Source organism: Aegilops tauschii, chromosome 2 (assembly GCF_002575655.3).
Source record: "Aegilops tauschii subsp. strangulata cultivar AL8/78 chromosome 2, Aet v6.0, whole genome shotgun sequence".
In the NCBI taxonomy this organism is placed as follows: domain Eukaryota; kingdom Viridiplantae; phylum Streptophyta; class Magnoliopsida; order Poales; family Poaceae; genus Aegilops; species Aegilops tauschii.
This window is the reverse complement of record NC_053036.3, coordinates 525,032,542-525,104,630: the sequence shown is the minus strand read 5'-3', so window position 1 is coordinate 525,104,630 and position 72,089 is coordinate 525,032,542. Positions and strand designations below refer to the sequence as shown.

The following is a 72,089-nucleotide window of genomic DNA, read 5'->3' as shown; positions in this document are numbered from 1 at the left end:
AGTACTCATCCAAAGTACTCGCAAGCAAGGAGCTACACTACATATGCATGGGTATATGTGTAAAGGGGCATATCAGTGGACTGAACTGCAGAATGCCAGAATAAAAGGGGGATAGCTAGTCCTGTCGAAGACTACGCTTCCGGCCATCTCCATCTTGCAGCATGTCGAAGAGAGTAGATTGAAGTCCTCCAAGTAGTATCGCATAGCATAATCCTACCCGGCGATCCCCTCCTCGTCGCCCTGTTAGAGAGCGATCACCGGGTTGTATCTGGCACTTGGAAGGTTGTATTTTATTCAGTATCCAGTTCTAGTTGTCATAAGGTCAAGGTACAACTCCGGGTCGTCCTTTTACCGAGGGACACGGCTATTCGAATAGATAAACTTCCCTGCAGGGGTGCACCACATAACCCAACACGCTCGATCCCATTTGGCCGGACACACTTTCCTGGGTCATGCCCGGCCTCGTAAGATCAACGCGTCGCAGCCCCACCTAAGCACAACAGAGCGGTCAGCACGCCGGTCTAACCCTATGCGCGCAGGGGTCTGGGCCCATCGCCCTATGCACACCTGCACGTTGCGTACGCGGCCGGAAGCAGACCTAGCCTAGTGGCGTTCCAGTCCAATCCGGCGCGCGCCACTCAGTCGCTGACGTCAAGAAGGCTTCGGCTGATACCACGACGCCGGGATACCCATAACTACTCCCGCGTAGATGGCTAGTGCGTATAGACCAAATGGCCAGACTCAGATCAAATACCAAGATCTCGTTAAGCGTGTTAAGTATCCGCGAACGCCGACCAGGGCCAGGCCCACCTCTCACCTAGGCGGTCTCAACCTGCCCTGTCACTCCGCCACAAAGATCCACTTGCAGGTACTCCTACGAGCCGACCCGACTTTAGTCATCACATGTGTCATGTATGTAGTATATAAGTATATACCCGTGATCTCCGCCCAGGTGATCACGGCCCGATAGTATAGCACAGCAGACGGACAAGAATGTAGGGCCACTGATGGAAATCTAGCATCCTATACTAAGCATGTAGGATTGCAGGTAAAGGTAACAACAGTAGTAGCAAGGATAGGCTATGCATCAGGATAGGATATCGGAAAACAGTAACATGCTACACTACTCTAATGCAAGCAGAATAGAGAAGAGTAGGCGATATCTGGTGATCAAGGGGGGGCTTGCCTGGTTGCTCAGACAAGAAGGAGGGGTCGTCAACTCCGTAGTCGAACTGGACAGCAGCAGTGTCGGTCTCGTAGTCTACCGGAGAGAAGAGGGGGAAGAAACAGTAAATACAATGCAAACATAAGCATGACGATGCGTGACATGACAATGAACGGTGCTAGGTGTGCCCTAACGCGACAGTAGGTGGTACCAGTGAAGGGGGGGAACATCCGGGAGGTATTCCCGATGTTTCGCGTTTTCGGACAGACGGACCGGAGGGGGAAAGTTGCTAGTTCGATAGGTTAGGGAGGTGTGGTGGACGAACGGACTGCGTATTCGGATTCGTCTCGTCGTTCTGAGCAACTTTCATATAGAAAACATTTTCATCCGAGTTACGGTTTAAAAGATATGAATTTTCAAAGATTATTTGAATTTCTGGAATTATTTAATTAACAGAAAAAAGGGATATGACGTCAGCATGACGCATGAGTGACGTCAGCGGTCAACAGTCCGGTTGACTGGTTAAAACTGACACGGGGGACCCACCTGTCATGGACAGTGGGTTAACAGAAGATTAAACTAATTAATTTTTAGTTAATTAACTACTGGGCCCACCTGTCAGTGAGTGATTAAGTTAATTAATTATTTTTATTTATAAAACATTTTTCTTTTTATCTTTTTTTTTAAATTTGCGGCGGGGCCCGCATGTCAGTGGCTGGGCCTGCCCAGTCAGCACGTTGACCCAGTCAACGGGGCCCACGGGGCCCACTGGCAGGGGCACTGGGGTGGCCCCAGGCCAGCCACGTCGGCGGCAGGTCAGTACGGCGGCCGGAGCAACTCCGGCGAGCCAAACGCGGCGGCGCGGCTCGGGAGGGGTGCGGGTTTCACGCACAGGGGGTTTGCGGGGGCGTGGCTGGGCGCGTTCGACGCGGCTCGGCGCCGCGCGTCCAACGGTGGTGGCCGGAGGGGCTGGAACGGGCGGGGGCGAGTGCTTCGAGCTCGCCGGCGGCGAGGTGCTTCGGGCTGGGGGCGGGTGCGGCGTTAGAGCGCGCGAGCGGCCGAACTATCTAGCTAGGCGAGTGCGGCACGATGCGGTCGAACTAGCGGGCCTACGCCCGTGACCATTTGGTCACCGGAGACCCGCCGGCGGCGAGCTCCGCGGCGCGGCGTTCGGGCGCGCGTGGAAACAGCGGCTATGGTACGCGGGCGAGCTAACGGAGAGGGGGAGGAGAAGCGGGAGCTCACAGCGGAGCCATAGGGAGTGGCAGTGAGCTCGGGGAGGGCGCGGGGTAGCCGGAATCGGCGACGATCGACGGCGGCCGTGCGGGGAAGACGAGCTCGGGGAGGTCGGTGCAGAGGCGCTCGGCTCGTTCCTGATGGCGTAGTCGACGTAGTCGACGGCGGGGAGTCGTTCGGGCACGTCGTTGGGGCAATCGGGGCACGGTGGCCGCGGGAACGACGGTGAACGGCGGCGAGCACGCTCGGGCAGAGGGGATCGAAGGGGAGAGGGAGGTGGATCTGGCGGGGGAAGGCGCAGAGGCCGAGAGGGAGAGCGGGGGTGAGTGGGAGAGAGGCCTGAGGAGGCGGGGGTGCTGGCGCCCTTATCCTCCCCGTCGCCGGCGAGGGGGTGCGGCTGGGACGGCCCCTGTTCCGACCCCGGTCGGGGGAACAGGGAAGGGGACGCGGGGGGAGAGGTGGGCTGGGCCGGGGGGGTCGGGGGTGGCGGCCCAGTTTGGGCCGGGGGTCCAGTGGGGGGAAAGGGGCCTTCCCCTTTTTTTCTTTTTCCCTGTATGTTCTGTTTTCTGTTTTCTTTTTATTTGTTTATTTCCTTTTCTGTTTTATTTCATTTAAAAGTATTTAGGTATTTTATAAAAATGTGTTTTCTCCACCATAATTATCAGTGCAATTTCTAGCAGTGCCCGAACATTTTTGTTTAAATTTTTGAAAACTTTTATTTTCCACTTTAAATTTAATTGAAGTTTGAATTAGGAGTTTGAAAAGAAATGTGTTCCAAATGTGATCAAGCCCTGTTTAGCAACATGATTAGCTTAATCACAGAGGGTTACTGTAGCATGATCCTCAGGGTGTTACAGTGGCCCGCCGACAGGAGCCGTCTGAGCAACGCGGGCGGTGAGGGCAGCCCGACGCTCAGCTCGAGCACGGCGAGCGTCCGCCATGGTGACGACGGAGCGACGAACTGATGGAAGGGAAGCTACGGCGCACCCCTACGGTTCAAACACTGGGGTGCGCGCGGAGTCTTTCCCTCCTACCGATCTACGCCCTAGCTCGCTAAGATCTCGCGGACGAATTCGACGAACTCGCAATACAAAGAGACACGAGATTTATACTGGTTCGGGCCACCGTTGTGGTGTAATACCCTACTCCAGTGTGATGGTGGTGGATTGCCTCTTGGGCTGATGATGAACAGTACAGAGGGAAGAACAGCCTCCTGAGGTTGAGGTGTTCTTGTGCTTGGTGGCTTAGCGGGTGAGAGCTGGATGAACTGCTCGATCAGATGCCCCCTACTGTGGTGGCTAGCTCTACTTATATAGGCCCTAGTCCTCTTCCCAAATATTGAGCGGGAAGGGAGCCAACAACGGCGGGCAAATTTGAAGGGGGACAACTAGTACAAGCTATCCTAACAAAAGTGGTCTTCGCCTGCGAAAGGCTCTGGTGGTGACGCCGTCTTGGGCTCCACGATGACCTGTGCCTTGCCGTCCTCCTGGTCTTGGTCTCGTTGCACCGATATAGCAACCTTTGCCTGATGCCTCGGTACTCCTCGCCTGCGCTGGCCTCCTTAGCACCAAAGAGGAAACAAGGACGCTGCATGCACTGGCGCCCGCCTGGTGTCAATCGTCATGGCTCACGTCACGAGAGCCTCGCGAGGTTCGCCCCGCCTTGATATCTCCGCTCCTCGTGAGCCTGCCTGACTATGCCACTCCTGAAGAGGTCTTGCGTCGTCCGCCTCGTGAGGCTTGGCCCCTCGCGAGGGTCTTGGATGCCTTGTTGGTGAAGATGGGCCGTACGGCCTGCCAGCTTAGCCACGCCGTGGGCCGCAGGCAGGCAAGTCTGGGGACCCCCGTTCCCAGAACGCCGACATCGTTGGATCCACTACCCACCAGGGCGCACCTAGGGCCTCTGGCGCGCCCTGGTTCCTAGTGGGCCCCATGGGCCTCCTCTCGTGTGCTCCTTTGGCTCCCTGGGTGTCTTCTGGGCAAAAAATCTTCAAAAGGTTTCGTGGCATTTGGACTTTGTTCGGTATTGATATTCTGCAAAGTAAAAACAAGCAAAAAACAACAACTCGCACTGGGCACTATGTCAATAGGTTAGTCTCAAAAATGATATAAAGTTGCGAGAAAATGTATATAAAACATCCAAGATTGATAATATAACAACATGGAACAATAAAAAATTATAGATACGTTGGAGACGTATCACCGCTTCCAACCCAGGGGAGCAGGTAGTCTTTGTCCCCCACCTCGTCGGGGGTTTAGGGTTCCCGCTGCACCCGTTCGTGCGCGGGTTAATGTTCTACTTGCTACGTTCCCCATCAGTGGTATCAGAGTCAGGTCTATGTGTAGATGATATGCACGAGTAGAACACAAAGAGTTGTGGGCGATCATAGTCATACTGCTTACCACCAACATCTTATTTTGATTCGGCGGTATTGTTGGATGAAGCGGCGTGGACCGCCTTACATGACCACGTTCATGAGACCGGTTCCACCGACAAACATGCAACTTGTTTTGCATAAAGGTGGCTGGCGGGTGTCTGTTTCTCCAACTTTAGTTGAATCGAATTTGACTATGGCCGGTCCTTGTTGAAGGTTAAAATAGCACACTTGACGAAAAATCATTGTGGTTTTGATGTGTAGGTAAGAACGGTTCTTACTAGAAGCCCGTAGCAGCCACGTAAAACTTGCAACAACAAAGTAGAAGACATCTAACTTGTTTTTGCAGGGCTGGTTGTGATGTGATATGGTCAAGACATGATGTCATATACGTTATTGTATGAGATGATCATGTTTTATAAAAGTTATCGGCAACTAGCAGGAGCCTTATGGTTGTCGCTTTATTGTATGAAATGCAATCACCATGTAATTGCTTTACTTTATTACTATGTGTTAGCGATAGTTGTAGAAGCAATAGTTGGCGAGATGGTCACCAAAAACACATAACTCATAATACAAATCGTCATCGAACGTTAAGAGTGCGGACCCTACGAGTTCGAGAACTATGTAGACATGACGGAGACACATCTCCGATCAATAACCAACAACGGAACCTTGATGCTCATATTGGTTCCTACATATTCTACGAAGATCTTTATCGGTCAAACCGCAATGACAACATACGTCATTCCCTTTGTCATCGGTATGTTACTTGCCCGAGATTCGATCGTCGGTATCCTCATACCTAGTTCAATCTCGTTACCGTCAAGTCTCTTTACTCATTCCGTAATGCATCATCCCGTAACTAACTCATTAGTTACATTGCTTGCAGGGCTTATCATGATGTGCATTACCGAGAGGGCCCAGAGATACCTCTTCGATACTCGGAGTGACAAATCCTAATCTCGATCTATGCCAACCCAACAAACACCTTGGGAGACACCTGTAGAACATCTTTATAATCACCCAATTACGTTGTGACGTTTGATAGCACACAAGGCGTTCCTCCAGTATTCGGGAGTTGCATAATCTCATAGTCAAAGGAATATGTATAAGTCATGAAGAAAGCAATAGCAATAAAACTTAACGATAATTATGCTAAGCTAATGGATGAGTCTTTTCCATCACATCATTCTCCTAATGATGTGATCCCGTTCATCAAATGACAACGCATGTCTATGGTCAGGAAACTTAACCATCTTTGATGAACGAGCTAGTCAAGTAGAGGCATACTAGGGACACTTTGTTTTTTCCATGTATTCACACATGTATCAAGTTTTCGGTTAATACAATTCTAGCATGAATAATAAACATTCATCATGATATAAGGAAATATAAATAACAACTTTATTATTGCCTCTAGGGCATATTTCCTTCAGTCTCCCACTTGCACTAGAGTCAATAATCTAGATTACATTGTAATGATTCTAACACCCATGGAGTCTTGGTGCTGATCATGTTTTGCTCGTGGAAGAGGCTTAGTCAACGGTCTGCAACATTGAGATCCGTATGTATTTTGCAAATCTCTATGTCTCCCTCCTTGACTTGATCGCGGATGGAGTTGAACCGTCTCTTGATGTGTTTGGTTCTCTTGTGAAATCTAGATTCCTTCGCTAAGGCAATTTCTCCAGTATTGTCACAAAAGATTTTCACTGGACCCGATGCACTAGGTATTACACCTCGATCGGATATGAACTCCTTCATCCAGACTCCTTCATTTGCTGCTTCTGAAGCAGCTATGTACTTCGCTTCACACGTAGATCCCGCCACGACGCTCTGCTTGAAACTGCACCAACTGACAGCTCTACCATTCAACATAAATACGTATCCGGTTTGCGACTTAGAGTCATCCGGATCAGTGTCAAAGCTAGCATCGACGTAACCATTTATGACAAGCTCTTTGTCACCTCAATAAATGAGAAACATATCCTTAGTCCTTTTCAGGTATTTCAGGATGTTCTTGACTGCTGTCCAGTGATTAACTCCTGGATTACTTTGGTACCTCCCTGCTAAACTTATAGCAAGGCACACATCAGGTCTGGTACACAGCATTGCATACATGATATAACCTATGGCTGAAACATAGGGAATGACTTTCATTTTCTCTCTATCTTCTGCAGTGGTCGGGCATTGACTTTGACTCAATTTCACACCTTGTAACACAGGCAAGAACCCTTTCTTTGACTGATCCATTTTGAACTTCTTCAAAACTTTATCAAGGTATGTGCTTTGTGAAAGTCCAATTAAGCGTCTTGATCTATCTCTATAGATCTAGATGCCCAATATGTAAGCAGCTTCACCGAGGTCTTTCATTGAAAAATTCTTATTCAAGTATCCTTTTATGCTATCCAGAAATTGTATATCATTTCCAATCAACAATATGTCATCCACATATAATATGAGAAATGCTACAAAGCTCCCACTCACTTTCTTGTAAATACAGGCTTCTCCAAAAGTCTGTATAAAAGCATATGCATTGATCACACTATCAAAGCGTATATTCCAACTCCAAGAGGCTTGCACCAGTCCATAAATGGATCGCTGGAGCTTGCACACTTTGTTATCACCTTTAGGATTGACAAAACCTTCTGGTTGCATCATATACAACTCTTCTTTAAGAAATCCATTAAGGAATGCAGTTTTGACATCCATTTGCCAAATTTCATAATCATAAAATGCGGCAATTCCTAACATGATTCGGTCAGACTTAAGCATCGCTACGCGTGAGAAGGTCTCATCGTAGTCAACTCCTTGAACTTGTCGAAAACCTTTCACAACAAGTCGAGCTTTGTAGAAAGTAACATTATCATCAGCGTCAGTCTTCTTCTTGAAGATCTATTTATTCTCTATGGCTTGCCGATCATCGGGCAAGTCAACTAAAGTTCATACTTTGTTCTCATACATGGATCTCATCTCAGATTTCATGGCCTCAAGCCATTTCGCGGAATCTGGGCTCATCATCGCTTCCTCATAGTTTGTAGGTTCGTCATGGTCTAGTAACATGACTTACAGAACAGGATTACCATACCACTCTGGTGCGGAATGTACTCTGGTTGACCTACCAGGTTCAGTAGTAACTTGATCTGAAGTTTCATGATCATCATCATTAACTTCCTCACTAATTGGTGTAGGCATCACTGGAAATGATTTCTGTGATGAACTACTTTCCAACTTGAGAGAAGGTACAATTAGCTCATCAAGTTCTACTTTCCTCTCACTCACTTCTTTCGAGAGAAACTCCTTCTCTAGAAAGGATCCATTCTTAGCAACAAATATCTTGCCTTCGGATCTGTGATAGAAGGGTATCCTATGAAGACGCACTTCACCGATTTGGGTTCGAGCTTATCAGGCTGAAGCTTTTTCACATAAGCATCACAACCCCAAACTTTAAGAAACCACGGTTCATATGGTGTCATCTCAACGGATCTAGATGGTGCCCTATTTAACGTGAATGCAGCCGTCTCTAAAGCATAACCCCAAAATGATAGTGGTAAATCAGTAAGGGACATCATAGATCGCACCATATCTAATAAAGTACGGTTATGACGTTCAGACACACCATTATGCTATGGTGTTCCAGGTGGCGTGAGTTGCGAATTTATTCCACATTGTTTCAAATGAAGATCAAACTCATAACTCAATATTCGCCTCCACGATCAGATCGTAGAAACTTTATTTTCTTGTTACGATGATTTTCCACTTCACTCTGAAATTCTTTGAACTTTTCAAATGTTTCATACTTGTGTTTCATTAAGTAGATATACCCATATCTTCTCAAATCATCTGTGAAGGTCAGAAAATAATGATACTCGCCGCGAGCCTCAACACTCATCGGACCGCATACACTAGTATGTATTATTTGCAATAAGTCAATGGCTCACTCCATTGTTCCGGAGAACAGAGTCTTAGTCATCTTGCCCATGAGGCATGGTTCGCAAGCATCAAGTGATTCATAATCAAGTGACTCCAAAAGCCCATCTGCATGGAGTTTCTCATGCGCTTTACACCAATATGACCTAAACGGCAATGCCACAAATAAGTTGCACTATCATTATTTGTAGCGATCCGACCTCAGACGGTCAAATCTCTGTGTTCAGTGTCATCCGTGGATCGGTAATGCTGACACACACAGTACTCGAAGGATTTATAACAGAGTATAAATCACACACTTATTACATCGAATGTCTCAAAAGAGAACTTATTACAATAAATATGGCTTAAGGCCATCTAAACAAGATAACAGCGGAAGGCTTGGAAGATAAAGTGATTCCATCAACTCCAACGGCATAGTTGAGTGCATGAAAACGGCCTAACGCACCTTACTCTTCGTCTGAAAAGTCTGCAACATGATATGTTGCAGCACGAAACGGGTCAGCACATGGAATATGCTGGATAAATAACACAGTAGAGCAATGAACAGATAAATGTTATCACTACATGCATATATGGCTGGTGGAGGCTCTATGGTTATATTGTTTTGCAAAAAGCCAAATTTTCCCTACAGCAAAGGAATAGATTTTATTTAACTATCATGGTGGTTGAACATCATTGAGAAGGTTCCTCCAACTCAATCCCAATTAAAGTAATCATTAACATCCCAATAAATTAATTTTAGACTGATGAGATCAAATCAATAATTCAAGTACCAAATACTCAAGTTGTCCATAACTGGGGACACGGCTAACCATGATTAGTTTATACACTCTGCAGAGGTTTGCGCACTTTTCCCCACAAGACTCGATCTCCTCCATTTGATTTCTCACACTACATGGTGTTTGAGAAACGGATGACCGAGACACAGTCTTTCAGAAGCATTAACTCTTTACTCTGGGTAGACAGTTACACCTACTTTCCCTCTACATCTGCTAGCCTACCACTGAAAGAGGTCACGCAACATACTCAACTATGCCAGAGCCCATAATGGCTTGTGGCTGCACACAGAAGTTTCTAGCATGAATAATCTTACGATCCCTTTGAGCCTGGGTGGCGGACCGTAGGATGATCACACGGGTACTCCGGGATATCCTAGGACAACACTGGATTCTCCAGGTGCCCACGAGCAATCCACCCAGATGTGTATTAAAGTTGCCACCTTAAGTTGAACCATTAATTTACAAACTCACATCTGTCATGGATACACTCAAACCCAATCCACGTCTATGAGCAGAGCATGGCAATATAAGCATAACGTAGAAGTAACTCCCAAGGGTTTGATAATAAAACAGGTAATAGGTTCTACCTCATCAGCTACTTCCCAGACCCACATGTTAAGAGATCCTACTCATGCAATGTGTGAGGGTTGAAACTAATGCATAAAAACAGGGTAATAAAAGGGTATGATCAATGTGTTACTTGCCTTGCTGACGATCCGCAAAACCTAGGGACTCGTAGTAGCATGCTTCGCACTCCGGGAATTCTATCGCAACAAACAATAACATACATAAGCACTCAAGCAAAGATGCACAGGTAAACTCAAATAAGAAGATCGAATCCGAAAACTCAACTGAGGAGATTCGATTTGCAAAAAGAATCAAATCAAACGGAGCAACGAAACTCAAACTACGAAAGAAACAAGATCCGTTTACTAATCTGGACTAAAATCAAATTTTACAGTACCAAAATCTTGTTCAAGTTGGTTAAACAGAAGGTTTTGAGACGAAGATCTAGGCGCCTGTTTCACCTGATTTGGATAAACGAGCGAAAAGATATACTAGAACGAAGATTAGGGCAGAAATCGTGATCGGAAATAATCGCGGAAAAACCCTGGAAAAATAAAAAGAGACGAACAGGCGAACGAATGAACGTTCGCTGTCTGCGGCTAACTAATGAACAACGTTCGTTAAAACGAACGTACGGACGAACATCCGCTAAGTAACTAAACCGAGAAAAAAACCGAACCGATCTAATAAAAAACGAATCAAGGGTTTACTAAAAACCGATCGGTTTTCTGAGAAAAACCGAGACGGCGGCGGCGGCGGCTGTTTCTACCTCCGGCGAGTGGCGGCGGCGGCGGGATCGGTGGCGGCGGCAACTCCGGCGGTAGGCGGCGGCTCCGGCGGGCGGCGGTCGGCGGCGGCGGCGGGTGGCAGCGTCGCGAGGCGGCGGCGTCGAGCGGCGACGGCGCGAAGTGGCGGTGGCGGCGCGAATTTCGAGGCGGCGGCGCTAGGGCTTTCGGGCCTCGCCCTTTAAAGGCCGGGCGGTGTCTGGGTCGGGCACGGCCCGTTAGGTCGGTGCACCTTTTTTTTAAATAATCCTGACGCGGAAAAACAAGTAAAAGAAATATTAAACGGAGTCCAAAAATCCTGAATTTTCACGGTACTCTAATAATATTGCGGACAAAGTGAACATTTATTTGGGCCTCTAATGCAATTTTTAAAAACGCATATTTTTCCTAATTCAAATAAAATAGCAATAAAAGTCCAAAAAATTATGTATTTGATTTTAATATGTTTCCTCCAATATTCCCTTTATTTTTGAGAAGTCATATTATCTCCTCTCTTATATTTTAATATGAAATATTTTCGGAGAGAAAAATAATTAAAACCAAAGTGATCCTTGTTTCGATATTTGATAAAATTCAAATATGAAAAACGTGAAATCCTCAACTCTCTCCGTGGGTCCTTGAGTTGCTTAGAATTTCGAGGATCGCAAAACGAAATGCAATAAAATATGATATGCATGGATGACCTATGTATAACATTTCAAATTGAAAATTTGGGATGTTACATTATTAACTTTGCATCTTTTGGCATCAATATTATGAATATGGGTATCACTACGATCGAGATTCAACAAAAATAGACCACTCATCAAGGGTGCATGACCATAAAAGATATTACTCATATAAATAGAACAACCATTATTCTCTGATTTAAATAAATAACAGTCTCGCATCAAAGAAGATCCAGATATAATGTTCATGCTCAACGCTGGCACCAAATAACAATTATTTAGGTCTAAAACTAATCCCGAAGGTAGATGTTGAGGTAGTGTGCCGACGGCGATCACATCGACCTGGGAACCATTTCTGACGCGCATCGTCACCTCATCCTTAGCCGATCTTCGTTTCATCTGTAGCCCCTGTTTCGAGTTGCAAATATGAGCAATAGAACCAGTATCATATACCCAGGTGCTACTACGAGCATTAGTAAGGTAATATCAATAACATGTATATCAAATATACCTTTCATTTTGCCATCCTTCTTATCCGCCAAATACTTGGGGCAGTTCCGCTTTCAGTGACCAGTCCCTTTGAAGTAGAAGCACTCAGTTTCAGGCTTAGGTCCAGACTTGGGCTTCTTCCCGGGAGCAGCAACTTGCTTGTTTTTCTTCTTGAAGTTACCGTTCTTGCCTTTGCCCTTTTCCTTGAAACTAGTGGTCTTGTTAACCATCAACACTTGATACTCCTTCTTGATTTCTACCTCTGCAACCTTAAGCATTGCGAAGATCTCGGGAATTTTTCTTTTCCATCCCTTGCATATTATAGTTCATCACGAAGCCTTTATAGCTTGTTGGCAGTGATTGAAGAACTCTGCCAATGACACTATCATCTGGAAGATTAACTCCTAGCTGAGTCAAGTGGTTATGATACACAGACATTCTGAGTATGTGTTCACTGACAGAACTGTTCTCCTCCATCTTGCAGCTATAGAACTTGTTGGAGACTTCATATCTCTCAACTCGGGCATTTGCTTGAAATATTAACTTTAACTCCTGGAACATCTCATATGCTCCATGACGTTCAAAACGTCTTTGAAGTCCCGATTCTAAGCCGTAAAGCATGCCACACTGAACTATCGAGTAGTCATCAGATTTAGCTTGCCAGACGTTCATAACGTCCGGAGTTGCTCCTGCAGCAGGCCTTGCACCTAGAGGTGCTTCAAGGACGTAATTCTTCTGTGCAGTCATAAGGATAATCCTCAAGTTACGGACCCGGCCAGTCCGTGTAGTTGCTACCATCATCTTTCAACTTAGCTTTCTCTAGGAACGCATTAAAATTCAAGGGAACGGTAGCACGGGCCATTGATCTACAACATAGATATGCAAAAACTATCAGGACTAAGTTCATGATAAATTTAAGTTCAATTAATCATATTACTAAAGAACTCCCACTTAGATAGACATCCCTCGAGTCATCTAAATGATCACGTGATCCATATCAACTAAACCATGTCCGATCATCACGTGAGATGGAGTAGTTTTCAATGGTGAACATCTCTATGTTGATCATATCTACTATATGATTCACGTTCGACCTTTCGGTCTCAGTGTTTCGAGGTCATGTCTGTACATGCTAGGCTCGTCAAGTTTAACCTGAGTATTCTGCACGTACAAAACTGTCTTACACCCGTTATATGTGAACGTAGAGCTTATCACACCCGATCATCACGTGGTCTTTCGGCACGACGAACTGTCGCAACGGTGCATACTCAGGGAGAACACTTATACCTTGAAATTTAGTGAGGGATCATCTTATAATGCTACCGCCCTACTCAGCAAAATAAGATGCATAAAAGATAAACATCACATGCAATCAAAATATGTGACATGATATGGCCATCATCATCTTGTGCCTTTGATCTCCATCTCCAAAGCACCATCATGATCTCCATCGTCACCGGATTGACACCTTGATCTCCATCGTAGCGATTGTTCGGAGTCCCGGATGAGATCACGGACATGACGAGGAGTCTCGAAATGGTCGAGAGGTAAAGATTGATATATTGGACGATGGTATTCAGACACCGGAATGGTTTCGGAGTGGTTCGGGTATTTTTCGGAGTACCGAGGGGTTACCGGAACCCCCCAGGTAAAGTATTGGACCTCATGGGCCATAGGGGAGAGAGAGGGCAGCCCACAAGGGGGTGCCCCCCCCCAAGGGGAGTCCGAATAGGACAAGGGGAGGGGGCGCGGCTCCCCTTTCCCTCTCCCTCTCCTCTCCTTCCCCCTTTCCCCCTCCGTAAGAAGGAAGGGGGCGAATAGGACTTGGAGTCCTAGTCGGTTCCCCCCCCTATGGCGCGCCCCTTGGCCGGCCTCCTCCCTCTCCTTTATATACGGGGGCAGGGGGCACCCCAAAGCACATCAATTGTTCTTAGCCGTGTGCGGTGCCCCCCTCCATAGTTTACTCCTCCGGTCATAGTGTCGTAGTGCTTAGGCGAAGCCCTGCGCGGATCACATCACCATCACCGTCACCACACCGTCGTGCTGACGAAACTCTCCCTCGACACTTTGCTGGATCAAGAGTTCGAGGGACGTCATCGAGCTGAACGTGTGCAGAACTCAGAGGTACCGTACGTTCGGTGCTTGATCGGTTGGATCGCGAAGACGTTCGACTACATCAACCGCGTTAACCTAACGCTTCCACTTTTGGTCTACGAGGGTACATGGACACTCTCCCCCCCTCTCGTTGCTATGCATCTCCTAGATAGATCTTGCGTGATCGTAGGAATTTTTTTGAAATTGCATGCTACGTTCCCCGTCACTACTATGGGCTCGACTTCCACCACATGTCCCCGAACAACATTTTACACCTCGCCTCCTTCATCGCGGTCTGCGAGGCCTTCCTCTGCATCGAGCCACACTTTGGTCTATGGCTGAAAATCTTCGGCGTCAAGCCAAAGTCTAGCGGCTCCGATCTGGCGGAGTGCTGAGCGGACACGGTTAGCAAGAACCAGAATGCAGACTGGTTCAAAGGCGCCTTTATCAAGACGGTCAAGGAATGGCATCGCGAGTGGTTTTATATCACCGAGCCGCTTTTCGCCGGCCAGATGGAAGCTCAAGTCCTGGAGGGAGAAGGGCATCGTCTAGGGGAACCCAGAGGAGGTGGAGGCACTGATGAAGAAGATCAAAGAAGGACCTCCAGCTAGCCGACGTAGTCAACGTCATGCTCCACCGCCGCAACCTCCCGATCCAAATCCGGGCCACCCCGATGTGGGAGCACAAACCCGAGGAAGCGGGGCTCGTCCTCAACTTCTTCCGCTCCACCTTGGCCGGAATGTGGATGCGGCTCTTCAAGCTGTCCATGGACAAGATCCCTAAGGAAGGGGAGGACCTCGGCTTCGAGGTCGGCTACGATGCCCCACCGGCAAGTGTAACACACACATTCATATTCTTCTTTTCCTGTAAGGTGCGACAGATTTTGATGAATTGCCTCGTTTTATATTTGCAGAACTGGGCATCCAAGATGCAGCAGATGCAGTGCCCGGCCCCACTGCCAGAGGAGGAGAGAACCCCTCTGCTCACGGCGCTCCTAGTCGAGAGAAAATGGGATATTTGCCACTTTTTATACGTGGCTTCTTAAAATTGCCACTTCGATGATTGGCTTCGCAAAATTGCCACTCAGCCCGTTGACTCCTTGATTACCATGCCACTTTCATTCTTTTACTAATTTTCTTTTTTCTTTTCTATTTGTAAGCATCAGAAAAGACCAAACTACCCCTAAGGTTGTGTACACGTAGAGAGTATTCCTATATGCTTATGCATCTGGTTCGACAGAGAAACGAGCCAAATTTCTGGTCGTCGGTAAGAGCGCCTTCCGCGCCGCCCGCCCGGTTGCCGTCGGCGCTGGCTGCTCACTCCGCCCGACCATCGTCGTCGTTCGCCTCACCTGCTCGTACGCCGTCACCGCTCAGCCAACCCGCCTGCCGCCCGTCCCGGTCGCTGGGCCGCTTGCCTGGGATGCGGAGGAGAGAGGGCGCGTCCCAGGAGGAGGGGAGGAGGCGGAAGGATATGGCACGTGGCCGCGGAGGAGCTGCCGTCGGCCGGCAAGAATTCCTCTGGACGATTGTCTGGCGCAAGGATGATGTGCAGAGAAACTTACCCACAGATTCAGTTTTCTAGAGTGAAAGAGTGTTTACAAGTGCTCTTTCAGTAGCGAAATAGAGTCGTGTTACATAGGTGTGTCAGATTATCCTGGTGCTCGGGTATCAGCTGTGATCATGCCCCTTTTCTTACATCATCTGTTCATGTTTTGTCTCAGAAACCAACTTTCTCATTCTTGTATCAGCTGCCAAATGTGCTGCTGGTTGTTGCTATGCTGCTATGCAAATTTCTCAAAGACTGTAACTGCTATGCTCTCGTGTTGGTTCAGGGATGTTGCTCGACCTATGTGAATATTTACCCAAATGTGCTGCTGAAGAGTATTCCAGTTGTTATTGGTGAACATGTTTGACTGAATGTCACACATCAGTGGATTCAAGCGATCGGCGGCACGGGGCGTCGACAAGATAAGGCGATTGGTGGCACGGGTCGTCGACAAGATAAGGCGATTGACGGATGGGCGGTAATCCGTGATGTGTTTGGTTCAACGAAGGGTTGGTTTCCCAAACCAGAGCGTCGGAAAAGAAGTGAGGAGAAGGGAGAGGCCCGGCCGGCATGCCTACTTGCGACGAAGAAGGGGGAAGTCCGGCAAGCGTGGCTGCTCGCGACGGGGATGGGGAGAACACAAACAAAATTTAAAAGTGAGAACAATTTTTTGAAAAGGTGAACATTTTTTGAAAAATGCGAACAAAATTTTGAAACTCCAAGCATTTTTCTACATGATTTTCTTTGGAAATTCCGAACATTTTTAACAGTGCGATTTTTTTTTGAAAATGTGAACAAAATTATAAATTTTGAACATTTTTCAGAACATGAACAAAACTCAAAAAACATCTTTTGAAGCGATTAACAAATTTCGAAATTCCAAACATTTTTGTAAATTGTGAACAAAATTTTGAAAATGTGAATTTTTTTGGAATTTGGGACATCTTTTTGAATTGTAACCTAAAATATGAAAACATGAACTTTTTTGAAATTGCGAACAAAATTTTGGCAATGTGAACATTATTTAAAAAATATGAACAAATTTTGGCTACAAGATTTTTTTTTCAAAATTCTGAACAATATTTTAACTTAAAAAGAAAAGAAAAAATAAAGAAACGAAAGAACGGAAAGAGACTGTGAAGAAAACCCGAAAAAACCAGTAGAAGGAACAAAAGTTTTTTGGAAAATTCCGTGAACTGGTTTTAAGTTTTGTCGCTGCTTTATGTTTTTCTAGGTTGCGCGTTGTGGTTCGTCAACTTAGAACGAGTCAGTCGGGGTGGCTAGCGCGCGGCGTGTACAGAAGGTGCTGTTTTTAATCTCGCGAGAAGGGAAACGACCGCAAATGGGCCGGCCCAGGGTGAGCTGCGCCCTGTGCGAAGGCGCGACAACTTGCCGCAATAAGCGGCGTATAGGAAATTCCGTGTAATCGGGCGACGGTGGAAAACTGTCGAACCAAACACGTCGATAAAATCTTTGGTATTTCTTGCGCATTAGTATGCACCATGAACTTCTGCATGTGATGATACAAGACCCCATTCATGTGGACTCGGTTGCATGAGCAGTCATATGAGCTAGCAACTGGGTCGACAATAACCATATGAATTTTCTTGGAACTAGGATCATTACGCTGTAGCTCAAACTGAAACAGATTACCTTCTACCGCATCTATAGTCAAAGATGTTGTTTCCTCCATCATCTCCTTGAACTTGGCAAACTATAATGCTTCTACATACAAAACATGAACACGGATGCTACAAGAACATGACATAGCTGAAACAACAGAACATGGACATTCAGAGCTTCTACCAAGCATGACCGGTGCATCACAAATCTACACATATAATGCTTCCATCGAATTATTATAACAAAATACATACAACTATCCCAATAATCACACGGTCTTGCTGCCTAATGGAGAAATATCCATTCAACACTAACTAGCATCAAACGGAGCCCGATTCTCGTCAAAATCACCCAAAAAACGAAACAACAGGTACAGTCTTCAATTTACGTCTTCGCCTCCGTTGACAAAACCGGGGAATTTTTGAACTGCCGATTAAACCCACCTGCAGCATCTCCTCCTTCCGAACTCAAGCCAGGCTGCAGCATCTCCTCCTGCTTCGGAACTGATGCCAGACTTGGACCACCGGAAGCACGATGACGATCTGCAATAGGGATCCCGATACTCAATCTCAAGCATCAGGTGCGCCATTTTTGCATAAACTGGACAAAATCATCTGGACTAGGAAACATGCTCAGATGGAGGAGGAAGGAACGGCTTGAGGGAGAGAACCCCGATAGTGGAGGGCGTTGGTTGCAGGAGAAGGCGCGTGTGAGGAAGCACGCAATTAGCGATCCTAAACACCCTCCCGCGTGGGTCCTAGGAAGCAGATTGGACGCCCCTAATTCTTCTGATCCGATGGTGCAATGACTAGTCTGATGGATGCATTGCATACCAATGCCTAGCAGCGCCCAAGAAGAATCACCAGAACCAAGCGATGGCATTCACTTCAGCAGATTTGCTTCTTCTTTTTTTACGCTGGAAACCAACTTTCCATTACTAAGCCCGCCCAGCAACATCGCTGGCGACAATAGCTGACACAAAGTCCGGGGCTTGCTCAAGCCAGGAAGAAACTACACCACCTGCCCGGTAGCCAAACACGGCTAGTTCATGGGCCACTTTATTACACTCGCGCTTACAAAAGCTAAACACGAAAGACTCAAAAGTTCCCAAAGCAAAGACTGAGACTCCCTCAGGAGCACGCCAATCGTTGAACGATCATACTCATCAGAGTTGAGAGCATTAACCAGGACAGAGGAGTCTGACTCAAATATCACCCTATGAATGCCCAGTTCTGCAGCAGCTTCAACGGCCCTCACACAGGCCGACATCTCAGCATGCAGCGGCCCAGCCATGTGCTCCAAATATCCTGAACGTGCAGCTAAAAATTCCCCTTGAGAGTTCCTGACAACACAGCCCCAAGCGCCCCTGCCAGTCTCCGCATAAAGAGAAGCATCAAAGTTAACTTTGTGTGTGTTATCCGGGGGTCTTTGCCACTGGAGTATTTGCTGGCTAGCAACAGAGGCGTTCGCAACCTTCGTACCAGCTTTGAGTTCCTGAATGTGCTGCCTGATCGAATAAACTATATCATCAGCCGATCTCAGCTTGCCCCCAGCATTCACCTTATTTCTGGCCGACCACCCCTCCCACAGCAGGACAAAAGAAGCATCTCTCTTATGCGCCACAAGGGTCCATAGATGTTCAAAAACCACAGCTGCGTTCTTACACTGTAACAGAGCTAGCCTGGGATCTTCCATGTCCATGTCACTCCATATCCTTTGGACAAATTTCCACTTTAGAAACAAATGCCCTCCATCTTCATCCAGGCGCATACACACAGGACATCTAGTATCAAGCTCAATCCTTTTCCTCTGAGCATTCATGCAAAGTGGCAGACTGTTATGTGCTAGTCGCCTCGCCACAAGAAGATACATACCTTCCCTGGAAATGCTGATTTCCAGATTCTATCCCACTGCATGCTACCTCGGCCACCTGCCGACGAGGAGCCCACCTGGCTCCTCCTCTTCGCATCTCACAAGTGTGCTCCCAAATGGTACGTAGAGCGGACTGTGAAATGACCCTTAGCATCAGGATGCCAAGCAAAGTGATCCGCCATTCCTCCTCTCAATGGTATTTTCAGAATGTCCTTCACGTCCTCGGCACAGAAAATGTCATGTAATAACGGCTCATCCCACTGCTCAGTCACAGAGTTGATTAGATCGCAGACCTTCAGGACTTGAGCACATAGTGTGTCTGGTGCTTCCAGAAGTCGCCATCCCTGCCTAGCTAGCATTGCCATGTTGAAAATATGCAAGTCACGAAGCCAAGTCCACCATCCTTCTTTGATCTAGTCATCTTCTCCCAACTGACCCAATGGCATTTGTTCATTTTATCTTGCTGACTCCACCAAAACCGCGCAATTAGTGCACTGATTTCTTCGCAAACTTGCTTAGTGAGATCAAAGCACGACATGGCATAGGTTGGGATCGCGTATGCAACCGCCTTTATGAGCACCTCTTTCCCTGCTTTCGGTAGTAACTTTTCCTTCCATCCTTGAATCCTCTGCCATATTCTCTGCTTCAGACATTCAAACTCTTTGCTTCTGGATGCACCGATATGTACCGGGAGGCCCAAGTACCTCTGGTTATGTGATTCTGTTGCAATACCCAAACTAACAAGAACACCCGCTTTTGTTGCCGCACTTGTCCCCTTACTAAACATGGCAGTGGATTTGTCCTTGTTGATTTTTTTGGCCAGTTTGCTCCTCATATACAAAGCTAAAATCTGTTGTAACTTTGCTGCTCCTTGCACATTTGCCTTCATAACTATAAGAGAATCATCTGCAAAGAACAAGTGATTAATCTTTGGTGCACCCCTGCAAATCTGCACACCTTGAATGGTTCCCTCCTCCTCTGCTTGCTGCAACATTCGGAAAACGCTTCAGTACACATAATGAATAGGTACGGGGTAGAGGGTCCTGTTGTCGGAGACCCCTTTCAGGCACAATTGTCTCCTATAAAGCCCCAATTAATTTTAACTCGGTACTTATTTTTTTTTGCGGGGGAATTTTAACTCGGTACTTGACGGACTCTTTCCAAAAAGCTCCATTCCACCCGTCACAAGCCTTGCTCATGTCTAGCTTGACTGCAACCAGCCCCACACGACCACCCTTTCTCCTATGCATCAGGTGAGTAATCGCATATGCCAATAACACATTGTCTGCAATCATCCTCCCCAGAACAAATGCGGACTGTGTTGGCGAGATGATTTCTGGCAGTATCTCCTTCAACCGGTTTGCAAGAATCTTGGGAGATAAGTTTGCAGAGTACATTACAAGTCTAATAGGGTGGAACTCCGTTACTCGCTCAGGCTTTTTCACTTCAGCAGATTTGTTGAATGAATCATTTAAGTAAGAACAATGCTGCCAGAGTGTTAGCATAGATAACAAAAAGCTGACGAGAACAAGACCTATACACAAACAGTCAGATATTTTGTGACATACTGGTCAGTACCACATTACATAATAGGATACACTAATACAATACACAACACTGGAAATACAAAATACACTTCTACAATACAGAACACTGGAAATACTAAGTCTGACAGCTTTCATAACGCCTGAGCACAATCAAACTTCCTCACTTCCCTCCATTGAGATCCACAGCTTGTCTTGAACTAGACGGGACCAAGCAACTGTGATTTCCAGCTCAGAGTCGCCAAGGTGACACACATCCTGAGTTATATTGCATTTCTGGGCCTTGATGGATACTTCACCTTTGATAGCCCCAGACTGCGAGTTAGCATGTATGACAACTTCAAGCGTTCCACATAATTTTACAGAGACAACATGCCTTGACAGATTAAGGTAACCCTTTGAACAACTAGTCATTGCTCCATCTTGAAGCACAACTTGCCGAAATAAAGGGTGAGTACTGTTAGGCAACCTGCCTTTCCGAGGCCTGCCTTTCCGAGGCAGAGAGAAGCAAACAACTCTGCCACCGTTTTTGAAAAGACTTGGTGTCTCTTCAGGAACACGGAGACGGATACCCACGATAGTAGCCTGGACTGATTCATGAAGTTCCTCTGAGCTTAACACCATTGTGCATAAGCCTCCGACAACAGGGGTATATAGAGTACATGACACTTTACCGCTGTAATACCAGACACGAGTCATCAACGCAATATCTTCAGACTCTGTTCCAGCCTTCACTTTGAGCTTGATTTCCACATGAACAGGTTCCTCACATACAATTGCACGAGACGGGCCAGTCAAGTGCAAAAAAGGATCCTGCATTCACCATTCATTAATCAGTTTTGCTAAGCTAGCAATTTAGTGGGCAATCGCTTGATGTGTGTTCTTAACAAGATGTGTATTTCTAAATGCATCAGTCATAACTAATTAACGGACCAGGAAAGATAAAATAGGAAGAAAAATACTAAACGGACCTCTTGATTGAGTATTTGGCAGTTATTCCTTCGACGGGAAAAGAGTATGTTGCGATTGTGATCCACATCGTCTCTTGCAGCTATCACGCCGTACACTTCCATCGGCCACTTCAAGCCTGGAACATCTTCTATTTCTTTAACTTGGATGGAGTAAATCTGCAGAGTGCTAGCAACAAAAGCCGCAGATGGGGTGTTTCCTGGTGTACTGTGTGTAAAGTGCATAGGACTCAATGAAGCTGCAGCCATCAGAGGGGAAGACTATTTAGAGATTATGTATGCAGTATGCTTGTTTGATACATGCAGTTGGAAAGAAGAAACGCAATGAACAATGAGCAGATATATGGCATGAACGAATGTTTACTCACTCGTCTCTGTGAAGGTACCATATAATCTGGACCAATTCGATACCCAGCCACGACGGTACTCATCAAAGAACTCCTCATCCTGTTTATTGTGCATCATGGCCTTCCTGAGCTTCTCTTTTGCTTTAACTCCCATCTCCTTGGTTTCCTCTATCTCCAATTTTATCTCTGTGGAAGTGGAAATCTTCGGCGACACCTCGCACTTCCCGTTGGCTGCCTCCAGAGTATCATCGGAAATTATTGGTGTCGTCTCATCCACCTCATCCAATTTGATTCTGGCTCTTAACCTGATTTTGGTCATGTTGACCGACTCCTTGAACAGCTCGGAGAACAATTGAGAATTGTAACTAAGATGTCCCATCTGATCCAACCGGGTGCAAAGCTGATCCAACCCGTTGAAGATTGCATTCAGTCCATATTCATAGTAGGTCAGCCCCTGCTTCTTGGTTGCTGATCCACCCTTGTCTTCAGTCCTAATCTGAATCCTTTCCACACCGATGTTCTCCGAGACTTGCTCTTTGCCGGGAATCTCGCTGTTCTGCACCTTCTCCATCATCTGCAGCAAATTTGTCACCTCGCTGTACATGTTATCCATGTGGATATGGACCTCGTCACTGCTATAGTCGCTAATCCTCAGCTTCTGCTCGGCTTTCAGCTCCGTGACCTTCTTGGAGATACGACTGAGTAAGGAGCAGATCTCAGCCCTGACCATCTCCGTGGCCGACTGAGTCCCCGATTTTGTCCCCTCGTGCTGGATCTCCGACAGCATGTTCTCCTTCATCCCCTCAGTTTCCCCCATCTCCAATTTTGTGTCAACAGAAGCGGAAATCAATGCCGCAACCTGACCTCTCTTGTTGGCTACTTCAATCTCCGATTTTGTCTCCTGATGCTTCCTCCTCTGGATGTCAGCACCATGGCCGATGCAGTTTCCAGATTCACCACTCTCGCCGTTCGCCTCCCCTTCCATCTCCACCTCACGAGGCCGCTCTCCGCCGCTCTTTGTCTTTCCGCCGCCAACCCCGTCGCCCTTCTTTCTTTTCCTTTAGATTTAGATTAGATAGAGGAAGAGACGGTCTTTGCTAGGGTTTCGGCTAAGGGAAACGTTTCCACCCGGCGCGCCGGCCAAACCGTTGCGCCGGACGCGCGCGGGCCACGCGATTCAACTGGATCGTACGACCAGGGAGACAACGCACTCATACTTTTTTCTGGCCCACGCACTGTATTTCTCTTATTTTTTCTCTGTAGCTCTCTCCTCCACTCGTCCCTTCCCTTTTTCTTCCCCAGCTAGAGCACAGCTCCATGGCTACCCTAGGTGCTGCTACGAGGGGGGTTCTCCAGCTTGGCCGTCCCTCTCCTGATCTCCTCTTTCTCTCTCTCTCTCTCTCTCTCTCTCTCTCTCTCTACCTTTGAAACTGCTACAACCATAGTCGCGATTTGCTACAATCCCCCACAGATGCTGCTACATCCCCCCTAGGTGCTGCCATGAGGGGCAGTCTCCAGCTTGACCCTCCCTCTCCTCTCCCTCTATCTGTGAAAGTGCTACCATCATTGTTGCAATTTGCTACAACCCGCAACAAGGCGAGCTGCAACCTGTAGCGCGCGAGCTGCATTGGTTATATGGCGAGACGTGTTTTTGCTGCATCCGTCGTAAATGTTTGCTACTACCATCATCGAGATTTGCTACATCATTAATGGTGATGCTAAACATGCGACGGCGGTGAACACATTTTTTGCTGCAACCGCGGTCATTTTTTGCTACGACCGGCGACATAATTTGTTACCACCCTTCTTTGGCGGTGACCGGCGAAGAAAATCAGAGAAAAACTGCAACCGACTATGAGAAAGCTTCAACCCGCTTCTGAAAAAGCCTCAACGAGAGAGCGGTAAGCTGACAATGGCGTGCGGCAATGATAGGAGTTGCTTTTTTGCTGCAACCGTTGTTCGCGTTTGCTATAACTGGCAGGCGGTTTTGCTGCGACCAGAAACCGGGGGAGGTACACTGCGAGTTCGTCCATGGAGCGCTGCGGCCGGCGACCGCCGCCACCGGAGCTGCGCCCCGTCGTTAACCGGAGCTGCGACCCATGGCACTTTGTGACTGCAACCTGCAAGCGCTCGGTGTTGCATGCGTGAAGTCGGCGAGAAACGCTTGGGAGGCACCGACCACCGTCGAGGACGGCGACCGGCGGCGAAGTGACGGTGCTTCGAGGTTGCTCGTTCGCTCATCCATGGAGAGTGCCAGCAGCGCCGCTGCTCGTGTTCTTCACCGGCATCGCTCAGATTTGTTTTTCGAAAAGAAGACGACAGGAGGAGCCCAGATCTAACGGCCGTACATGCACACATCCAACGCCTGGGCTGCGACCGGCCCAAATTTGGGCCGGCGCGCCGGCGCCTATCGCTCCCCTTCGGCTAAGGAGATTTTTCTACTGATTGCTAACTGCTTGCCGCTTGCTAGCTATTGTTCTGCGCTCACTGCTACCATCTGCTAGTTGTTGATGTTTCTAGCTTGTTGTGGACTTGTGGTGCATGGTCGGAGCCGAACCAGACTACCATCTCCCTCACGTTCACAAGATTATACCTCGGCCTAAGCAAACAAGCAGTGAAGCTCGCACATAATTCTACACCTCACAAGCGGCAGCCGAGCTCGCACAGCAAGCGGCGTAGATCCTTCACGGAGGGGGCGGCGCAGCTCTAGACGATCGAGGCGTCAAAGGAGGACGAGGCGCTGGAGCACAAATATGAGGCAGTGGAGCTCGTACAGGCGCAGGTGAGCACGGCAAGTAAGTTCATGGGACAATTTTGTGCACTGATTTGAGTAAAATATATTACTACCATTCTTTTGGCCCTTTGGCAACAAAAAAATCGGTTGGAAAATAATGTAGAGACTTCAAAGGTCAATGTGCGACAAGATAGCCCTAACAAAGTAATGACAGAACGCAGTCAAAAGAATGTAACAAAACAAGACTTCAATAGGGAAATAAGGCAAGGTAACCATGATGAATAGGGGCTGCAGCCGCCCATGCCGATCACAACTGATAAAAAAACTTAGTCCAACACCTTTCAACACTCTTTAGTTATTGCTACCAACAGTCAAAACTCACATCAAAATGGTATGCAGCGACCAGCCAAAATTACATTGGCAAAGATGCTAAGTATCTATTCACGCACTCTACAGAACGGCCGAGAATTTACAAGGCAAAACTGACGCAACAGAAGGATCATACTGTTGCTCAGCAAGTCTACGCGTTCCCACTTTATCTCTGACTATACGAGCAGTTGGATACAGTATACGACCTAGCCTAACTCGCAACGCCTATTGCTTTTTCGTTTTGTACATATGGCATATTCCACCCATTTGCTTCAGTACCCTGCTCCTACCTATGCTAACGAATGGGCGTCACCAATCTATAAGCAAGTAATGACTTTTAACATCGATGGCTTTCTGATGACTGAAGAAGTCCGTCACCTTCCCAGCCAAGGCGTAGCATCTGATCCACTACCTTCAGGCTCAACTGCAACATTACCAATTCAAATCAGAAAGAAGGTTCAAAGTTGCACAAGTCAAACTTCCATGCAACTAGCAACATTCTAATTAGATTAAGTGCTCGCATATAAGGTGGTAAAATTGGATTGCTGATGCAAAATTTATAATGACATATGTAGTATACTCACGGCAGGATCAGTGAAAACCATTAGGCCCTTATCGGCAGTAGAAACTAGAAGATTAGTGTTCTCTTTGTTTAATGCAATTGCTGTGATGTCCTGGCCCTTTCCAAGCTCCAGTGTATGAAACACCTAGCAGGAAAACGTTTCTGGTAAGACTTCCATCAAATGACAAACAACGTAAATCAGAAACTTGTTTTAGATTTGTTTGTTTATTAACCTTAAGTTTATGCAGATCAACAAAGCAGATCGAAGGCACGTTAACAGATTGCCTGATTTCAGTTTGCTCAGATATATCAACCTTGCGACTTGATTTGTTGGGCTCATGATCTGCTACCTCAGTATTGTCCTCACACTTGTAATTGCTGGACGAACAAGTTCCAATCAGGGCAAAATGACCATCCATAGAAATCTCAATGCAACTAACTCCCCCAGAAAAAGGTGATAGAACTGAGGTAGCAATAGGGACTCCATTGACTGTGAAGCTAGATAATCTTTTCTTTGATTCACTCCAAACCAATATGATTCCCTGAGAAGACAAGGATACAGCATGCGCCTCCGCTACATGAATCTTCTTTATCAGCCGACCTGTCCGCAAAGAATGTAGCAGCACACCAGACATGTTTGACGAGGATACAACAAGTCCCAAGTCTGGACCAACTGCACAGCTAATTACTTCTCCAAGGTGTCCTCTTAACACATGCATAGGACCTTCGATTCGACACTTCCTGGTTTCTAAAAGGTTGCTCATGCTACTAGGACTAGTAGGAAGAGGGCTGCGTGGTGTCCTTGGTGTTGCAGGTGGAGGTTCAGGAGGATTTTTCTTATGTATAAAGCCTGCCTGATGAATCCTCCAGAGTATAACTGTAGTATCTCGAGACCCTGTCACAAGGTAGTTGCTATCAGGGGAAAGTGCAAGGCAGGTTACTGGAGCAAGATGCCCAGAAGCACTTTCAATTGTCCTTGCTCCGTCTGGGGAGATCAACTTCACCGAACAGTCCGCATGCCCACCTATTGTTAAGACAAAATGGTATTAGAGATGGCATTAGCAGCAGCATCGAAAGACCAAACAATAGAAGCGGCTTAAAAGTATCATAGCAGAATTGATAATAAGAAACAAAATTCTAGAATGGCATTATTAGGGGTGTGCACTTTGGTCTAAAAATCTACCAAAAAATCTTAAAAATTATTTAGATAGAGGAAGCAGTATTCTACATTTACACTAAAGATTCAGCTTCAAACCAACTCTACAGAAGATACAAAGTAAGTCAATTTTAAGGTGTGAAAACAAATAAAGCCAGTGTCAATCCTGAAGGCCTTTTCTTTTGTATCTTCTGTGCGTGATTGTAAATTTGAGGTTTCTTCAAAAGGTAGTGTTGGTATGCAGATAATAAATCCAAAGGACAAACAGTAAGAAAAATAATCACCAGTGATGATGTCTTTGTCACATGTGACAGCAACAATAGCTGAACTACGGATTGCAGAAGCAGCAAACCCTATAGCTCTTGGGAACTCATAATCTTCTCCAGAACTAGTGGATCCTTTGAACATACGCATGAATGCACCACTTGTTGAACTTGCAGCATTTCTACCATGATGAAAAAGGAAAGGTGTCCCTTGGCCATCTGGAGTATTTGGTTGCCACTGGTGAAGTGCCACATGCGCCGCGGGCACATTTATATCTACAACTACAATAGAATCATTTGATACAAGCATGGTACTTGCAGGGACATTGCAGCGTTCTGGATTAGGCAGTACATAAGATTTAAGCTCACTTGGATTCCGGAATATGGTCTGCATAGTAAATCATGAGGGTCAGGTCATGCAAAACAAAAAAGGCAGTAAGAGCTGTTAAGAGTGGTTGTCAATTTTATTACGTATTTATTTTGCAGGGATGTAGTGCTCTTCTATCAAGAAGCATGATAAACAAAATGGAGATACACTAAATTCAAAGAACAACCATACCCTAAAATTCTGTAATGGAGAACTATAGCTAGATTATTAATCCCTCGGATCCATAATGAGTGTCGTGGTTTTAGTTCCACCACACTTATTATGGATCGGAGGGAGTATTTTTTTTTATATCACTTCTTCGCATGGCAATGAATTTCCATTTCTAGCATGGGAAAAGGCAAAACTCAATTAGCTACACAAACCCAATTTAACTAATTGTGGTTAATTAAAAAAATACTTGAACTCATGCATCGGCTAATATAAAGTACCTGCAGTTGTAAGACATCTCTCAATGACTTTCTCTTCATGTGAGGGACAGTCAGCAATTGAGACGGTGTTTGTCCAAAGTAGGCTATTTGATCTTGCATGGCTCGCCGTTGCACCTTAAGCATTTTCAGTAAAATATCAGCAGCCAAATGAAACTGGTTCAAAACCATGTAACACCAAATCAAATAAATAATACTTACTGGATCTGCAATTTTGTCAATATCAACAGTTCCCTCATAAGTGATGTAGAAGAACACATTGTTGGCCATTACCGCATCTTTACCCCTCTGTTTATATCTGCAAAAGGAAGTCTCCATGATAAAACAGCTGTGCATAGACATTGTGCAGGCAAAACATAAGTAGGATATTCATAAAGCAAGTAACCAGGTGTCCTACCTTATTCATGGATGTCAGACACAAAATATAAGCACAAAAACACAAAGGTTGAATTTGCCAATACTGAAAATCCAGATCCTTCATCTTGCTACATTACATAAATCTTTTTCCAAACTAAAAATAGGATGCTCCATCCAAAGGATTTTATGTTTTTTTTAAGCATCAAAAGTGCTCGATTTCGATCCAAAAAGGGGCTTGAGTTTATGAGGTTAGGTTATACTGATGGAAAAAGAGATAACATACTAATGGTGACAAAAAGGTAATGCTTGAAAGAAAGTTCAAACCATCATAGGTACAATCATCATATGGAAGCTTTGCATCTTAGTACATTAGAAAGAAAGATACAGAAGAGTTATGGGTCACATGGATTAAACCTACTAGATTGGCCATATAAGCATGGTCATCCTACTTACAATAATGCATATATTATACTAGTTAACAGTCTCCACCAAATTATGGTGGGTATATTCGAGTGTGCGCTCAAGCACACAACATTCCATGAAGAAATACTCCCTCTGTTCCTAAATATAAGTCTTTTTAGAGATTCCAATAAAAGGCTACATACGGATGTATATAGACATATTTTGGAGTATAGATTCACACATTTTGCTCCGTATGTAGTCACTTATTAGAATCTCTAAAAAGACTTAGATTTAGGAACGGAGGGAGTAGGTTGCAAAAGTAGTAAAATAGAATAGAACAGTGTACCCGAATATTAGATCAATCCAGTGATGCAAATGAGTCGAGACATGCTCACTCTCAAGAGCCTTCCGGTGTTTATGGACAAAATCAACAGGGTTCTCGGCCCAAGGAGGCAACTCTACAGAATCTGCAATGCTGTTCAGTATTACATTACTCTGCAATCATGTATTCTGATACGTACTTCTACACAGGGGAAAATGCATTTACCTAGCTTTCCTCCAAGTTGAGTTGTCCCGAAGTCAATAGAATTTATGTTGGTAAATACCTCAGGGAGGTAAAACATCTCTGGGACCTACATAAAAATTACCATATAATAAAATTGGAGCAAACCCTGAATGGATGTCGGTACCACCCAATCAACATCCAGGAAAACATACTGGAGACACCAACAACTTACTAGCTCTTTTACGTCACTCATGTCTTCCACAACACTATCCCATGTACCAGAAAGGTCAGAAAACATGCGATCAGCATGGTCAAATTTGCCACCTTGCAATTGTATAGATAGTGTGGTAAAGGGCTCCATCCTGAAAAGGTAATACAAGACCTGCAATGAATATTAGTTATCAGTAGAAAATATTCAAATGGTTTTGCATCAAAAAAAGCACTTGGGGTACAGAATAGAATTGTAGGCCAACGGTAATTAAATATTGGATGTTATGTCTCCTAACCAAATGAACAGCATCAGCAAAAGCAGACCGGTAGCCAACCAAAATTATTCAGAAGGGTGAACCTATCAACAGTCGTATCTTAATATTAATACGATGCACATGCAGAGTTTTCACCGATGTAGGAAAAGCCATGTGCAAGCATAACATGTAGGCTCTTATACGGTAATTACGATATCATCTTTTAGTCTGCACATTACAAATTGATTGAGCTAAAAGTTATTGAGAACTACAGAGACCCAGAGAGTAGAATATGATTGGAAATCCTTCAGCGGGAGATAGTACCTAGCTGACATTATAGATAAACATTTGGTTCAGCTATAAAAAGAAGATTATACCGTGCCAGCACTGGAGTAATGTGAACCATAATGAAACTTCGGGATGATTGGATCCTCAAACGTCGAGTACCGTTCTTGGAACTTCTTTAGTCGTTCTGGGTTTAGTGCTCCAACTGGCTGCATCAAATATCCACTACGGTTAGCAGTTTACACAATTAGGGAAAAGATAGAAGCAATAATAGCAGGAGATCAACCTTTGAAAGATCACGGAATGCAGAAGGATCATCCAGATTCAAAACTTTGGACTGGTAATCAGCAATTATCCAGGGGAAAACAGGATACTGCACAAGCATATAAGATTAGTTGAATGATAGGTTACTTTATTAGACATTTAGGCTAGACAAACTTTATGTGCATCAAACTGACCTGAGTTATGTCGTTATAACTGCGCCCAGAAAGAGTGTTCAGTTCCATCAAGTACTCAAAATTGCTAATCTGAAGAAATTGGACATACTTAGATCTTGAAACAACAAAAATGAAACATATTTAGTGTTTGCGTACCTCCCAGTTAGCCCAGCGCTCCATCAACTGAGTTCTTTTAAGGATTTGCTCAGCTCTCTGAACAAAATATTATAGATTACTGCTGATCATCATTGCATATTGACAACACTGGAGATTAGGAGAAAAAAAACGTTGCACTAACCTGGGTAGCTAGAAAAATGTCATTCAAATTAGGTGGTTTGGTGTGAATAATCGCCCGATAAGCATTTTTGCGTGCTTCCATATCCTAGATAAAGTATAAGAAATTCAGACACAAAAGTGTAAGGAAGTTATTAATCTGTGTCAGGCATGGACCTAAACCACTATAGTAGAGTATCATAAAGATCGTACCCCGAAATCAAAAAAGAAATTTGACCTATCTACCATAAATAATTCCAAAGCACTTCGTCGTAACAAGTACCTGCAACAAGTCAACAAAATCACCAAATGAGTAAATGGAAAATAAACTCTAAACTACATGGTGTGGTGATTCACAGATGATGCTGCACAGTTATTCAGTCCAAAAGCATAGACACCTTTTGTTCCAACAGAACAGGGTATATGCATCATAGGAGTATGTATGAATCAACTTTTAACATTAGAACCAGATCAGAATATAAAATTTACCGCCTGCTATATATCTGATGTAGAGAAGAGATCAACCAGCTCCGATCTTTATCTTGCTGATAACATTGGCCACTAGTGGATGCATGATCATCCACATTACTGTCACTTGCATGCTCGTCAATTATAAAGTTAATCCTCTTTGATGTTACCTGGGAACAAAATTACAGGTGTGAATGATACCAGCTAACAGCTTAAGTGGGAACTGAAGAAAAAGGAGAATAATTCCATCATATAGATCCTTGTGATTCCGTAGTCATAGTTTCGTATGAAAAAGTTATGTGGTTAAGCACAAAGCAGATCGGGTGCACCCCTACGCATATTGACATCATATTTTTGTGCATATGTTTGCATGTATGTATAGTTGGATACCATAAAAAAAATACAGATTTGTTTTCATGTACTCCCTCCGTCCGAAAAAGCTTGTTAGACAAGCTTTTTCGGACGGAGGGAGTACACATTTACTAGAACACACAAGGAGTGCATGATTCAAACAATGGAATATTAACACAACATATATCATTACAAGGGATAGATCATAGATGATTACACTAGAGAATACATAAATCAGAAGTAGGAAGCAATTTTAGTCATTATTAATAATGAGGTAGCATGAAGCTTTCTCATCCATCCATACAGAAGTGCCAACAGTTTGTAGCCTGCTACGGAACTCAATGCTACATCAAAGGAAAGAAGAAACTCGCCATATTATTGCACTACTTCAACTGAAATGGTACAGTAATTTTGAGAAACCGTTGAACTACAGAATAAAACACTATGGCAAAATATTGTGTTAAATTAGTGCAACCTTTATTGGTAATAACTGCAACGTATGTGATATACTGTAGCTAAATTGTTAACTAGCCAATCTTAAGAGAACGGACCCTAAATTTTGAAATTCAGAATTCTAGATAAGAACACATTAGATTAAGGATGCCTACAAGATAAGTTAAACTCTACACCATCAAAGCTCAGCTTCGCATTTTCAGGACTGCTCATGGCACTAGAACTTCGTAACTGGCAAGCATTAACTTTTCTCAGTGCTTACTTGGAAGGTTCCACGCACAACTTTCAATGGTCGCACCATCAATGATGGAAGTTCAACTATAATTCTCTCATCAGCTTCAGTTGGCACATATCCAGGTGCAACAACTGTGGATCGAACCAAATTGCGATCGGCAGAAATACCAGAACTTCTTGAATCTACTGATCTTTTCATCGATTGTTGATCTGCTGATGAGGACTGAAGTTGATCAGCACTGCTGTGAGTAGTGTCGGATTCTAACTGCTCAATGTCCTCATTTCTGTCATCCACTGACATGGCCTCAGCAATTACTACCGATGCAGTTGATGGAATGGTGTCTGTTAATGAAGAGTCTGCACCCTTGGGGTTGCATTCATTTGATTGCACAGCAGCACTAAGAAGCTTCCGATCATCATAATCAGCAGCAGCACCCAAATGATCAGATCCCTTATAGTTCCTTTTCATAAATCTTCTCATTCTTGAAGAACTTTCAGTAAAATCTAATTTCCAGAAAATCTGCAAAATGCAGGAGTGAAAAGATATATCAGGATTTGTCCTAGAGCTTTTTTCTCTCTTTTGACACAGTGCTTCTTTTCATGCAGATGTGAAGAATCTTACATGAGAAGAACTCAACTACTCCCAGATGTACCGGTCAACAAAGTGTGTGTCATGATAAAGAAGCTGGGCACGAAAACAGAGATAAAATAAATAAACTAGCTATTGTACATACCCGATCAGGAGTACACAGGGGTTCTTCAAAAGGTCCATATAGTCTTCCCATCTCTGTCAGGCAGTGAAGAAGATGCCGCCATGCTCGAACTCCAGTTGATGCACGATGCCGATTCAGCACATCAGCTTGTGTTTGCCTCTCCATCTGCATCATGAACAAAAATTTATAGGATGTATGGTAGTAAATTCTAAGCATCGGAAATGAAAATATTCCAAGTGGATTTACCTCAACTCGCTGTAAGTTCCGTGCAAAGGCAAAACCAGAAACAAGAATTGCAACATATTTGTATGAAAGGGTTGAAAATTCTCTTCCTGAAACAGGCTTAGAATCAGCTGATTGCAGGCACTCCATCCAAGCAGCACTCATAGCTTCAGATGTATTCCACCTCTTTGCACGGTCGATATCACTTGCACTTCTCCTCTGTCCTGATGTTGCCATTGCTACAGCACTAAGACCCCTTCCTGAACCAATCTTAGCAGTCCGCTCGAGGTCACGTGTAGCAGCTAATGCCGCAGCTTTAGCTCCTGCTTTGTCCTTTGGGATGGACCCAGGCTTGTTGTGCATTGTTTCAACAGGCTTCTGGAAACTTGAGAAGGTCTGTAATCTTGCTGCTGCTTTACGCTCTGGCAAAGAAGTGTCATGCCTACTCAAGGTATTCCTTCGAGGTGTTACTGTTTCGGTTCCGGAGGCACCAGCAGCCATCATGGCTAATGCCATTGCAACCGGGGGTGAGGCAAAAGCAGCAGCCCAGCCAGGCGATATCATTGAAAGAGCAGCCTGGCAACATCTGATAGTTAGTTTTAAACTAGCAAAGACACAACAGCATTTTTTCATCAAAGTTTGTGACAAATTATGAGCATATGATAAATGGCACGAAGCACATTTGAATATTTAGTAACATGAGTTCAGGTTAGTTAGATATCAAAGTGTCCACAACAAAAATGCTAACCAATTGCCAAATACGTAAGGGGAAAAAAGTCAAGCAGACAATAGCTACACTGAGAGACTAATATAAGATGGATCAGAAGGTAGGGCGAGTGTCAACAGGTGTGAATCATATTACCAGATTAGGAGAAGCTAGATAAATCATGTTAGACTATTTTAAGATTATCAGCTTATGGTGAGTCTATGGGTGATTGGACCCATCCAACCTTCCATTTATGGACTAAGGTAAGCAAAATAACAAGATATTCCGTGGACTTGCTGTTTCCCAGTTTAAAGAGAGAGGATACGAGTAAAACAAGCATAACACATATCACCATATTTTGCTAGTGCAATATGCCACTGATGCAGAATTCAGCATTAACACTATGTAACTTCACTGACGGGACTATGGTTGGCTTACAAAGAACCAGTTAGTACCTCGATGGGTAGTGCATCTGCTGCCAGAGCACGATCATCAGCAATGAGTGGATTCCGTCCATCATAAGAAGTTAGCTCATGAACACCAGCCAAAAGTGGCCGCCACCTTCTTAGGATGGCTATAAATGGTGGTAAAATCAGCTCAATGTACTGTTTCCTTAGGGGGCTTCTGTCCCTGCTAATAGCATGCCATACCTGCATCACGAGCAAGATAGCATGAAAATATATGATATTTTTACTGTCCAGATTACTATCTCTAATAAATAAGAAGTTACAGAACGTGTAACGTGATGAACATTTATGTACTAAGTTATCACACAATGATTAATAAATCACAGTAGCTTTACAAATTCGGACAGACAGGTTATTCTTCGGCATTAGAATCGTAGGCAAAGAATAGAGCATGGAATGAAATTGACTATCAGGGCATGGCATGCTTGTATGCAAGGCAAAGTAACAGACTCACCTCTGAATAGAGAATAGAAGAAGCAACCAACACCCTCTGCCTCTTCGACTCAGTAATAGGCATATTCAAGATTGGGCCAAGCACACTGTACAGTTATAAGAGTTTCAGTAAAATCAAAATTAACATAATAGTAGCCCAGAATAGACAGGCTGACCACCTATGTAATATATTAAGGCAACTGTTCTTCCATCAAAGTTTTGGATATTATTACATAATGGCAAAACAGTATGAAGAAGATTTCTTTCAACATGAAAGACTATTCCAACGCATTTTATATACAAATGTTCAGCTCCTATCAGAGATTCTTAGCACAGGACTCTGCTATGCTAAATGGATTTTCTCCTAAAGTTTTCAGTTAAAAGGTATCAAGTGAACTTTGAGTTTTGTTAACGTTTTTCCTCTCGAAATGGATTCTGGTAGTTCAATGGGAAAGTATAGTTTGTAAATCTTTTTTTCCTGCAGTTGAAAAAGTACATATTCCATTTTGATAATTGATACTTGATGGTGCATAGTATGTACCTCCAAAGAAGTGCAGGCCGGGGTTTCCTTGTAGATGAGTGACTGTTGCCATCAAATGGCACCAGGCTTCCTTCTGATATGACGTCCTTTATACTAGTGTTCTTCAAAAGAGCATCACCTTCACCATTGTCATCCTCCCTCATCGAAACAAGAGTCATTCTGAGCATGCAAAGAAATGGCTGATCACTATCTAGCAATTGATAAAGTGCAGCCATAACCCCCATACCAGGGCCAGACCCCCCTCCAATACCAAGACCACCACCAAGTCCAGAATCATCTAACAAGAGTGCCTGCAGCACTTCGAGTGATTTCTTCACAAGTGGAAGCTCAACCCAATTCCCATTTGAGTCCTTCTCTAAAACAGATCTCCAAGATTCTAAATCACTTCCACCACCACCAAATAAATCAGATTTGGATGGAACGCCTACACCATACCATAAGCGGCTTCTGTATTTCCAGCTTTCTGCGAGATCTGCAATGCAGCTCCCATAAGACACAAAGGCATGCTTGACAGATTCATATGGCTCAGCTGCTGCTGCTGCTGTAAGGCGTTCCATCACGGCAGCAGAAATTTGTCCATTTGCATCAGCCATAGAAGTAAGCACCTGCTTTGGTCACACAGAATCAAGAATAAATGCAGCACTCATATGAATAAATTTTAAAAACTATCTGCCAATCTGTCTGCAATATCTAAAATTATACATAAGCCATAAAGGAACACTGGATTACATGCAGGTTCATTAGGTAACCAGAAAAAATACCAAAATTGATGGTAAATCTTAAAAAGGGAACCTAATTTCCAGTAGTGCTTATCGACTTCACAGGTATTTCATGCTGCCACGTGTGAGTGCTTGTGCACACTAATAGACAGACTACAAGAAACTTTCTTGTAGAACACCTCTATTAAAGTGGAATGTGTCTTCCTATCTATAATCTGTTAAACAAAAAACTTACACTCTGTTCTACATCCAATTTGCAGTAGATCAAACATGATCAATACCTGTAATGAGAAATATCCTAGCATTCCCCATGCAATAAATTGCTCCGGTATTAAATGCCAATGCAGGACAAGGTGGGCAAGCTGACTAGGTTGAAAAAAAAACTTTTGCTACATATCCTAGCCATGAGGAGTGTAATAGCTACTACCACTCTAACTTTTTATAAGATGTTTTTGGAATCTATGACAGTATCAAAAAACGTCTTATATTAAGTTACAGAGGGAGTACTATATAAGGCTAGTAAATGATATGCTAGGATTCCAGGAACATGGATAAAGTATGAAATCAATCTAAAAGTCTAAATCCAGGTTAATATCATGATTTTCCAACAACATGACACATCATCTTGAAGGAAACATATCTATCCAAGATGGCCATATTGCGTATAAAGGTAAATGTAAAAGTACTCAAATTTTAATCCCTTTAGAAATAAATATCCATTTGATCAGAATAATGCCAATAACTGACTTGAATATAAATGTCTGCAGTCTGCACTTCTTACATCTAGTGGAAGGCCACCAGCATCACTGGACAAAGATGACCGCCTTGAGAGTCCAGTATCCATATGCTCACTACCAGCTCTGCTCAATGAATTTGTCCGACTGGGAGCAGACGAAGCAATGGAGGCGGAAGAAAAAACACTATTGAGTACACGGGACACACAATAATGTTGGCCTTGTGTCCTCAGATGATCTTCTACAAGCATGAGGATAACTATTGCATTTTCTGCTAGTGCTACTGAGAGATGAGCAGCATTTTCTGCTTGCACTTTTGCTTCTTCAGGAGACAAGCCCTCAGCAGCAACACCAGCAGCAGCTGCTGCAATTACTTCAGTCTGTTGCAGGGCAAGCAAAAGGAAGGCACATTACGAATAGAGATAAAAGTATAAAGTAAAAAATGGAGTTGGATATTGTTCAAGTCCAAGGTAACATTAGTAGCATGGTAGTTATTGTTCAAGTTCAAAAGAAAAAACAAATGGAGTTGGATATATGCCGTCCCAGTAACATCATAAATAACAGTGCAATGTTCTTGGCGTTGTAGTGCTACATCTAGGTGCAAAGTGTCGCTTGCGTGTTCAAATGGGGTTGTGGAAATGCGAAGGTATCAATTGTGGTGTTCTACTAGTTCAATCTGAAGGGTATCCCAGAATCTGTCTAGATTTACACTCGCCTTTTCCCATAATTTTTCAAAAAATTAGGCCCTCTTTGCGTTTCAGCATCCAATACCTAGAGTATTTTCCTATAAAAACCCTTTAAACCAGAAGAAAATGCTACTCCCTCCGATCCATAGTAATTAACGCTGAAGTTGTACTAAAGCAGCGTCAATTAATATGGACCGGAGGAAGTACGAAATTTCTATTTATGTGGTATCAATGCACTTTTTCTATTCCTGCCTTTACTGTGCTTTTTCTATTCTTTTGGGTGATACAAAGAGGGCTTAAAATGGGTCAGGACAAACAAACTACATCACATGACAAAGAAAAATCAACTAAAGCAAGTAGTAACAGCAAAGAATGTAAGAAACAACAGCTTGGACATGCATAAGAATGCAAGAAAATCTTGTCGAGAAAAGAGCACTTACCTGAACTTGAAGCTCCCTGGCAGAGAAATCAAGCAGGTCACCTAATAATCTCCTTCTGAAAATTGGTAATGACTGTTCGCGCCTAAGAAGAACAGGTACCGAGATTGTAGTTCAGCTTTACAGACATACACATATACATGCAAACAGAGAGAGAGAGAGAGAGAGAGAGAGAGAGAGAGAGAGAGTACCTAAACCGTTGGTCTCCAGTGCTAGATCCTCCAATCAATGAAAGCCACTCTGCGCAATGAATTGTAGCCTCCACATCCTATGTTGTGACAGCAATAGCAAAATCTTTCAAGTTACAAGGCGGAGCTGGTAGTGATACAATCAACCCAACAAAACCCAGAAAGAAGGTTGCACGACCCAAAAGCAAAAGCGTTTCTGAGTAAATTGATCTGGAAAAGAAGTTATCTTACCCTCCACCCATCTTTTTGTCGCATTGAATGCTCCAACATGATAATCAGGAAATTGTGTACAAGGTCTTCAATCTCACCAATGCTTACACCATCGACATATTTTTTACTACCCTTCTATAATTGTAAACATCTGAATTAGAGGTATGGGTAGAACACAGTACGAAATGTAGTCGATGAAACTAGTGCATTCTATATAATTTTAATTAGAACATGAAATAATGTCAAAAGCTTGTGATACTTACCTCATGATTATAAATCAAAACCTCTAAAATCCATTCTGGCCATTCTGCAATTGTGGTCATTGTGGTTCTATTCTCAGGATGACTGCAAGCCAAAAACAGAATATCCTGAAATGATACAGAAGGAAATTTTGAGACCCTAAGAAAATAAGCAGGTAAGCTGGCAAACAAGGTTACAAAAAAAAAGCAACAATGGAATAGAGCAAACAAAATTAACGGAGATCATGAAATATAAGCATCCGGAGTTGCAGACGTGCAAGTATTTGGCGACATGACATCATCAATGCGCACCTACACTACACAAATAACACAAATATCTGTAGATTGCTCTTTTGAGTTCTCCGCTGACTTTTACTGATGACCTTGACCACTGCTAAGTATGCATGCCGTTTGACTGAGAATGGTTTGTGTAATGTAAATGAAGCTGAAAAATACCAAAGTTACAACTCCAAAACCTGAGGGCATGATTGGATCCCATGCCACCTTGCTTTCCAAGGCGAGGAAAAACTAGCTCACATAAGCAATAGCTCAGGAAAGAAAGGTTAGCAAAGCTAGGTGTTTGGTTATTTTGTCTTGAAAAGTTGAAAGCATAAGATGAATTCAGAATTATGAGGGTCTATTTAACACAAAGGTAAAATTGTTGTAAGAGTATGCAGCATTTATTTCAAACTATTTGGTGGACACAACATGATATAATTTTAGCCTTAGCAACGGCCTTGCCAACATGATAGAATCAATTGACTCTCCTCAGTGGGCAAGTTTTCCCTTGCCTGTATGGGCAGCTAGTTTCTGTTAAGATGAGGGAAATCAATGGCAGTTCAAAACTAGCACAAAGCAGACAAAGTAGGTTTGACACGACAACTGGAACCATGCACAATAACAAAACGCACCTGTATAGCACGAGCTTGGAATGACCTTGGTGCATACGGAAGCGTGCGGAGCAGCACTAGCAGAAGTTGAATGTGTTCAAAACGGTGGCCACAATCATATAGGTTCAGATTTTCATCAGCTGAAGAAACATTAATCTGCATTCAAGACAACAACATCAAGGGTAGAAACTTTCGACTGTGGGGGGCATTTGCGTAAATAAGGGCAACTGAAATTGTAATCAACGTACCGCAGCAGAAATTAAAGCCATATAGACATTTGCAGTCATAAGCCTCCTTGGGGCTGCTTGGAATGCTTTCTGTAACGCAAAAAGTAACAGTGATACTCTGTCTTCTGACATAGTATTTCCTTCGTCATGAACTGTCGTCAGAAGACCATCAGGTAAATTTGGATTTGAAGAACTCGAGGCAAATTTTAGGTGTCCTGATGCAACTAGAGCACCCAGAATGCGAATGATTCCAACAACGATTCCATCACTTTTGTCAACATTGTATACATTATTCCGGACGTTATCAGCAGTAATTGAGAAGTTGATGCCACCCAAATTCTTTATGAGCTGATTCTCAGAGTTAGAAATCTTTCTTCCTATTTTTGCTCCCAACATCTTAAAAGAAGCACCATTTGTTTTTGCAGCTTCCTGTTCAGTGTCTTCATGAACAATGGATTCATGCTGTTCAGCTAACTGACTTTCATCATCCTGGTAATATCCTTCACCGGTCATAGCTTTTGCGTCAGAACCCTCATTACTCACTACATCACATTCACTTAAATTTGCACTATTGTCCAAAATATGGTTATTGCCAGCTTTAGCTTCTCGCTGTAGAAGAACGAGAAGTGCTTCCACACCACCACTAGATATAAATGACTGAGCAAACATGTTGGCTCTAGAAATGTTAGGCTGCACAATCAGCCTATAGATGAGGTGAAGCAACCTTGCTACCTGCCAACGAGTACATTTCATAAGATCATAAGGAACAGCTTCATACTAGATTGTCAATTAAGCTAGCCACATTAGGCGATCTTACACATACTTTGTTACACTTTCATAAGAGAATACGTCCTCCTATCCAAAATAAATCAATATACATCATGAAATTATAATTCATTATAGATTCACTAATATCAACTTGACGTTTTGGATGCTACGTAGTACTCCCTCCGTAAACAAATATAAGAGCGTTTAGAATACTAAAATAGTGATCTAAACGCTCTTATATTAGTTTACAGAGGGAGTACTTTTTCTCTTATAGATGATCAAACTTAAAAATATTTGGATGGGAAAAATGCTGAAAGGACCTACATATTGGGAAGGAGGTAGTATATAACATATCGCAAAAGAACAATATTGTGCAACCACATGCAATCTTTAAGAGCATACAGTCAATGTACTTGCAATGGTAGGTGCCATTCACCTGATTAGGTTGTGGGCAGTCAACAATAAATCCAATCAAAGAGCAAACATCATCCGAAGCAGCCGTGGAAGATACTGCTCCTAGCAGAAGTTCGATAACAACCAAAAGCTCATCAATCAGAGCATTCACTTCACCCAAGGATCTCTTTGTTCCAGTAAGTGGTAAGTTATCGATAGAATCTGGTTCCCGAATCGCCCAGTAACACCTTCTGCAACCATCAAGAAGCATTTGCAATGCATTTGCATCTCGCATGCAAATAGACTCAGTAAATACCATGTCTGCAAGTGAGGACAGAAGCTTCTTCTGTAAACCGTAGTTGCATGAACTCCACATCTTCAAGTCCAACAGCAAAGTCCTGAAAAGCTGCACTTTAAGCTCATGATTGTTTCTTTGAGATTGGCACAAAGATACAATTGCAGCGACTAGCTCCTCATTAGTCACTCCCTCTTTTTCTCCACTTCCCAGCTTTGAAGATGCTTGCAACAGATAATGTAAAACGCGTGACAAAAGCTCAGGTGCACATGTACGGCATAATTCTTCATTATTGCCAGGATGTTGAATAGCCAGGGAAATAATCCTGAAGATTGGAGCAGAAAGGGAAGCAGTGGCAAGTGACAACGACAATTCACCAAGTGCAGGCTCAAGAGTATCCATCTGCACACCGCTCACAGTTAATGGAAGTAAAGCCATTGGACCCCCATAAGCTAAGGCCCACAAAGATTCCGCAGGCCGCACATGAGGTGAAACATGAACCAACCCAAGAACCTCTGCAGGCCTTCGATGAGTTCCTGCAATTTAACAGAAGAAAGCATCAATAAAATCATATATAACAGAACATTGCTCAGTACATTCAGAAGTAACTGAAAATTTCAACATTCAAATGTCCCAGCATCATTCCTACAACAAAAACTTGACAATCTGATACAGATAACATAAAAGCAATGACAAATACAATATAGTGGAGAAGGATTATCAAATAGCTCTGCACACTGAAAATGGCATAGATGACTCAAGACAATGTGATCCTGACTCAGTGATTTGTCAATTATTGGTAGCAAATATTTAGATGACTCAAGATAATGTGATGTTGATGTGTCCTTTTGTAGCTCTTTATACTTTTGCCCCCCCTTTACGCATGTGGCAGTGGCCACGGTTGTTTAGGCCTCTTTGAACCTGTTTGAATAGCTTTGAAGTTTGCACATGGATGTTTTTCTCTTGTTTTTGTTCCATTATCAGTTGATAGTGGAACCCAATCTGTTTTTTTTGGATCATATGAAAAAAAATAGATTAAAGAACTGACTCATGAGTAAAATATTGATTTCTATGCAAGAGTGAATGCCTTGCTGATGGCAATTCTCAAATCTTTTCTCTCGTTTTTTCGAGTATGATGCATCTTCTGTTGTCTTCTGGGAAAGGCCTATTTTGGGATCCTACAATTTTTAGGCTACAATTTGTGATCGTACACAACTTTCAAAAGGATTTTATTATAGGGCCAGAATGAGAAAGTTGCTGGACCATGATAGGACATTCAAAAGGGCCTCCCCTATAGTTTTTTTTTCCTTTTAGAAGGTCCAGAGAAAGACCCATCCAAAATTGATGGGTTAAAATAGTAACTATCCCTTGTGCAGATGATTAACGCCACCTCTTTATATGGCTTAAAAACGTAATAGTACTATGTTTTGCCCAAGAAAAAAAATGGTTTAGCTGATTCTCAGTTGACTATAACTTCTGTAAATCTCAGTCATCTAAAATTGCACATCATTTAACCAAAAAATGCAGTGTTGAAAATGTGCAATTTTAATCAAACTTAACTGCAATTTCAGTCTTTATGTTGTAAATGGGATGAAGCGAAATGACAATAGTTGGATCTTGATCCGAAGGCCTAAAAATGTAACTGAGATTTAGCAAAAATTCAGGCATCAGTTTCTAAGTTACAAAGTGTTTCTCTACCTGCAAGACTGCATAGCTATTCCACTTGGGTAAATTAAATCAAAATTTAATTCTCCATAAACATAGAATGTACTGCTTATAAAGGAAAACGATCATAGTAACATTAATGTAAAAAGAAGAAATAGAAAGAACCTGCTGAACCAGAAGGGGAAGCATCTGGACAAAAACGGCCACTGAGAAGACTAGGGTGATAAAGAAGGTGCAAGGAGCCCCCAATCTCATGGTTCAGTGCAAAGCTCTCTTCTGCCATGTTCTTAATATGGTCGTTCGTTGCCTTCCATGGAAAACCTGCACCATTTCCAAAAGTGGGAAGTATATCTCCTCCCCGGAGTGCCAGCCGACTCATTCTGTCTGGACCTATTGGCTCCCGGAAGATGTAGATGGGGCCCATTTCGGCAAACAATGGACATTGCCGTCGACGCCTCTGCAGGCCTGCAATAGTTGGTGGTGGATTCGTCCCAATGCAGCAAAATGCCAGCGGTTTCGATATGCGCGGGAAATCAAAAGCACGGCTCTCATGCAGGCTACCATCCACATACAACCTCAATTCACTGTCTCCCTTCCCAAGCAAACCATGCTTGTTTGTGTGCTCTAGCCCAACAAAGTACCAGCGCCGAGGCTTGAACGCATAAGTGAAGTGCAGAGAAGCCTTCTTACCCTTCCCGCCCCCGCTCTCCACCACCAAGAATTGGCCATGGAAGTAAGCCTCCACACCCTGGTTATCCGAAGAGAGAAAGCTGAAAAGCCGTGGCATGTGTATTGTACCTTCTCCTGCAAGGGCACTGGCCGCTGCAGCTGCTGACATTGCTGATGATTTTCCAGATGTTGCTGCTGCAGCCGCAGCTATGGCAGCAGCGGCTGTTGCTGTGCTAAGTGTGTCAGAGAATGATTCTATATAGATCCAAGTAGCAAATCCATAGCCACTTGAGAAGGGCCACCTGCTATCGCCAGGACCAAGCAGACCAGAGCTCTCCCCATCAAACTCAAACGTTGCAGCAGGACCTCTTGCTTCCTCGCTACCCATAGCTTTCTCAAGTGCCAGCATCAGTGGCGTGGCCCAGCTTGTTCCGAGCACCTTCTTAACCAAGCCAAGCCAGGAATGGAGGTCCTTCACACTAAGTGAGTGGCCACCCAAGAGCTGAATGCACTGAAGCAGTGGTGTCCCGTCCCAGCTACTCGGGGAAGTACTACTCCGGCCTGTTCCAACGAACAGCTTCTCTGCAGACTCAAGGAGTACAGCTAGGAGGCCTGACGAAGAGCACATAGCACGGTTACGGGTGCAGGCCCTTAGCGCGGCGTGCAGGCCCACAGCCATACGAGTGCGTGGTGATGGCTCCTCGCTGAAGGGGAGGTGAGGCAGGAGCTCCGCTGCAGTGATGGCGGCGCCCGAGTTGGACATGATGCTCGGGGAAGTGCCAGTGCCAGTGGTGTCCCTAACCTCATCGAGGCCATCCACGCCGCCCATGGTTCCGAGCAGAACGTCAACGACGGAGTGCGGTAACTCGCCCTGCCCCTCAGAGACCATCTCGAGGAGGCAGTCCATCCCACCCCCACGATTGCCCATGACCGCCGCATCCACAGCCCGCACCACCTCCTGCGGCGCGTCAGCTGGCACTCCCGGAGGCCGATGCCTACTCCTCAGCGGTGGTGAAGGATCCGGCGGCATCGTGGGCGTGCCAGTGCTCATCTTCGGAGTTGACGTCCCCTTCTCAACACCCACCTCCTCGCTGAGCGAAACCGCGGCGAACTGCTGCACGGAGCCCTGCTCCTGAGGCACCGGCGAAGGCTCCGGCGTGCCCGTGCTCGTCTTCGGAGTTGACGTCCCCTTCTCAACACCGACCTCCTCGCTGAGCGAAACCGCGGCGAACTGCTGCACGGAGCCCTGCTCCTGAGGCACCGGCGAAGGCTCCGGCATGCCCGTGCTCGTCTTCGGAGTTGACGTCCCCTTCTCAACACCGACCTCCTCGCTGAGCGAAACCGCGGCGAACTGCTGCACGGAGCCCTGCTCCTGAGGCGCCGGCGAAGGCTCCGGCATGCCCGAGCTCGTCTCCTGACTCGACAGCCCCTCCTCCACGACCACCTCATCCGTGAGCGGAACAGCCGCGAACTGCTCCGCCACGGGGCCCTGCTGTCGGGCCGTCGGGAGCGGCGCCGACGTGCCCGTGCTCGTCTCCTGACTCGACGCCGCCTCCTCGACGCCCACCTCGTCGGTGAACGGCAGCGGCGTGAGCTGCTCCACGGAGCCCTGCTCCCGAGGCGCCGGCGGCGAAGTTGGCGTGGCCGCGCTCGTCCCCGGACTCGACGGAGCCGCCTCGGCACCCGCCTCGTCGGCGAGCGGAACGGACGGGCCCTGCTCCGGAGGCGGCGGCGAGGAATCGCGCATCTCGTGGGCGTCCTCGGCCATGGCGAGGGCTCACTTCATCAACGCCGCATCCGAGGAAAGCCTTCCGAATAAAAATGCGAGCGGAATTGGTCAACGATAGTGGGACAGCGAAGCGGAGACTGGTGGTGGTGGGGAGGAGATCGGAGTAAACGGCGGCGCGCAATGTGGGCGCGGATGCGCGTAGATCTAACTGAGAGGCGGCCGGGGGAATGGCCGCGAGGAGGGAGGTGGGATCAGCGGCGATGCGTGACGAGATCCGGGATGGGGTGGATGAACTGACGAAGAGGAAGGGGGACGCGGCCGATTCACGGGTTGCGGCTGGCTGCAAGGAGTAGCTAGACGTCCAGCTTACTTTTCAGCTCCGGGTTTGGGCTTAGGCCCGTCAAGGAAGGAAGCGAGGTTACCAGCTGGGCCCGTGTTGGCGGCGACTGAAGGAACAAGCCAGCGGCTAATCACTTGATCATAAACACCATTTGATGCGCCATTAAGAAAACACAAGTTAATCCCTAAAAAAAAACACAAGTTAAGGTATAAAACACCAATTGATGCCACGTCAAAGAAAAATAATGCAGACGATATATCTAGATTATATACTATATATTAAGGAAATGCAGACGATAATTGGAGGTACTACATGGTACTGGCAGGTATTCGGTCCAAGTACAAGACCATCGAAAGTCGTGCGGGGATGTCAGTTCTGGAGCTTGATGGCGTGTCCGGGGACATGTTGCCCCGGTCTGATTCGTTCAACGGCAATGGTTTTGCTTCTGGCAAACGATTTTGGAGGTCTGTAAAGCTGCTGATCAGCGATGGAGCCGCGTCGAGCTCGCGTATAGAGGTGATCTGTCTTCCGTCCATTTGGTGGTCGCTTCGGTGGTGTCGAAGGAGGGAGACAGGCGCTGGTTTTTTGCATAGGTTTATCCTATCTTTTCAGGTCTGTAAGGTCGGTGTGTACGTGCCTTGTAACTTGATTTCATCTTATAAATGAGACACGTATTACCATGCAAAAAAAAGTTGCTCTAGCTTCCAACTCAAAAAGAAAAAGTTGCTCTAGCTTCGCTTTAACAAAAAGTGCGAAAAATCGGACCAACACAACACATCAAGGAGAGTACAAGAGGACGGGGCGTCGATCCGTTGGCTGGGCAGCTGAGGTTGCTGCCAGCCCACCCAAGTTCGAGTTACGGCACGGACATGCGGTGCTCACGGAGTTTCTCTTATAAAAAAGCCAACGAGGATTAGCCCTTGGATTGTTTTTTTTTAAGGAGAGTACAAGAGCAGATCCAGCATTGATTGCACGAGCCCGCAGCAGCGATCGGCCGCTGGAACGGGCCCAGCAGTGACTTGTACACGAAGGAAAGGTACGACAGCACACCCGACGCCCCTTCCCACGACTGTGATCTGCGAGCGGAGCGATATGGGAGCAAGGATCGCACGTGAGTTACGCGCCGTGGGTCGGTTCCGGCGGTGGTTGTTTCGGTCGTGCGTTCGTCTGCCGTGTCGATCGCGTCGTCCAGCCACAGGGCTCCAGGTCTACTCTGGCCAGGTCCTTCCAGTTTATTCTACTGTTCTTCGCCTGATTTTTTTTCCCTTTAATTAACTAGGCACTCGACGAAACGTGTTGGCTGCTATCCTTTTACTAGTCCAACAAAGTTTTCGCATACTCCGGTGTTAAGTAAACTGGGAGCGTCATTCGCAAAAAAAAAAAAGAGTAAACTGGGAGCGTGTAGCCGGCCTTCTCTCGTCCGAATACGTAGGTACCACCGAAAGCGAGCGGCCACATGATTCGCATCTGTGGGTGGAGTCTCGTGTATGAATGGTGCCAACGGGAATTTATCGGCAAAGTCGCGACACGAGCTGATGCCGGTTCACAAAAGTAAAAAGGTAGGTGAACTGAATGATGCTTGAGAAATGATGAGCAATTACGTGAGCGCAAAGGAGCAGGGTTGCGACCTTGGGGAACCTCCCGTTTTAACTCTCAGTCAACTGTTGTCCAGATGAGCATTAAAGTCACAAAAGGGAACAGGGCACAACAAACGATGGGCGATCACTTGTTTTATCCGGATGCTCTTGGTATGTGCAGTGAGGACATCTTCAACATTGACCTTTAAGACAGACATTGTGTCCATCCAATCATATATCTCAAATATTCGTTTCTGTTAAATTTATTCCTAAATAGCCCTCCGTCAAATATCTTCTTTCAAACATGTCAAAATAACCATGTGATTTTCTTAAAAAAATAACAATGATGATTAGTGGCCTTCTGTTTGGCGGAAGGCAACTAGTCCATGAGCTAGCTCAACATTTGAACTAGCTTCGGTCAAGTGAAGCACGAACTAGTAGTTTGCTTAAGCATTTGAACTAGCTTCCACCAGCAAGTAGCTTCTGCCAAATGAACTACTCCCTCCGCCCCAATACATCCGTATCTAAACAAATCTAAGATAAGAATTTTGAGACAGAGGGAATAGTACCCAGCCTGCTTGCTTCCACCAAATGAGCATCTGAAAGAGAAAATGAAGGAAAAAAATTGTGAAACAAAGTGATTAGTTGCTTTCGCCAAACGCCAAGCATGCTAATCCTTCTATCAAACCGCATTTGCGGGCTTTCACCATCCAAACCGAGAGAAGAGGGGTACATGGTGGTTGTTTATTTCGTCATGTGGATGTCCGGACTCCCGCAAAGCCCCTCTTTGTTTGGTTCAAGTTTGCGGGAAAATGAACGCCTCGACGCGTCGGCGAGTCAATGGGTACCGCGTTGGATGGCAAAATGTGTCTGGACAGGCCGGTCCGAACGGATGCGGACGTTTTGGGGGTCCGCTTTGAAGATGCCCTGCCATTTGTTTACTCATCCAAGTGACATCCGAGACAAGAACTCGCTGGTAGCAGCAGCAACAACAAATTAACCAGCACGTTTTTTCTGATATATCATGAATCTAGGCCATTGAAATTATAGATGCAGTCCATCATAAGGTCTCTTCCAATGCAGGGTTGCTTAGACGAGGTGATAAGTGCATTTAAAAATTTAGCAACTAAAGCTCTCAGGTACATCTTGAAGTTAAGCTTCCTTCATAATGATTTAGCAATTAAACTCTTGCCTGTATTTGTGAGATTTCTTCATTTAAGTGTTTTGCCTAGGTTCATGCGTTTAGCATTGTTTATTATCGAGGTCACCAAACTCTTCTCTCTCCTCTTAAATACCTTGCCACATCAGGTTTTTTGCCTAAATAGCAACCTTAGCACTCATACAAAATGGAGCATTGGGAAGGGCCTAATAATCTCAAAGTCTCTATAAAAAATAAAGATGGCTCTAGCCTCTACATCATCATGATGCATACATCAAAAAATTGTACGGGCACGCACCTGCCAAGCCGCACTAGCCACCCAATTACCTCGCGATCCGCAAAGTAGTGGGATCCCACATGATGGTACATCAAGTTTTAAGTTTTAGTTTTGAAACTTACAGTTCTCTCGGCCGCTCGTACCAAGTTTCAAAGTTGAAACTGAAAGCCATGATTTTGTTGGTTGCGAGTTCTGAAACTTGCGATTTTGTCGATAGATCATACCAAGTTTCAAAAGTTGAAAACATAATAAAAAATGTTGTCAAAACATATTCAAAATGAATCTCATTTGAAAGCCCTTATCACAAGAAACACGATAAAACATAATTTAGACTTTTGGTTCAAAATGTATGAAAGATTAAAAATCAAAAGCCAAAAGAAAAATGGTAATGCTAAAAATCTGACGTCTGATTTTTAAGCATGGCAAATCGAACATTTTTATGGCAAATTTAGTTGGCGTGAGAGCGTCAAATTTAGTTTACGAGCACGACAATTTTCTAGCAAAAAAATGAACTGAGCCAGATTTGCAACACTTGCCAACTAAACTTGTCATCCCCGTCAAACGCAAATTGACATAAAAAATGTTTGATTTGCCATGTGTCAAAAAACTAACATCAGATTTGTAGTGGAGTCCTGGGATTGCGAGCGTCCGCACCTGCATGCCATAAATCCCCTCCTATGTATAGAACCATCTCAAAGTCTCATTTTATCGTGCATGGTATGTACTCAAAACAATTACAAAACTTGCATGGTATGTATTAGCGGATGAAGAGACGTCAGCATGTAAGGTGAGTCTTCTTTTTCACCAAAGAAATCGGTGTCATTTTCATTTCATTAAAAGAAGTGAAAGAATGGACGATAGTCGTGAGTGCAGTGACATCAAAATGAAGAGAAAAAGGCTAAAGATATAGAAAAAAGAGGAGGGAGGCGGGTAAGACGACTAAGGAGCACGTTACAGAAACATGAAGAAAAGGCGCTCGACGTCCATATGTAGAGAATGACTTCAACTTTGTCATCCTCTAACCAGATCAAGGCAGACACCTTTAGCAAAGGTTGTCTAATTGCCATCCAACAACACCCATTGTAAAAGAGGGAAGGGGTGTCGTCTCGGAATGAGTTGATCCAAAGTGGTAGAGGACTCGCTAACCCCGCTTCGGATAAAAATCTTCGGCTCTTCCGATGACACGCCCAAACATCCAACCAACAAAGGATGAATGACATCTGTAGGAGAAGAACCAAAGGGCAACCTGAAGGAAATATGCCCTAGAGGCAATAATAAAGTTATTATTTATTTCCTTATTTCATGATAAATGTTTATTATTCATGCTAGAACTGTATTAACCGGAAACATAATACATGTGTGAATACATAGACACAGAGTGTCACTAGTATGCCTCTACTTGACTAGCTCGTTGATCAAAGATGGTTAAGTTTCCTAACCATAGACATGAGTTGTCATTTGATAAACGGGATCACATCATTAGGAGAATGATGTGATTGACTTGACCCATTCCGTTAGCTTAGCACTTGATCGTTTAGTATGTTGCTATTGCTTTCTTCATGACTTATACATGTTCCTATGACTATGAGATTATGCAACTCCCGTTTACCGGAGGAACACTTTGTGTGCTACCAAACGTCACAACGTAACTGGGTGATTATAAAGGTGCTCTACAGGTGTCTCCGAAGGTACTTGTTGGGTTGGCGTATTTCGAGATTAGGATTTGTCACTCTGATTGTCGTAGAGGTATCTCTGGGCCCACTCGGTAATGCACATCACTATAAGCCTTGCAAGCATTGCAACTAATGAGTTAGTTGCGGAATGATGTATTACGGAACGAGTAAAGAGACTTGCCGGTAATGAGATTGAACTAGGTATTGAGATATCGACGATCGAATCTCGGGCAAGTAACATACCGATGACAAAGGGAACAACGTATGTTGTTATGCGGTTTGACCGATAAAGATCTTCGTAGAATATGTGGGAGCCAATATAAGCATCCAAGTTCCGCTATTGGTTATTGACCGGAGACGTGTCTCGATCATGTCTACATAGTTCTCGAACCCGTAGGGTCCGCACGCTTAAATTTTGATGACGGTTATATTATGAGTTTATGTGTTTTGATGTACCGAAGATAGTTCGGAGTCCCGGATGTGATCACGGACATGACGAGGAGTCTCGAAATGGTCGAGACATGAAGATTGATATATTGGACGACTATATTCGGACACCGGAATGGTTCCGGGGGTTATCGGATATATACCGGAGTACCGGGAGGTTACCGGACCCCCCCGGGGGTTTAATGGGCCTTAGTGGAGAAGAGGAGGGGCGGCCAGGGCAGGCCGCGCGCCCCCTCCCCCTCTAGTCTGAATTGGACAAGGAGGGGGGGCGCCCCCCTTTCCTTCCTCTCTCCCTCCTCCTTCCCCCTTCTCCTAATCCAACAAGGAAGGGAAGGAGTCCTACTCCCGGTGGGAGTAGGACTCCTCCTGGCGCGCCCCCTCCTGGCCGGCCGCCTCTCCCCCCTTGCTCTTTTATACACGGGGGCAGGGGGCACCCCATAGACACAACAATTGATCTCTTGATCTCTTAGCCGTGTGCGGTGCCCCCTCCACCATAATCCACCTCGATAATATCGTAGCGGTGCTTAGGCGAAGCCCTGCGTCGGTAGAACATCATCATCGTCACCACGCCGTCGTGCTGACGGAACTCTCCCTCAAAGCTCGGCTGGATCGGAGTTCGAGGGACGTCATCGAGCTGAACGTGTGCTGAACTCGGAGGTGTCGTGCGTTCGGTACTTGATCGGTCGGATCGTGAAGACGTACGACTACATCAACCGCGTTGTGCTAACGCTTCCGCTTTTGGTCTACGAGGGTACGTGGACACACTCTCCCCTCTCATTGCTATGCATCACCATGATCTTGCGTGTGCGTAGGATTTTTTTTTGAAATTACTACGTTCCCCATCAGTGGCATCCGAGCCTGGTTTTATGCGTTGATGTAATATGCACGAGTAGAACACAAGTGAGTTGTAGGCGATATAAGTCATACTACTTACCAGCATGTCATACTTTGGTTCGGCGGTATTGTTGGATGAAGCGGCCCGGACCGACATTACGCGTACGCTTACGCGAGACTGGTTCTACCGACGTGCTTTGCACACAGGTGGCTGGCGGGTGTCAGTTTCTCCAACTTTAGTTGAACCGAGTGTGGCTACGCCCAGTCCTTGAGAAGGTTAAAACATCACTAACTTGACGAACTATCATTGTGGTTTTGATGTGTAGGTAAGAACGGTTCTTGCTCAGCCCGTAGCAGCCACGTAAAACTTGCAACAACAAAATAGAGGACGTCTAACTTGTTTTTGCAGGGCATGTTGTGATGTGATATGGTCAAGGCATGATGCTAAATTTTATTGTATGAGATGATCATGTTTTGTAACAGAGTTATCGGCAACTGGCAGGAGCCATATGGTTGTCGCTTTATTGTATGCAATGCAATCGCCCTGTAATGCTTTACTTTATCACTAAGCGGTAGCGATAGTCATAGAAGCATAAGTTGGCGAGACGACAACGATGCTACGATGGAGATCAAGGTGTCGCGCCGGTGACGATGGTGATCATGACGGTGCTTCGGAGATGGAGATCACAAGCACAAGATGATGATGGCCATATCATATCACTTATATTGATTGCATGTGATGTTTATCTTTTATGCATCTTATCTTGCTTTGATTGACGGTAGCATTATAAGATGATCTCTCACTAAATTATCAAGGTACAAGTGTTCTCCCTGAGTATGCACCGTTGCGAAAGTTCTTCGTGCTGAGACACCACGTGATGATCGGGTGTGATAGGGTACAAGTGTTCTCCCTGAGTATGCACCGTTGCGAAAGTTCTTCGTGCTGAGACACCACGTGATGATCGGGTGTGATAGGCTCTACGTTCAAATACAACGGGTGCAAAACAGTTGCACACGCGGAATACTCAGGTTAAACTTGACGAGCCTAGCATATAACAGATATGGCCTCAGAACACTGAGACCGAAAGGTCGAGCGTGAATCATATAGTAGATATGATCAACATAGTGATGTTCACCATTGAAACTACTCCATCTCACGTGATGATCGGACATGGTTTAGTTGATATGGATCACGTGATCACTTAGAGGATTAGAGGGATGTCTATCTAAGTGGGAGTTCTTAAGTAATATGATTAATTGAACTTAAATCTATCATGAACTTAGTACCTGATAGTATCTTGCTTGTCTATGTTGTTGTAGATAGATGGCCCGTGTTGTTGTCCCGTTTATTTTTATATGTTCCTAGAGAAAACTAAGTTGAAAGATGTTAGTAGCAATGATGCGGATTGGATCCGTGATCTGAGGTTTATCCTCATTGCTGCACAGAAGAATTATGTCATTGATGCACCGCCAGGTGACAGACCTATTGCAGGAGCAGATGCAGACGTTATGAACGTTTTGACAAAAGCTCGGTATGATGACTACTTGATAGTTAAGTGGACCATGCTTTATGGCTTAGAACCGGGACTTCAAAAATGTTTTGAAAGCCACAGAGCATATAAGATGTTCCAAGAGTTGAAATTGGTATTTCATACTCATGCTCGTGTCGAGAGGTATGAGACCTCAGACAGTACTTTGCCTACAAGATGGAGGAGAATAGCTCAACCAATGAGCATGTGCTCAGATTGTCTGGGTACTACAATTGCTTGAATGAAGTAGGAGTTAATCTTCCAGATAAGATAGTAATTGACAGAATTCTCTAGTCACTATCACCAAGTTACTAGAACTTCGTGATGAACTATAATATGCAAGGGATGACGAAAGTAATTCCCGAGCTCTTCGAGATGCTGAAATCGACGAAGGTAGAAATCAAGAAAGAGCATCAAATGTTGATGGTTAACAAGACCACTAGTTTCAAGTAAAGGGACAAAGGAAAGAAAGGGGAACTTCAAGAAGAACGGCAAGCAAGTTGCTGCTCAAGTGAAAAAGCCCAAGTCTGGACCTAAGCCTGAAACTGAGTGCTTCTACTGCAAAGGGACTGGTCACTGGAAGCGGAACTGCCCCAAGTATTTGGTGGATAAGAAGGATGGCAAAATGAACAAAGCTATATTTGATATGCATGTTATTGATGTGTACTTTACTAGTGTTTATAGCAACCCCTCGGTATTTGATACTGGTTCAGTTGCTAAGTGTAGTAACTCGAAACCGGAGTTGCAGAATGAACAGAGACTAGTTAAGGGTGAAGTGATGATGGGTATTGGAAGTGGTTCCAAGATTGATATGATCATCGTCGCACACTCCCTATACTTTCGGGATTAGTGTTGAACCTAAAATAAATGTTATTTAGTGTTTGCGTTGAGCATGAATATGATTGGATCATGTTTATTGCAATACGATTATTCATGTAAGTTAGAGAATAATTGTTGTTCTGTTTACATGAACAAAACCTTCTATGGTCATACACCCAATGAAAATGGTTTGTTGGATCTCGATCATGGTGATACACATTTTCATAATATTGAAGCCAAAAGATGCAAAGTTAATAATGATAGTGCAACTTATTTGTGGCACTGCCGTTTAGGTCATATTGGTGTAAAGTGCATGAAGAAACTCCATGCTGATGGACTTTTTGGAATCACTTGATGCTTGCGAACCATGCCTAATGGGCAAGATGACTAAGACTCCGTTCTCCAGAACAATGGAGCGAGGAACTGACTTATTGGAAATAATACATACTGATGTATGCAGTCCGATGAGTGTTAAGGCTCGCGGCAAGTATCATTATTTTCGGACCTTCACAGACGATTTGAGCAGATATGGGTATATCTACTTGATGAAACACAAGTCTGAAACATTTGAAAGGTTCAAAGAATTTCAGAGTGAAGTGGAGAATCATCGTAACAAGAAAATAAAAGTTTCTACGATATGATCGCAGAGGTAAAATATTTGAGTTACGAGTTTGGCCTTCAGTTAAAACAATGTGAAATAGTTTCACTACTCATGCCACCTGGAACACCACAGTGTGATGGTGTGTCCGAACGTCGTAACCGTACTTTATTAGATATGGTGCGATCTATGATGTCTCTTACCGATCTACCACTATCGTTTTGGGGTTATGCATTAGAGACAGCTACATTCACGTTAAATAGGGCACCATCTAAATCCGTTGAGACGACACCGTATGAACTATGGTTTGGCAAGAAACCTAAGCTGTCGTTTCTTAAAATTTGGGGTTGCGATGCTTATGTGAAAAATTTCATCCTGATAAGCTCAAACCCAAATCGGAGAAGTGCGTCTTCCTAGGATACCCAAAAGTAACTGTTGGGTACACCTTCTATCACAGATTCGAAGGCAAGATATTCGTTGCTAAGAATGGATCCTTTCTATAGAAGGAGTTTCTCTCGAAAGAAGTGAGTGGGAGGAGAGTAGAACTTGATGAGGTAACTGTACCTGCTCCCTTATTGGAAAGTAGTTCATCACAGAAATCTGTTCCTGTGACTACTACACCAATTAATGAGGAAGCTAATGATGATGATCATGTAACTTCAGATTAAGTTACTACCGAACCTCGTAGGTAAACCAGAGTGGTACGGTAATCCTGTTCTGAAGGTCATGTTACTTGACAATGACAAACCTACGAACTATGAGGAAGCGATGATGAGCCCAGATTCCGCGAAATGGCTTGAGGCCATGAAATCTGAGATGGGATCCATGTATGAAAACAAAGTGTGGACTTTGGTTGACTTGCCCGATGATCGGCAAGCCATAGAAAATAAATAGATCTTCAAGAGGAAGACAGATGCTGATAGTAGTGTTACTATCTACAAAGCTAGACTTGCCGAAAAAGGTTTTTGACAAAGTTCAAGGTGTTGACTACGGTGAGATTTTCTCACTCGTAGCGATGCTTAAGTCTGTCCGAATCATGTTAGCAAATTCCCACATTTTTGAAATCTGTCAAACGGATAACAAAGCTGCAATCCTTAATGGATTTAGTAAAGAAGAGTTGTATATGATGCAACCAAAAGGTTTTGTCAATCCTAAAGGTGCTGACAAAATGTGCAAGCTCCAGCGATCCATCTATGGACTAGTGCAAGCATCTCAGAGTTGGAATATACGCTTTGATAAGTTGATCAAAGCATATAGTTTTATACAGACTTGCAGCGAAGCCTGTATTTACAAGAAAGTGAGTGGGAGCACTACATCATTTCTGATAAAGTATATGTGAATGACATATTGTTGATCCGAAATAATGTAGAATTTTCTGGAAAGCATAAAGGAGTATTTGAAAGGAGTTTCAAAGAAAGATCTCGGTGAAGCTGCTTACATATTAAGCATCAAGATCTATAGAGATAGATCAAGACGCTTGATAAGTTTTTTCAATGAGTACATACCTTGACAAGATTTTGAAGTAGTTCAAAATGGAACACTCAAAGAAAGAGTTCTTGCCTATGTTACAAGGTGTGAAATTGAGTAAGACTCAAAGCCCGACCACGGCAGAAGATAGAAATAGAATGAAAGTCATTCCCTATGCCTCAGCCATAGGTTCTATAAAGTATGCCATGCTGTGTACCAGATCTATTGTATACCCTACACTGAGTTTGGCAAGGGAGTACAATAGTGATCTAGGAGTAGATCACTGGACAGCGGTCAAAATTATCCTTAGTGGAATAAGGATATGTTTCTCGATTATGGAGGTGACAAAAGGTTCGTCGTAAAGGGTTACGTCGATACAAGTTTTGACACTGATTCAGATGACTCTAAGTCTCATTCTGGATACATATTGAAAGTGGGAGCAATTAGCTAAAGTAGCTATATGCAGAGCATTGTAGACATAGAAATTTGCAAAATACATACGGATCTGAATTTTGGCAGACCCGTTGACTAAACTTCTCTCACAAGCAAAACATGATCACACCTTAGTACTCTTTGGGTGTTAATCGCATAGCAATGTGAACTAGATTACTGACTCTGGTCACATGGCGATGTGAACTATGGGTGTTAATCACATAGTGATGTGAACTATTGGTGTTAAATCACATGGCGATGTGAGCTAGATTATTGACTCTAGTGCAAGTGGGAGACTGAAGGAAATATGCCCTAGAGGAAATAATAAAGTTATTATTTATTTCCTTATTTCATGATAAATGTTTATTATTCATGCTAGAATTGTATTAACCGGAAACATAATACATGTGAATACATAGACAAATAGAGTGTCACTAGTATGCCTCTACTTGACTAGCTCGTTGATCAAAGATGGTTAAGTTTCCTAACCATAGACATGAGTTGTCATTTGATAAACGGGATCACATCATTAGGAGAATGATGTGATTGACTTGACCCATTCCGTTAGCTTAGCACTTGATCGTTTAGTATGTTGCTATTGCTTTCTTCATGACTTATACATGTTCCTATGACTATGAGATTATGCAACTCCCGTTTACCGGAGGAACACTTTGTGTGCTACCAAACGTCACAACGTAAGTAGGTGATTATAAAGGTGCTCTACAGGTGTCTCCGAAGGTACTTGTTGGGTTGGCGTATTTCGAGATTAGGATTTGTCACTCCGATTGTCGGAGAGGTATCTCTGGGCCCACTCGGTAATGCACATCACTATAAGCCTTGCAAGCATTGCAACTAATGAGTTAGTTGCGGAATGATGTATTACGGAACGAGTAAAGAGACTTGCCGGTAACGAGATTGAACTAGGTATTGAGATACCGACGATCGAATCTCGGGCAAGTAACATACCGGTGACAAAGGGAACAACGTATGTTGTTATGCGGTTTGACCGATAAAGATCTTCGTAGAATATGTGGGAGCCAATATGAGCATCCAGGTTCCGCTATTGGTTATTGACCGGAGACGTGTCTCGGTCATGTCTACATAGTTCTCGAAACCGTAGGGTCCGCACGCTTGAAGTTTGATGACGGTTATATTATGAGTTTATGTGTTTTGATGTACCGAAGATAGTTCGGAGTCCCGGATGTGATCACAGACATGACGAGGAGTCTCGAAATGGTCGAGACATGAAGATTGATATATTAGACGACTATATTCGGACACCGGAATGGTTCCGGGGGTTATCGGATATATACCGGAGTACTGGGAGGTTACCGGAACCCCCCGGGGGTTTAATGGGCCTACATGGGCCTTAGTGGAGAAGAGGAGGGGCGGCCAGGGCAGGCTGCGCTCCCCCTCCCCCTCTAGTCCGAATTGGACAAGGAGGGGGGCGGCGCCCCCTTTCCTTCCTCTCTCCCTCCTCCTTCCCCTTCTCCTAATCCAACAAGGAAGGGAGGGAGTCCTACTACCGGTGGGAGTAGGACTCCTCCTGGCGCGCCCCCTCCTGGCCGGCCGCCTCTCCCCCTTGCTCTTTTATATACGGGGGCAAGGGGCACCCCATAGACATAACAATTGATCTCTTGATCTCTTAGCCGTGTGCGGTGCCCCCCTCCACCATAATCCACCTCGATAATATCGTAGCGGTGCTCAGGCGAAGCCCTGCGTCGGTAGAACATCATCATCGTCACCACGCCGTCGTGCTGACGGAACTCTCCCTAAAAGCTCGGCTGGATCGGAGTTCGAGGGACGTCATCGAGCTGAACGTGTGCTGAACTCGGAGGTGCCGTGCGTTCGGTACTTGATCGGTCGGATCAGTGAAGACGTACGACTACATCAACCGCGTTGTGCTAACGCTTCCGCTTTCGGTTTATGAGGGTACGTGGACACACTCTCCCCTCTCGTTGCTATGCATCACCATGATCTTGCGTGTGCGTAGGATTTTTTTTGAAATTACTACGTTCCCCAACACAACCACCATCTTTACCTTATACAATAAGACCTCAGGGTGCTTCCAGCTCCAAGACAATGCCCATAAGAGGAAACACCACAGAAAATGTCTCCATCTTCTGATCCAGTAAGACCTAGATGCTCGCGGGAGTTGCCATCATCAGCATCAATAATAGTAGAACCCGGATTTCAGTTATAGCCTCACCTTCACCCATTCAACACAACCCCTTGTTGTTTCAAACTTTTAGACTTTATGCAAAATCTCATGTAAAAACATGATCTCATCCATAATATTCCTATCCTTGTTGAAAGCATTCTGACGACTTAGGGCATCTCCAACGCCGGCCTTTAAAATGGACACTATATTTGTCTGTGGGTAGGTCCACAGACAATGATACGAGAGCCGACCATCCAACATTGTCCCCTAAACGTCCTTCTCAATTTTTTCAAGTCCGTGAGCTAAAGAATAATAGCATATTGAATTTTTGATGAGTGAAAATATTCAAATGCAACCGTACTTATAATTTAAATATTAAACTCTAACTAAGTTTTCAAATAAAATAGTTCAAACTTGATTTTAACTCACACATATGTCCTAGTTGTCCCCTTTAACCGCCCGCAGATGCTCAATCAATCTTTCTTCGGTTACTCATGAGTTCCTCAAACTCGAATTTGTTGATGCACTTAAACAAACTCATCAAACGTGGCGGGATTTTGATATAGAAGTTGGATAGGATCACCCACGTTCCCAAATTCTAGACCTCCGACAACATCTTCACTCTCATCCTCCATGATCATGTTGTGCATGATCACGCAACATGTCATCACCTCCCACGGGGTCTTTGGATCTCATTGTTTAGGAGGTCCACAAACAACTGCAAAATGGGTTTGGAGCACTCCAAATGCCCCCACCACATCTTTTCTAGCTCCTTCTTGTCTTTGGGCGAAGATAGCTCTTTTCTGACCAACTGAGTCGAAGATGGTCTTGACAAAGGTAGCCCACAAAGATTGGATACCGTCAATATAGTAGCCCATGTTGTACTAATGCCCATTGACAATATAGGTGCAAGGAGAAGCTTGCCCTTTAGTCAACCTAACAAACAATGGAGACCGATGCAGCACATTAATGTCATTGTGAGACTCGGACATGCAAAAAAGGTGTGCCAAATTGAGAGGTTATGTGATGCAAATGCTTCAAGAATGATGATGAGATTCTTAACATGGCTCTAATATCGCCATTGTAGAGCTTTTGGGCAGTTCTACCATCTCAGATACATGCAATCAAGAGATCCAAGCAAACTTGGCCACTCTCTTGCTTCGGACATTGCCAAGAGCCTTTCGGTGTCTGCGACAATTGGTTAGAACATGCTCTTCCACATGCTCCGCGTCTGCAAGGATTGCCTGCATCATCATCATTTTATCTTCATAATCCTCCAAGTCGGACGACTCAACATAGTGCTTGTACATGTACTTCATGTACGAATCCATTGCTTCAAAGAAGGGACAAAAAATTAGCACGGGCATTTCACCAAGCATTTGTCGGGCGTGGTGACCCTTGTAGGGGTGGATGGTACTTGCGCAGCGGACGGACGAGAGGCGTGGACCGGCGGCGTAGGCAAACGGTGTGGCGAGTGGGTGAAGCGGCCGAGGTCGCGTAGGTCCTGGAAGGGCTTGGCGAGCGGCCGGGGTGGTAGAGCGGCAACAACGGTGAGGAGGGAAGGGGATGCATAGAAAGAGGAAGGGATGGAGACGCGGGTCCTGGTGGGGTTTTGGGTGGGCCAGTGGGGTCGGAGTCCTACGCGGTGGCGGTCCGTACTCTCACAAACCCCCATCCCCACCCCTAGTTTGCTTCCGGTTTGCAAAAAAACAAACAAGTGGACTGGTCCACGAGCCGATGCGGACGGCGTTGAATGACAAACTGCATCCAGACAACGTCATCTGGACGTTTACAGGCGATTTAAGTATCTGCTTTCGACAAAATAGGGTTTCCCCCGCTTTATATTATAAAGCATGAACACCGATCACAAGGTAACTACCGGGGCGAATGGCTGAAAGGATCAAGATGGACCTAGAGGGGAGGGTGAATAGGTACAATTACAAATTTTAATTATTACTTAGCAATTTTAGGCAATAATGCGGAATATGAAAGTGAGTCTAACAATTGCAAGTATGATGCTAAGAGCTAAGCAAGGTAAACAAGTAACACAACTATGTGAGTAAGCAAGCACAATATGATATAAGTAAGGACTAAGAGACAAGTAACCACAAGTAGAGAGTTAGGGTTAGGAATAACCGCAACTCCGAGAGACGAGGATGTATGCCGATGTTCACTTCCTTGGAGGGAAGCTACGTCACCGTTAGAGAGGTGGATGTTACCACGAAGGCACACGAACGCCACGAAGGCTCACCATATTCTCCCTTTGAGACAACACCACGAAGGCGTTTCTCAACCACTAGTGGTAGACCTTGGAGTGATCCCCAAACCCTCACAAACTTTCCGGGGGTAATCACAATGATCGATTCCTCACCGACTGACTCCTACCGCCTAGGAGTCTCCAACCTCCAAGAGTAACAAGAACGACGAGAAAAGCTCAAGAACTTGCTCAAATCACGAATTCAGGTGAGAAGAAGGGGAAGGAGTGGATCTATCACTTCATTGGAGAACTTCTCTCAAATGTTCCCAAATCCCTTGGGGATCTAGGATTTGGTGTAGGGGATCAAGAGAGGGAGTGAAATGTGTTCTTGGAAAGCTCAAAGTGAATGGTCAACCTTATCCCGTGGAGGGAGGAGGCTATATATAGTAGTAGTGTAAAAACTGACCGTTGAGCCACTTGAGTTCTCGGTCGTCCGGATAATACCGGACGTCCGGTGGCACAAATTGGACCGGACGTCTGACCAGGCCGCCAGTCGTCCAGTCACTGGGAATCCACCAGGTCACAAAGTAGCACGAGACACACAACCATCAGACGTCCAGAATGTGCCGGTCGTCCGGTGACCGGTCATCAGGTGAGGACCGGAAATCCGTTAATAAGTGTTCTGCTGAGGCTGTCCCGGATTTTCGGAGAGAAACGGACCTCCGGTGACCGGTCGTCCGGAGAGGACCGGATTTCCGCTATTTTCTTTCTGTGAGGATGCACCAGACATCCGGAGAGAGCCAGATGCCCGGTCGGCTGTGAGGGGTCGGACGTCCGTAGAATTTCAGTCGTCTGGTGAAAACAAAGCACACTAGCTCATGATCACAACAGACTTTGTGCACAAGTTACTGGAAGAACTATAGATGAAGCAGAGATGTTGTGAGAGGATAATTTGTGGGTTTTGAGCAAGTCTTTCACGAAATCCGATGATCCCCTCTTAATAGTGCGGGGTCCCTATACTCAGGAATGAACTGAAAAAGAGCCAAAACTATTGTCTTGTATCTCCGCTCTTGAGTGATATATATTTGTCCGTGTCATGATCCACACACGGCCCTTGAGACTTAATCCCGAGATATACTTGATAAACATGATTAGTCCCCTATATGCATGTTGTCATCAACATCAAAATAAGATTAAGGGCATGATTGCACTTTCAATCTCCCCCTTTTTGGTAGTTGATGACAACATACATGCACTTCTCAATATGTAAAAAAAAACTTTAGAATATCAAAAGGATTTGTTGCGATGCTCCCCCTAAACATGTGCATAAATAAAATAAGCATGAGGAGAGCTCCCCCTCAATATGATACCAAAACAACCAAATCTTATAAAGTAAACAAGATACCATAATACCATAATAGGCTCAATATATAGGTGCATTACTCAACCCATAAAGGTTCATCACTCAAGCATAGTACATAAAACGACAATAAACATAACATGGTTCGATACAAGTGTTGGGGAACGTAGTATTTCAAAAAAATTGCCTACGATCACGCAAGATCTATCTAGGAGAAGCATAGCAACGAGCGGGGAGAGTGTGTCCATGTACCCTCGTAGACCAAAAGCGGAAGTGTTTATCAACACGGTTGATGTAGTCGTACGTCTTCACGATCCAACCTATCCTAGCACCGAACGTACGGCACCTCCGTGTTCAGCACACGTTCAGCTCGATGACGTCCCTAGTACTCTTGATCCAGTTGAGGCCGAGGGAGAGTTCCGTTAGCACAACGGCGTGGCGACGGTGATGATGAAGTTACCGGCGCAGGGCTTCGCCCAAGCACTATGACGATATGACCAAGGTGTGTAACTGTGGAGGGGGCACCACACACGGATAAAAGAAACTTTGATGTGCTATGGGGGTGCCCCCTGGCCACGTATATAAAGGAGGGGAGGAAAGAGGTGGCCGGCCCAAGTGGGCGCGCCAGGTGTGGGGAATCCTACTAGGACTCCCCAGTCCAAGTAGGATTCCCCTCCTCTTTCCTATTCGGAGTAGGAGAGAAGGAAAGAGAGGGAGAGGGAGAAGGAAAGGGGGGCCGCGCCCCCACCCCTTGTCCAATTTGGTTTGGGCAGGGGGAGGTGCGCGCCACCTCTTGGCCCTTCTCCCCTCTCTCCACTAAAGCCCAATAAGGCCCATTACTTCTCCCGGCTAATTCCCGTAACTCTCCGGTACTCCGAAAAATACCCAAATCACTCGGAACCTTTCCGGTGTCCGAATATAACCTTCCAGTATATGAATCTTTACCTCTCGACCATTTCGAGACTCCTCGTCATGTCCCCGATCTCATCCGGGACTCCGAACAAACTTCGGTCATCAAATCACATAACTCATAATACAAATCGTCATCGAACGTTAAGCGTGCGGACCCTACGGGTTTGAGAACTATGTAGACATGACCGAGACACATCTCCGGTCAATAACCAATAGCAGAATCTGGATGCTCATATTGGCTCCTACATATTCTATGAAGATCTTTATCGGTCAAACCGCATAACAACATACGTTGTTCCCTTTGTCATTGGTATGTTACTTGCCAGAGATTTGATCGTCGGTATCATCATACCTAGTTCAATCTCGTTACCGGCAAGTCTCTTTACTCGTTCCGTAATGCATCATCCCGTAACTAACTCATTAGTCACATTGCTTGCAAGGCTTATAGTGATGTGCATTACCGAGAGGGCCCAGAGATACCTCTCCGATACACGGAGTGACAAATCCTAATCTTGATCTATGCCAACCCAACAAACACCTTCGGAGACACCTGTAGAGCATCTTTATAATCAACCAGTTACGTTGTGACGTTTGATAGCACACAAGGTGTTCCTCCGGTATTCGGGAGTTGCATAATCTCATAGTCAGAGGAACATGTATAAGTCATGAAGAAAGCAATAGCAATAAAACTAAACGATCATTATGCCAAGCTAACGGATGGGTCTTGTCCATCACATCATTCTCCTAATGATGTGACCACGTTCATCAAATGACAACACATGTCTATGACTAGGAAACTTAGCCATCTTTGATTAACGAGCTAGTCAAGTAGAGGCATACTAGGGACACTCTGTTTGTCTATTTATTCACACATGTACTAAGTTTCTGGTTAATACAATTCTAGCATGAATAATAAACATTTATCATGATATAAGAAAATAAATAATAACTTTATTATTGCCTCTAGGGCATATTTCCTTCAGTCTCCCCCTTGCACTAGAGTCAATAATCTAGTTCACATCGCCATGTGATTTAACACCAATAGTTCACATCGTCATGTGACCAATACCCAAAGGGTTTACTAGAGTCAATAATCTAGTTCACATCGCCATGTGATTAACACCCAAAGAGTACTAAGGTGTGATCATGTTTTGCTTGTGAGAGAGGTTTAGTCAATGGGTCTGCCACATTCAGATCCGTATGTATTTTGCAAATTTCTATGTCTACAATGCTTTGCACGGAGCTACTCTAGCTAATGCTCCCACTTTCAATATGTATCCAGATTGAGACTTAGAGTCATCCGGATCAGTGTCAAAACTTGCATCGTCATAACCGTTTACGATGAACTTTTTGTCACCTCCATAACCGAGAAACATATCCTTATTCCACTAAGGATAATTTTTGATCAATGTCCAGTGATCTACTCCTAGGTCACTATTGTACTCCCTTGCCAAACTCAGGGTAGGGTATACAATAGGTCTAGTACATAGCATGGCATACTTTATAGAACCTATGCCTGAGGCATAGGGAATGACTTTCATTCTCTCTCTATCTTCTGCCGTGGTCGGGCTTTGGGTGTTACTCAACTTCACACCTAGCAACACAGGCAAGAACTCCTTCTTTGACTGGTCCATTTTGAACTACTTCAAAATCTTGTCAAGGTATGCACTCATTGAAAAAACTTATCAAGCGTCTTATCTATCTCTATAGATCTTGATGCTCAATATGTAAGCAGCTTCACTGAGGTATTTCTTTGAAAAACTCCTTTATGCTTTCCAGAAAATTCTACATTATTTCCGATCAACAATATGTCATCCACATATACTTATCAGGAAAGGCTGTAGTGCTCCCACTCACCTTTTGTAAATACAGGCTTCAGCGCAAGTCTGTATAAAACTATATGCTTTGATCAACTCATCAAAGCGTATATTCCAACTCCGAGATGCTTGCACCAGTCCATAGATGGATTGCTGGAGCTTTGCACACTTTGTTAGCACCTTTAGGATCGACAAAGCCTTCTGGTTGCATCATATACAACTCTTCTTTAAGAAATCCATTAAGGAATGCAGGTTTGACATACATTTGCCAAATTTCATTAAATGCGGCAATTCCTAACATGATTCGGACAGACTTTTAAGCATCGATACAAGTGAGAAAATCTCATTGTAGTCAACACCTTGAACTTGTCGAAAACATTTTTGTGACAATTCGAGCTTTGTAGATAGTAACACTACTATCCGCGTCAGTCTTCCTCTTGAAAATCCGTTTTATTCTCTATGGCTTGCCGATCATTGGGCAAGTCAACCAAAGTCCATACTTTGTTCTCATACATGGATCCCATCTCAGATTTCATGGCCTCAAGCCATTTCGCGGAATTTGGGCTCATCATCGCTTCCTCATAGTTCGTAGGTTTGTCATGGTCTAGTAACATGATTTCCAGGACAAGATTACCGTACCACTCTGGTGCGGAACGTGTTCTGGTTGACCTACGAGGTTTGGTAGTAACTTGATCTGAAGCTTCGTGATCATCATCATTAACTTCCTCACTAATTGGTGTAGGCATCACTGGAACTTATTTCTGTGATGAACTACTTTCCAATTCAGGAGAAGGTACAATTACCTTATCAAGTTCTACTTTCCTCCCACTCACTTCTTTCGAGAGAAACTCCTTCTCTAGAAAGGATCCATTCTTAGCAATGAATATCTTGCCTTCGGATATGTGATAGAAGGTGTACCCAATAGTTTCCTTTGGGTATCCTATGAAGACACATTTCTCCGATCTGGGTTCGAGCTTATCAGGTTGAAACTTTTTCACATAAGCATTGCCACCCCAAACTTTAAGAAACGACAGCTTATGTTTCTTGCCAAACAACAGTACATATGGTGTCGTCTCAACGGATTTAGATGGTGCCCTATTTAACGTGAATGCAGCTGTCTCTAATGTATGACCCCAAAACGATAGTGATAAATCGGTAAGAGACATCATAGATCACACCATATCTTATAAAGTACGGTTATGACGTTCGGACACACCATTACGATGTGGTGTTCTAGGTGGCGTGAGTTGTGAAACTATTCCACATTGTTTCAAATGAAGACTAAACTCGTAACTCAAATATTCACCTCCACGATCAGATCGTAGAAACTTTATTTTCTTGTTACAATGATTTTCTACTTCACTCTGAAATTCTTTGAACTTTTCAAATGTTTCAGACTTATGTTTCATTAAGTACATATACCCATATCTGCTCAAATCATATGTGAAGGTCAGAAAAGAAGGATACCCGCCGCGAGCCTCAATACTCATTGGACCGCATACATCAGTATGTATTATTTCCAATAATTCAATTGTTCGCTCCATCGTTCCGGAGAACGGAGTCTTAGTCATCTTGCCCATGAGACATGGTTCGCAAGCATCAAGTGATTCATAATCAAGTGATTCCAAAAACCCATCAGCATGGAGTTTCTTCATGCGCTTTACACCAATATTACCTAAATGGCAGTGCCACAAATAAGTTGCACTATCATGATTAACTTTGCATCTTTTGGCATCAATATTATGAAATATGTGTATCATTACGATCGAGATTCAATAAACCATTCACATTGGGTGTATGACCATAGAAGGTTTTGTTCATGTAAACAAAACAACAATTATTCTCTGACTTAAATGAATAACCGTATTGCAATAAACATGATCAAATCATATTTATGCTCAACGCAAACACCAAATAACATTTATTTAGGTTCAACACTAATCCCGAAGGTAGAGGGAGTGTGCGATGGTGATCTTATCAACCTTGGAATCACTTCCAACACACATCGTCACCTCGCCCTTAACTAGTCTCTGTTTATTTTGCAACTCCTGTTTCGAGTTACTACTCTTAGCAACTGAACTAGTATCAGATACCGAGGGTTGCTATAAACACTAGTAAAGTACACATCAATAACATGTATATCAAATATACCTTTGTTCACTTTGCCATCCTTCTTATCCGCCAAGTATCTAGGGGCAGTTCCGCTTCTAGTGACCATTTCCTTTGCAGTAGAAGCACTCAGTTTCAGGCTTGGGTCTAGCTTTGAGCTTCTTCACGGGGGTGACAACTTGTTTGTCATTCTTCTTGAAGTTCCCTTTCTATCCCTTTGCCCTTTTCTTGAAACTAGTGGTCTTGTTAACCATCAACACTTGATGCTTTTCTTGATTTCTACCTTCACCGATTTTAGCATCGCGAAGAGCTTGGGAATTGTTTTCGTTATCCCTTGCATATTATAGTTCATCACGAAGTTCTAGTAACTTGGTGATAGTGACTAGAGAACTTTGTCAATTACTATCTTATCTGGAAGATTAACTCCCACTTGATTCAAGCAATTGTAGTACCCACACAATCTGAGCACATGATCACTGGTTGAGCTATTCTCCTCCATCTTGTAGGCAAACTACTGTCAGAGGTCTCATACCTCTTGACGCGGGCATGAGTATGAAATACTAATTTCAACTCTTGGAACATCTTATATGCTCCGTGGCGTTCTAAACATTTTTGGTGCACTAAACTATCAAGTAGTCATCATACCGAGCTTGTCAAAACGTTCATAATGTTTGCATATGCTCCTGCAATAGTTCCGTCACCTAGCGGTGCATCAAGGACATAATTTTTCTATGCAGCAATGAGGAAAATCCTCAGATCACGGACCAAGTCCGCATCATTGCTACTATCATCTTTCAACTTATATTAGTCTAGGAACATATAAAAAACGAGGAGCTACATCGCGAGCTATTGATCTACAATATAGATATGCTAATACTACCAGGACTAAGTTCATGATTAATTAAAATTCAATTAATCATATTACTTAAGAACTCCCACTTAGATAGACATCCCTCGAGTTATCTAAATGATCACGTGATCCAAATCAACTAAACCATGTCCGATCATCGCGTGAGATGGAGTAGTTTTCAATGGTGAACATCTCTATGTTGATCATATCTTCTATATGATTCACGCCTAACCTTTCGGTCTCCAGTGTTCCGAGGCCATATTTGCATATGCTAGGCTCGTCAAGTTTAACCCGAGTACCCTGCGTGTGCAAAACTGGCTTGCACCCGTTGTATGTGAACGTAGAGCTTATCACACCCGATCATCACGTGGTGTCTCAGCACGAAACTGTCGCAACGGTGCATACTCAGGGAGAACACTTATACCTTGAAATTTAGTGAGGGATCATATTATGATGAGGAAATCAATACCATTATTACACCCACAACCCCTGCTAATATACATACTGGACCGATTACTAGAGCTCGCGCACGCCAATTAAATTACCAGGTACTTTCGTTTCTTGGTAATGATTCTAATGTTCATGAGAATATGATGCTGCCTAAATTGGATACATTTGTTTTGCTTACAAATGAAGGGCCTAGCTTGGAGAAGGATGAACATTGGAGCAAGAACAAGCATGTAGTTGATGGCATGCGTAAGGGAGACAAGAACAGAGTTTCAAGTGATGATTTCAGGACTTTGAAGCCACCATAATGAGTGCATGAAGCCTTGGACGAAACATACAAGATGCCACTTCATAATTTTCGTCTAGAGGCTATTCTAGGTGCTGCGTCACCTTATTTTTGGGCCAGGCCCATGTAATTCCAAAATACTTCAATATAGGCTGTTTTTAGAGTCCGTATGTGTGGGGAAACAAGAGTTAGGGTGGGTTTCGGACCCCTCCTCCAAGGGCCACGAAATTTCCCCCCTCTTCCTCCATATATACAACCCCTAGGGCATCGTTTAGACTTTGGGTTTTGTTTAGATTAAAAGTTCGCCATAGCTGCAACTTCGCGTACTTCGTTTGTGTTCAACGACCAGACAAAGGCGTCACAGAACCCCACCTTCATTAATAAAGCTTTCTTCTTTTATTCGCAATATCCAGATTCCAATCTCAGTTTCTTGCTTGTTCTTCATTTGCTCGCAGGAAATAGACCCTCGTGGTCAGGTTGATCGTGCTCCGGTGTGGTCAATAACCCCTTGGAAGTTGGTTTAGCGATTGCTAAGGCGCGGCGTCTTCGCACGTTCCTAGTCGGATCGTCAAATTCGACTCCCATAGAAAACGATTGCTATCTCATCGAAACATCGGGACACCTTTGCCTCTATCAAGTGGTATCAGATTTCCAGGTTGCTCGGTGAGATTTTACAGTTTTTTGTAGTTTAGATCGAGTCTGTTCTTCATACCTATAGTCAACGAAAAAGCCAAAAAAAATAGGGTTAGTTCATCCTATCCGAACCAATCTGAGCCTTTGCATAATCTTTTCTGTATTTGCTTTGTTGAATCTGCGGTTGCATCTTCGTGTCAAGTTGCTGGTCTTAGCGTCTAGTCCTTTAGAGTTTCGAGTTCTGTTCACAGGTTGTCACATTGCCGCTGCCATATATCACCACCACATCATCATCATCGCTGCTGCCATATACCACCACCGCACCAACTTCATTACCGCTGCCATATACCACCGCCACATCTTCACCGCCAATCCGAGTCCATATACGCCACCACCTATCCGCCACCATCACGCCATCACGCCAGTCCGAGTTCCACCAGATTCATCTCCGCCACCAGTCCGATTTCCACCAGATTCATCTCCGCCACCAGTCCGAGTTCCACCAGATTCATCTCCGCCACCAGTCCTATTCCGAGTCTAGTATTTTGTTACTCTGTTTTGGATTTCCAGATCACTCCATACTCCGAGTCGTGACAAAGAAGGACTCCCAAACTTCCGTGTTACCCGCAGTAGAAAAATAGTTCCAGTTTAAAAAAAAACTAAGTCTGGAAAATTCTGGCTAGGCAGTTTTTAGGCCATTTGTAGACTTTTTCGAAAAAAAATGTTGCGGAGCAAAAAAAAGAGGAAAAAAGTGCAAAAAAAGGAAAAAAATTCAGAGTGTGCTCCTCCCTTGTTTACGTGCAGCGCCGTGATTTTGTTAGTGTTCTAGGCTCGCGTCTCTAGCACGGTCTAGCCTAGGACCAGCACAGTACCGTCGTTGAGCGTTTATTCAACTTTGCATCTCTGAATTGATTATTGCTGACCCTTTTTGCTACCATATTATAAGCCTTCCCAGCTCCACATACATCTACATCGTGCGTTTGACTCTCCCTGGTAATCGCTCTATCCAAGCTTTGAGAGTTTTGACTACATCGGTTGCAGATCACTGCCTGCTGCTGGGTAAGAACTGGTAAGAATTTGAGAATTGCTTGACGTATTTGTGACACCCACCACCACCACCACTTGTTAGTAGTCTATAGGATCATATTTTTGTGTGTTTCTATTGCTGCTAACCATGCCAGGATCACAAGCCGACGAGATTGACTGGGAGAACTTAACGAACAAGGAGCTTCATGATAAGTTTCAGCAAATGATGACTGAACAGGTGCAAGATGTGCTAAACAATTTTGAAGAGGCTATGGAGAAGATCACTGGCCTTGAGAAGACGTTCGAAACAAAGCTCGATAACAGATTTAATGAACTGCTTGCGCGTCTTCCACCACCGGCTGCACCTGTCGCACCTCAACAACAACAACAACAACAACAACAACAACAACAACAACAACAACGACTACCTCCACGTCGGGAAACAGCCCTCCGCCGAGCGAGCCGTGTCCCTCTTCAGCCTGGCTAAACTGCTGGTGCTGCTGTTGAAACTTCTGTGGCTCCTGTTGCTGATGTGGAGGAGGATGATTATGCGGGAGATTACGAGGATGAGGTTGATCAAAATCAGAACTACATGCAACCACCAGCACCACAACCACCAGGTCGTCCACATGCAAATAATGGCAATGTTAGGGCTCCCCCTCAGGTACGAGATCATGACCATCTCCCTAAACTGAAATTGAATATTCCACCATTTGAGGGTAGATATGTTCCTGATATATATCTTACTTGGGAGTTAGAAACTGAACAACGATTTACATGTTTATAATATCCTCAGGAGAGACGTGTTCCTGCTGCTGTTTGTGCTTTCACCAGCTTTGCATATGTTTGGTGGTCTGAACATTGTAGATTATATCCTGTTCCAGCTACTTGGGCTGCTTTGAAAACTGCTATGCGCACTCGTTGGGTTCCACCATATTATCAACGTGAATTACTTCAAAAATTGCAGCGCTTAAGACAAGGAAAAAATTCTGTAGAAGAATATTATCAGGAATTACAAACTGGCTTGATTAGATATGGTATTGTTGAGGAGAATGAAGCTATGCTTGCACGTTTTATGGATGGATTAAATAGAGAGATTCAGACCATTCTAGAGTATAAGGATTATAATAATATCACTCGTTTATTCCATCTTGCTTGTAAAGCTGAACGTGAAGTGCAGGATCGACAGGCATTGGCGCGAACTAACTTTTCTGCAGGTCGACCTTCATCATGGACACCACGTGCATCATCTACTTCCACTGCACCATCACTTCCTTCAGGTGCCACCTCCAATCGTGATATGAGAAAGCAGGCACTACCACCACTATCTGCCAAGAGCACACCTGCCGGGCCTGCACAGAGCTCTTCTTCTTCCATGGCGTCAATAGGACACACAAGTGATATTATTTGTCGTCGTTGTAAGGGAAGAGGACATTTTGCGAGAGAATGCAAATCCCAGCGTGTGATGATTGCTACTGAGGATGGTGGGTATGAGTCCGCTAGTGACTATGATGAGGAGACTTTGGCTCTTATTACACATGAAGAACACGGTGGAGATGATTCTGATCATGAGACGCAATACATGGCTGCTGAAGATGCTGACAGGTATGAATGTTTAGTTGCTCAACGTGTTTTGAGTGTGCAGGTTACACAAGCTGAGCAAAATCAGAGGCATAATTTGTTCCATACAAAGGGAGTTGTGAAGGAACGTTCTATTCACGTCATCATAGATGGAGGGAGCTGCAACAACTTGGCTAGCATGGAGATGGTGGAGAAGCTATTTATCACCACAAGACCACATCCACATCCTTACTACATCCAATGGTTCAACAACAACGGCAAGGTTAAGGTAACATGTACTGTTCGGGTGCATTTTAGTATCTCTACATATGCTGATTATGTTGATTGTGACGTGGTACCTATGCAAGCATGTTCCTTATTACTTGGTAGACCATGGCAATTTGATAAAAATTCTGTACACCATGGTAGAAACAATCAGTATACTCTTGTTCATAAGGATACAAATATTACTTTGCTTCCTATGACTCCTGATTCCATTTTGAAAGATGATATTCATAGAGCTAATAAAGC

General features: G+C 44.4%; 2 protein-coding genes across 4 annotated transcripts; both read right to left on the bottom strand.

Annotated features, from left to right (window-relative positions):
* Positions 1-20,670: 20,670 nt before the first annotated feature.
* On the bottom strand, positions 20,671-23,148 carry LOC109763544 (uncharacterized). Its single transcript, XM_020322387.4, has 3 exons — positions 22,014-23,148; positions 21,649-21,884; positions 20,671-21,490 (listed from the first exon to the last, which is right to left on the bottom strand). The coding sequence occupies exons 1-3, from the start codon at positions 22,975-22,977 to the stop codon at positions 20,831-20,833; spliced, it is 1,860 nt and encodes a 619-aa protein (XP_020177976.1). The 5' UTR covers positions 22,978-23,148; the 3' UTR covers positions 20,671-20,830.
* Positions 23,149-25,052: 1,904 nt separating this feature from the next.
* LOC109763565 (BEACH domain-containing protein C2) lies at positions 25,053-45,386 on the bottom strand. 3 transcript variants are annotated; one of them, XM_045233233.2, is made up of 32 exons: positions 42,816-45,386; positions 40,734-41,521; positions 39,551-40,261; positions 39,324-39,458; positions 38,437-38,541; positions 38,195-38,308; positions 37,967-38,043; positions 37,779-37,860; positions 36,700-37,032; positions 35,200-35,807; positions 34,681-34,765; positions 34,215-34,409; positions 33,078-33,629; positions 32,853-32,996; positions 32,147-32,638; positions 31,102-31,250; positions 30,826-30,895; positions 30,638-30,721; positions 30,496-30,552; positions 30,361-30,429; positions 30,189-30,275; positions 29,995-30,111; positions 29,386-29,535; positions 29,196-29,280; positions 28,995-29,115; positions 28,091-28,187; positions 27,893-28,006; positions 27,446-27,464; positions 27,098-27,358; positions 25,891-26,681; positions 25,680-25,802; positions 25,053-25,519 (listed from the first exon to the last, which is right to left on the bottom strand). In XM_045233233.2, exons 1-32 carry the CDS (start codon positions 45,085-45,087, stop codon positions 25,433-25,435), a joined length of 9,174 nt encoding a protein of 3,057 aa, XP_045089168.2. In that variant the 5' UTR covers positions 45,088-45,386; the 3' UTR covers positions 25,053-25,432. The 3 variants fall into 3 exon arrangements, with proteins under 3 accessions (XP_045089168.2, XP_020177994.3, XP_020177995.3); XM_020322405.4 differs by having other exon boundaries at positions 27,098-27,464; XM_020322406.4 differs by having other exon boundaries at positions 27,098-27,464; positions 35,200-35,804.
* Positions 45,387-72,089: the final 26,703 nt, after the last annotated feature.

Coding starts and splice junctions, on each gene's coding strand:
- LOC109763544 (XM_020322387.4), bottom strand. CDS start 22,977: ATGGAAGGGGAGGCGAACGGCGAGAGTGGTGAATCTGGAAACTGCATC. Junction 21,885..22,013: donor TGGTACCTTCACAGAGACGA/GTGAGTAAACAT, acceptor TGATGGCTGCAG/CTTCATTGAGTCCTATGCAC. Junction 21,491..21,648: donor GCCAAATACTCAATCAAGAG/GTCCGTTTAGTA, acceptor TGGTGAATGCAG/GATCCTTTTTTGCACTTGAC.
- LOC109763565 (XM_020322405.4), bottom strand. CDS start 45,087: ATGGCCGAGGACGCCCACGAGATGCGCGATTCCTCGCCGCCGCCTCCG. Junction 35,808..36,699: donor CTGGTGGCCTTCCACTAGAT/GTAAGAAGTGCA, acceptor GTGTGACCAAAG/CAGGTGCTTACTTCTATGGC. Junction 30,112..30,188: donor CATTCCGTGATCTTTCAAAG/GTTGATCTCCTG, acceptor TATTTGATGCAG/CCAGTTGGAGCACTAAACCC.